At 40.1% G+C, this 61,708-nt stretch overlaps 1 protein-coding gene across 1 annotated transcript; it reads right to left on the bottom strand.

Annotated features, from left to right (window-relative positions):
* Positions 1-1,135: 1,135 nt before the first annotated feature.
* Positions 1,136-53,410, bottom strand: APCDD1 (APC down-regulated 1). The gene is made up of 5 exons (XM_089517025.1): positions 52,939-53,410; positions 35,750-35,933; positions 32,289-32,820; positions 15,967-16,288; positions 1,136-2,022 (listed from the first exon to the last, which is right to left on the bottom strand). Exons 1-5 carry the CDS (start codon positions 52,994-52,996, stop codon positions 1,571-1,573), a joined length of 1,548 nt encoding a protein of 515 aa, XP_089373151.1. The 5' UTR covers positions 52,997-53,410; the 3' UTR covers positions 1,136-1,570.
* Positions 53,411-61,708: the final 8,298 nt, after the last annotated feature.

Raw genomic sequence — 61,708 nt, 5'->3', positions numbered from 1 at the left:
ACAAAAAACCCCAAAGGCCAAACCTACCACCTCTTAGAAGTTGCTATCTAGTATGAAGGGGGAAGAGTTCAGCAATGTAACTTAATTCTCATTTTCATATCGTCAAAATATCAAATTAGACTTGTGCATTGGCAAACTGAAGATGACAAAAATATCCAGTTATAAAGCAATGTTCTATAAAGAAGCAATGTTCATGCAGCCTCCTGTTTTTACCTGGTAGTAATATAGCTTATGTACATATCATATCAGAAGGTGAGACTTGCTTTCCATTAAATTAAAGTCCCTGCCTAATATGGTGGCTTGGCATAGCCTACTACTAGTTTCCACACTCTAGTTAGAGGTTCCCCCACTGGTAGATTTCAGTCAGGTATACATGAAAGTACTTATCCATATATATGAGTCCACACATGAAAGAAAAGCAATAGTTGCCTTTCAATTGCTTGGGTTTCAGTAAGTGATTTGGAAAGTGTGATTACACATATTCTAGGCTTGTCACTGTCATGTTAGGTTAAAGTGGATATAAACAAAAAGATATCATATAGCACATTATGCCAGTCACAATGGACAAAGAAATGGTATTTAGGTACCATTTCTCTACTTTTCTAAGCCAAAAGTTTTCTGTGATATCCTCACATCTTGCTGCTTATAAAATTCAAGTTTTTTTAAACCACAAATTGTGAATTCTTTAAAAAGAAACAACCTTTCTTGTAAAAATAGACATTTATAGGTATAGAGCTAGCCCTGACCACTTCAATAAATTGCCTAGTCTAATAAAATGGGATTCAAAATAAGTACACTGCATATGGCAGGCTTTCTAGTTACCTGACATTCTTAGGAAAATAGAGAGCAAGACACCTTTCATTTGTATCTTCATTTGGGAAATCCTGGCATTTTTCTCCATCTTGTTTTTGTAAACAGTTGGTAGAACCCACAAACTGGTTGAATTACCATGCCTTCGGAAATAATATGAGAACATTAAATTCAACATCTCTACATAAAATGATTTAAATTATCTTTGCAAATTTTAGATTTTCCATTCATTCTTGATACTAAAAATAATTTCATTTCATGTAAAATCTATGAAAGTACTTTAGATAATCCTTAGTTGAGCTTTTATATATATATATATACACACACACACACACGCTGTAGCTGAAGAACAATGCCATTTACCAGTATTGACACAATACAATAAAAGCATAATTAAATCCAAAGCAGGAACTGATTTTGTAGGTAAGAAAGACTGCAACAGCAACACAGACAAGGAAAGTGTGTAAGACAGGTTATCCAAGTAGGGTTTTTTTTTAATATAAAAGAAAGAAACTGCAGTCTTAAAGTGCAATTACTGTTGTGCAGTCATATCAGGCCATGGATCAGATTGGATGAAGTTCAAAGCAGAAAGAAATGAATGCTGTTCGTGATTCAAAGAGGGGAAGTGAGCAACAGTTCCTGGGCATTCAAGTGCATCAAGAAAATACATGTCTTTTTTGGATTGTCTGAAAAGATGTCATTCCCCTGTTAACCAAAGTCCTGCACTGCCCTGGTTGTAAAGTCATTACGCTTTATGCTTCTAGCTGTGAATTCCCATGTGTGGCAAAGTACATACAGGTAGCATGATGATCAAAGCAAATGCCCAGGAAATCCTTGCTGGAGCTCCACTACTGTACCACCCTAGTTTATTTTCTTCTAATGTCCCATCTGTTCTTGGGGCTGATGAAGTACATTGGATTAAGGGCATCTGGTAGGAAGTGGCTCTCTTTTCTGGTCTGTCTGGGCTGGATCCATCACTAGGCCTCTGCCCATTATATAGCAAGTATCTCCCCTTGGCATCTTGTTCCATTTTAAAGATCTCATACTCTGTGTGAGGCAGACGGATCCCCAGAGCAATGCAGCCGTTGGTGTGAGTTACATCTTGCTGAACCCCTACTTGCCAGGATCCTTCTGCTCCACATTCATTTCCATTGAACACATTCAGCAGGGAGGCTGTAGCAATATCCATGGGAGTAACCTTCATATGATTGACTGTAAAATAAAAGAAAAACAAAAAGCATATTAATTGTGTTGCGAATTAACACAGGCTTATCTTTACATTATGGTAGGATAGACCATGATGCATAAGGCATCTTCAACAAATTAACATTTATGTTAGCACAGTTTTAGTTACTTTCCACTATTATTTATTTAGGCAGCCATCTTTCTAGAAGTGGGATTCAAGGCAGCTCACAACAAAAGGTAGGAAACATACAGAAGACTGCCAGGTTAAAATGCAATATTGAAACACTAGTCAATAAAAAGTACTTTAATGTAATATCCCATGGAACCAAATCATTAAAGGCTTTTCTTTCAACAGCCTGTCAGTTCTTGAGAGTATGTTAGAATAAACAGGTCTTTGCCTGTTAGGAGACGGACAACAGGGAAGAGAGAAATTGTCCTTTACTTGGAAGAGTAATTTCACAATTGGAAGCAGCTCCAAGGAAGCCCTCTCAATGCACTCACATGAAAATATCTGGAAGAGGCAGAGCTGAGAGAAGACCCCAGAGCCTCGGCAGGCTTGTATGACAGCATCTACTCTTTCAGATGCCTGGACCCATCAATATAAAGCCCAATCTTGTACTTTGAAATGTGTCTTGAAAAAGAGTAATATCTAGTGAAGCAGTTTTAACAAAGTAGCCACACGTTTGCTGTAACAAGGACAACTTGGAGTTTCCAAACACTTTTCAAAGTCAGCCATACAGTCAGTCACTGTGATACAGAAGGTATATAGCCAAGGCATATCTCACCATGGAGACCAGCATAGTGTAGTGCTGGACTAGGACTCCATGAGTTGTTGATAAATATTGTCAGCTCAACTTCAACTTTTGGCAACCCTATGAACGAGAGACCCCCAAATCGCCCTTCCTTGATTGGCTCTATCCACTGGTAAAGTTGTCATCTTCTCCTACTGCCTTCTACCTTAACAAGCATTATTATCTAATTTGTCTTCTCATGATATGGAACTTCTTGGAGTTGGAGTCCAAAATATTTGGAGGAATAAAGTTAGAGAATCAATACTCTACATCATAATATACAAAAGCTGTATTATCTCCTAAGCTATAACAAACATATTGATCTAAACTGTACGTGTATTTTTACTCTAACAATGTTCATTTCTCATTCTCAAGTTCACTATATGTCTAATATGGCAAATCACAATTGTGTCATCAAGAGATACTACAAGCAATCGGATTTTGTCACTGGAGTACAAAAGGAGGTGGGCTCTCCTTGGTTGGAGGTTTTTAATGAGATGGCCATCTGGCAGTGATGCTTTAGTTGTGGGTTTCTGGCAGGAGGTTGGATTAAATGATCCTTCAGTTCCCTTCCAAATCTGTAGTTCAATTATGCTGAATATTACAGTACATGACTTTTATTTTCTACAAGAAAGGCTGGAAATTCTTTGAGATGTAATTACTGTGCATCAAATATGTGCATCTATTCAACCCCAATGCTACAACTCCCCAAATCTTTCAGCCAATGACACATGCATAGCTTCTTGCCTCTGCTAGGAAGGCAGAGAGTTTCTGGCCTTGATTAGTCCACTGAACATCTAGTGTTTCACACAAACAATTATTTCACAAAGCCAAGAACATCCTCATTTTCTTCTTGGTTTTAATAAATGAGGGCTTTGTGAACTTATAACTTTGCCTTTTGTTAAGAACATCAGGAGCGCACAACACATGGCTCTCTGTTACATGTGGGTTCCTGGCATGCATTGCAGTAGACTTTGAATCAAACACATGAACGGGTGAGCTTTTATGAGAAGGAGAGTTCTATGAAAAAGTGAAGTGCTCTCATCTGTAAGCAATCAGTAGAATGGAGGGATGGACCTCATTTCTCATGCATACGGTCTAGGAAATGGCACCAAAGGTGAGGCTACACTGCAATCTGCTTTCATTTAAGGACAAACACCAATGCCCCCAGTGTTAGTTTCCTTCCCCAAATGCCATTCCTGTTTGCACCAAATGGTGGCATTTACTGAAAGCAACACTTCGGGGGGGGGGGGGATAGCAGTGGGAGGGTTCAGACATGGATTTCTAACACAGGGCCAAATCAAAGATTCCCCCAACTGCTGTTTCTCCAGAAAGAAATTGCCAACATTAAGCAAGCTCTGTAAAAAGTGCAGATTAATAAAATCTTTAGCTCTCCACTAAGCACACATAGCTGCTGGAGCTTTGTGACTACCTCTGTCAGAAAAGTGGGTATTCCAATTAGGCTTGCCATATCCCACCTGGGGGCGGGACTTTCCTGGTTTGGGGCGGAGCCACACAGTCCCACCCCAGTTTGGCCCCTCCCCCAGGACCTCCCCCCCAGCAAGGCCCTGGAGGCAGCTCCATCCCTCCCCATGGCTGTGTGCCACCCTCCCCGCCTCCCTGCCTGGCTTAGCCTAGAGAGCAGGTCTTAAAGACATCTGCCACTCAGAGCTATTGCCAGCCCACTTGGTATATATACCCTGCAAAAGGCATTACTTTCAGGTTACAGTGAGCAAAGAAAAAAAGGCCATCAATCGTTCCTGTTTCCCTGGGAGTCTAAATGCCTCATCTTTTAAATGTCTACCGCTCAGTATTGTTGTAATTCTTTATCACAGGGTCGTTTTTGAGGCCCTAAACACCTTTCCTTGTAATATGCAAATTTATCCCGAAGCTGACCAATGGGAAAGAAGCAATCAGCCCCCCTCCCCTTGGGTTGGTTTTCAAGGGCTTGGAAGGAAGAGATTTTGCCTTGCAAGTTGCTGGTAAATAATAGAAGGCTTTGGGGTTGCAAAAGGCTGCAGAAATAGTTTGACCCCCCCCCCCCTTAAACATCCATGGCTCAGTGCTATGGGATTCTGGGAATTGTAGTTTCTTGTGGCACCAGAGCTCTTTTGACAAAAGGAGACTGAATGGAGGTGTTGCCTGGCTGGGGGCAGAGCCTCTTGCCAGCAGTGAGAAGGCTGCGATGATGAGGAAAAGCAGGGGCTCCTCTGGTGGTCCTGGCCACTTCCCTTGGCTCCCTCCCTCCTCCTCCTCCTCCTCCTCCTCCTCCTCCTCTCAAAGCTCATTCACACTCCCTGGCTTTTCTCTCCCCCCCCCCTCTGCACTTTGAGACCCCTTTAACTGCCAAAGCTCAATGCTCTGGAATTCTGGGGTCTGTGAGGCATTTGGCCTTCTCTGTCAGAGAGCTCTGGCGCCACAATAAACTACAATTCCCAGGATTCCATAGCACTGAGCCCTGGCAGTCCAAGCAGTGTGTTTTGGACACAGAGATCCTCCAAATGAATCCAGTCCCTAGCTTTTATATCTCTCTCACACACTGCAGGAATAATAACCCACTTTGAGACTGCTTTAACTCAGTGCTAGGGAATCCTGGGAATGCTAGTGTTTGGGAGACATTGAGACTTCTCTGTCAGTCATGGCTCTGAGGCCACAATAGACTACAATTCCCAGGATTCCCCAGCACTGAGCAGTCTCAAACTGGACCATTTCCTCAGTGTGGATGCACCTGGGGAGGCATTCTGGGCACTGCAGTTCAACTACGTTTGGAGGGTTATGGGACTCCCTGTCAGAGATAGCTCTGGGGCCACAATGTACTACAATTCCCAGCATTCCCCAGCACTAACCCAGGACAGTTAAGTCACTCTCAAACTGGATTATTTCCTCAGTGTGGATGCAGCTTTGGTGAGGAACTCTGGGCATTTCAGCCCAGCATTGTTTTATTTCTGCAATGTGTTTTGGACCAGAGACAAGGTGACCAGGCATCCTCCTCCTTTTCCAGGATATGCCTTCTTCTGTCAAATTTCAAAAGGTCCTCCATTTGGATCATGGCTAAGAAGCATGGATTTATAAGTACATGGGTGTTTTTAGCTTTTATTTTTGGCCATGTCCTACATTTTTTTTTGCTTGGGTGCCCTACATTTTGGGGTGAGGGCATTGGTCACCTTGGTCAGAGAGCTTTCCAGGGGTTAACTGCCATTCTGCTGTGGTGCTGGAACAAACCACCATTCCCAGAATTCCATAGCATTCAGGCAAGACAGTTAAAGTGGTCTCAAACCAGATTATTTCTCCAGTGTAGATGCAGCCCAAGCCTTTTGCCTCTCTTATGCCTGAGATTTCAAAGCCCAGCCTTGGCACCACAACAAACTACAAATCCCAGGATTCCATAGGATGGAGTGATGAGAGTGAAAGCAGTGTGGCAGCAGCCTAAGTGTGCTTAATGCAGTTCTTAACATGGTGCACCTCTTGCCTACAGAGTCTCACAAGACTTTTTTGTTTGACAACTTGTACCCATTAACTCCATTTCATGTCTCCTTTATTTAGTGGGCAGGAATACAGACAAAACAAGTCAAAATGAAGAAAAACCAAAGTCCCTTGACCAAGTACACACTTCTGAGAAGTATAGTTGGTGAGACACCTGAAACCGAGGGCAAATCCACTTTTTGTTTAACCATGTTCTATATGCATAGCCATGTTAACCCATGTTCAGTGTTAAACCCAAAGGGTTTGGTTGTGGAATAAGCCTCTGAAATATGCAAGAGGCAATGTTAAAATAAAGCCATGTTCAATGCTCAAATGTGCTGTTTGGAATGGGGAGAGGGGGGTGGCCAGAAAAGGAAGTACATTTCCGTGATCTGTCTACGAATAATGTCAAAATGTCCTCCATTTTGATCATGCCTAAGAAACATGGATTTATATTAACATTTCTAAAAAAGCCTCAATTTTTTGCGTGTCCTCCATTTTTTAAAAATGTGTCCTACATTTGAAAATGTTGTCCTGCATTTGTCCTACATTTGTCCCGGTTTGGAGGTCCTCACTTATGGCAACCCTAATTCCAATGAACTGGTGGGAAGACACACTAAACTGATTAGTTATTATTGTTCTACCCACAGAATTCAGGCACTTAGATCTAGGGGGAAAACCAGGCAGTTCTTGTTCCTGTGCAACTAGGGATATATGCATAGGAAATGTTTGCACACATACACCATAACTAAAATGAGGCCTTTGGGTCTGGTTGTTTGACTTCCATCTCATTAAGGAAAACTGCCAGTTAATCATATTTCATTTTCTCAAAAACAAACACATCTCTAACTTCCAAAACCCACCAAACAGTGATACCTTTATCAGACCAACCAAAATATACAAAATACGTATTGCTAGCTTTTGAAGCTCCACTGGCTTCTTCATCAGGCAAAGATGTTAAATTATTTATTTTATTATTAACTTTTATTTATAAAGCGCTGTAAATTTACACAGCACTGTACATACAATCTTTTAAATTTAATTTAATTTAATTTAATTTTAAAAATCATACGGGGGGGATTATGATGTTAGCCACAAGCCGTGCATTTTGTCAAGACGTAGCTGTTCTCAGTTCAGATGGTAGATCTCTAACTGTTACCAAACTTTGATTTTCAACAAGTTAGATATGTTTAACCAATCTTAAGAGTGTAAAACGTTTGGGACCAATACTCTGAGGGAGTTCAACTTAACTGGTTCACTATTCACTCTTTGCACACATTTTTGAAAGAATGCCAACTGTGTTGTGAATGTTCTCAGCAAAACAACAGTAGTTTGGTGAGAATGAGCATTCCACACCCACACAAAGGGAGGAATTACTAGATAGGAAAGTTGGAGACTAAACTGTTTCTATTTCACAACCTTTCAGCTCCAGGCAAATAAAACCAAGATGGTTTTCATGACAACATTAAAGTAAAAAGCTTGCTTTAAAACTGCACTCAAATTTCATTTAAAAATTGCTCTATGTCCAGGATAGAAAGCCATATCTTTTAATGTATACTTGCTCATGAAGCTAATAAAATAACCAGTTCCAAATGGAAACCAAAACCCCCAGAAAATGTCAGTTCCATTACCATCATAAATTATCTTTGGTTTTAAGGCTTCGTGTGCACAACATAACAATGGATAACCTATGATCCCCAGCACTTTAAAGAAACAACCCTAACATATATCAACCAGGTTCTGATACTTAGAAGAATGAATAGATGTAATTTAAAAATACAGTGGGCCACTGGTATCTCCTAGGGTTTGGTTCCATGACCCCCAATGCATATCAGCATCAGTGGATGCTCAAGTCCTGTTATATACAATGGTGTAGTAAAATGATGTCCCATTTATAAAATGGCAAAATCAAGGTTTGCTCTTTAAAATTTTTAAGGAAATATTTTCAAGCTGTTGAATATGTGATGTAGAATCTGTGGATGGGGAGGGGGTCAACTTTAATTTAAATCATTTTAGTTTTGACTTCCATCTAAACTGAAAAGGCCTCCACAAAAGGACTTGCATAAACAATAAGAGCTGGACCTATTTCAGGTTTAGGTGCATGACTTAATACATTTGTATGAAAAAGTTTAATAGACTCTAGCAAAAATTCAGGATCCCTTGTGTGTCATTAGCAATGCCAATGAAATCCTTTTTAGGAATGTAGTATGTTAGGTTTTATTCCATTTCATAGTGGTAAGTATAGTTTCATCATCTCTGCTTAGGGCTGAGGTGCCAGTTAATTGATCATGCAGGCAGGAATGCCTTTATGTAAGTGAAGACAAGTCAACATTTTAAATTTCATCATGGTGTCATCTGACATAAAAGTCAGAAGCAAAGGCTCTTTGTTCCTCTGCTCTACAGGCATTTGGTGTTCTTCTACCACCCTCACTCCACATTTATAAACAAGCACTCACAGCCCTGCACTTTTTGCACAACAATACTTTATTTTATAGGCATAAAAATGGAGCTGAGTTATCCCCAGGGTTCTGCATCAAAGCAAAAGTGTTCTCTTCAAATGTCACTGATATTTGGCATATTTTGTGCCAGAATATACAATATATATTATATGTTCAACATTGTTGGCCATGATTGCAACAGCTTAGAATTTAATTTTACAGTTTCATAGCAGTTACCAAACTTAAGTTTATATAACCATAACTTTATCTTATAGATCTTCTCAGCTTTAAGTACTTTCATATTATTGACATTTTTTGACCTTGTAAGCTTGGAACAAGTGCATTTTTGCATCATGTCAGCACTACTGAACAAACAGCTGGTGTGAAAATCATATGGATATAGGACACTGTGTAGAGACAATTAGAAGGCATTGGGAAGAGGCTTCAAGGCCCACACAGATATGTGCTGGTCGTCTACTGTGGAATGAAAAGTCAAGAACATATGGGAAATGGGTGAAATATTAATCCCTCCACTTATCTGTGTCATTTGCTGGGTACTGTAAAAATTATGCTTCATATGGGAGGGAGCTTTGGTTGAAGGAATGAAAGAGTTTTGTCATTCTAGTAGGACTCTTGTTCCATTTACTGTGCTTTAAAAAAATTATCTGACCTTGAGCAGACAGAAAGTCTGTGAGAGGTCTGAATGACAGCAGTTACTGGATAATGGATTAAACTCTTTCTTTCTCCCCTGCCTCCCTTGCCACTAAGACAAACTACGGAGCTTAGCCCATTAACAAATAAGCCAGCTCACCTCTTCCGACCTTAATTCAGTTTCTACGATGCCCAGGACGTTATCATACCTAAATCGCGGCCTATCCAGCTGGGATGCCACCACCCAGATGCATCCTGGGTGGAAGCTTTGCTCAGCCATCCAATTTTTGAAATCAGAAGCTCCACGATTTCAAAAAAGTGCTGGCTGAGTGAGGCTTTGACTTGGGATGCATCTGAACAGCAGCATCCCGGCTAGATAGGCAGCAATTTAGGTATCATAACATCCAGGGGCATCCCTGATCCTGAATTCAAGCCAGAAGAAATAAACTAACTTATTTGTTCATGGGATAAACTCCTCAATCTCTTCTTAGCAATTCTACAGGTCAGCACACACACACCAAGAAATATTTCATGTTCCTCCTTTCAACTTAGAGCATTGCCTCCTCAAAGAAATAAAACCATCTGAATTTGACCTAACTTCTTCCAAGCAGTCTTCACTCTTATTCTCATGTTCTGCTTTTGTCCTGCTTTTTCTTTATTTAGAAAACATGGCTAAAAATAATAACTAAGATATTGAAATATCCCATATTCGAGCTCATATTTTTATCACCGTTTTGTTTCCTTATTGAAGACTACAAGCTATTCCCTTTCTTCTGCTTCTTTCTACACAACTTTGAAATATCATGCTGATTCCCACAGCTCTTGTGTTTCACACTTTTAAATTATTTCTCTTCCAGTTCCTTCCTTCCTTCCTTCACACATTTCACTCTGACTTCACTACTTCTGTACTGTTGTACTGAAATTTACCTTTAGAAAATCAATCAGGTTCCACTGGCTGGTTAATAAAGGAACCTTTCCTCCTTCTTCTAGCAGTACTTCACTCAGGGTCAAATGATCCCTTTCTCAAGGGGATTTCAGCAGTTAGATATGAAAATTAAGCTCATGTTTCCCCAATGATCAATCACAAAATAAAGTACAAATTATTAAATGCAAAATACATAGATGAAGACAATTGGGAGTGAGCAACTTTTCTAAAAACATGTAAAAATTATTGTATAGCTTGAGGTGATCATGCCTATCACATGTTGTTACAGGTAGTCACTGCCTTGTATGTTTAGTCCCACAAAAGGCAAATGTCAATCATTCAACAGCCCACTATAAAAAATTTGCATGGTACTTTGCAGACATTTTTTTGGGACCTATGCTAACCTGAATGCTGTCATCAATACAGGTCCAGTGGATGTAACTTGGCTCCTGCTTGTCCTCTGTTATTGGATATGTTTTAGTTTGAACAGCATGGCAATATAGACACGTGAGAGCCATGACATGCATACCTGACAGATGCCCTTCCTGGCTCATAAAAGCACCCAGAGGGCAAGTGGGTAAGGGGAATAGTGAATGTCTCACTGCAGTGGTGAGGCTGTTACTGAAAAAATCCTTTCTGGACTGGACCTCTGAACATGCCTAGAAGAGGGTGACCAAAATAGTCAAAGGTCTGGAAGCCATGAGAAGAGACATAGGGAACTGGGTATGCTTAGCCTGGAGAAGAGAAGGTTAAGAGGTAATATGACAGCCATGTTTAAATATTTGAAAGGATGTCATAATGAAGGTGCAACTGTTTGTTTTCTGCTGCTCCAGAGACTAGGCCATGGAGCAATGAATTCAAACTATAGGAAATGAGATTCAACCTAAACATTAGGATGGACCTCCTGATATTAAGAGCTATTTGACAGTAGAAATATACTGCCTTGGAGTGTGGTGGAGTCTCCTTCTTTGGATGTTTTTAAACGGGCTGGATGGTCACCTGTGCTTTGATAGTGTATTCCTGCCATGACAGGAGGTTGGACTGGATGGCCTTTGCAGTCTCTTACAACTCTTATCATTCTGTATTGGAGAATTATTGGCCAATATCAAATATCTCTTTCCCAAGGTTATAGAGCATGAGGTGACTTCACAGTTCTAACAGTTACTGGATAAGGCTGATTATCTAGATTAAATTCAACCTGGCTTCAGGACAAGTTACAGTATGAAGATGGCTTTGGCCATCCTGGTGGACAACCTATGTTGGGAAATGTATAGGAGAACTGTGTCACTATGAGGTTTGCTGGCTCTCTCAGTGGCTTTTAGTACCATGGAACATGGTATCCTTCTGGGCTGCTTTTCTGGGATGGGGCTTGGGTGCACATTTTACAGTGGGCCCTTAGTATCCACTGGATTTGGTTCCAGGGACACCTGTCCTCCCCATGAGTAACAAAACCCATGCATACTCAAGTCCTGTTATATACAGAGTTGTAATAAAATGGTGTCTGTTATAAAAAGTGGCAAAATCAAGGTTTGCTTTTGGTATATATATTTGGAGGGGAGGCAATATTTTCAAGATGTCGATGGAGGAATCTGTGGATGCAGAATCCGTGGATACAAATGGCCAACTTTATAGTGGTTCCAGTAATTATTGGAAGAGCAAATTCCGAAGGTGGTGCTGGAGGATTCCTGTTTGATCTCCAGGCCATTGGCTTGTGGGATCTCAGAGTCAGTTTTATCCCTTATGCTGTGTAATATCTGCATGAAATTTCGGAGAGAGATTATCTGGAGTTGGACTGTCACCAGTATGCTGATTGCATCCAACTCTAGCTTTCCTTTCCATCTAACTCCAAGCAAGCTCTTTTGATGCTAAATTAGTGTCCGCTGTCACAGAATCATAGAAGGATCTTGTAATAGGCTGTGTTACACTTTTATTTATTTATTTGGGTGTGTGTGTGCTTCAAGTTGCCTGCTGACATATAGCTGTCTCATAAATTTCATAGAGTTTTCTTAGGCAAATAATACTGAGGGGTGGTTTTGGCAGTTTTTCCTCTAAAATATCACCTATGGCTTCCATAGTGAGGAATAGAATAGGCTGGCTCAGCTCCATCAAGGCCAGCCTGAAGATAGAGCACCCTCCCTCCATAATCTGTCATCTTTCGGCCTGTGAGGGAGAGAATAGGCTGGCTCAGCTCCATCAGGGCCAGCCTGAAGATAAAGCGCCCTCTCTCCATAACTGTCATCTTTCGGCCTGTGAGGGAGAGAATAGGCTGGCCCAGCTCCATCAGGGCCAGCCTGAAGATAGAGCACCCTCCCTCCATAATCTGTCATCTTTCGGCCTGTGAGGGAGAGAATAGGCTGGCTCAGCTCCATCAGGGCCAGCCTGAAGACAGAGCACCCTCCCTCCATAATCTGTCATCTTTAGGCCTGTGAGGGAGAGAATAGGCTGGCTCAGCTCCATCAGGGCCAGCCTGAAGATAAAGCGCCCTCCCTCCATAACTGTCATCTTTTGGCCTGTGAAAGAGAGAATAGGCTGGCCCAGCTCCATCAGGGCCAGCCTGAAGATAAAGCGCCCTCCCTCCATAACTGTCATCTCTTGGCCCGTGAAGGAGAGAATAGGCTGGCTCAGCTCCATCAGGGCCACCCTGAAGATAAAGCACCCTTCCTCCATAACTGTCATCTTTTGGCCTGTGAGGGAGATAATAGGCTGGCTCAGTTCCATCAGGGCCACTCTGAAGATAAAGCGCCTTCCCTCCATAACTGTCATCTTTTGGCCTGTGAGGGAGAGAATAGGCTGGCTCAGTTCCATCAGGGCCACCCTGAAGATAAAGCACCTTCCCTCCATAACTGTCATCTTTTGGCCTGTGAGGGAGAGAATAGGCTGGTTCAGTTCCATCAGGGCCAGCCTGAAGAAGAAGAGCCCTCCTTCCGGTCCATCTCCCCTGGTCCAGGCCTCAGAGGGAGAGAAGAACTGCTGGACCTGATCCCCTCCCCACCTCCCCATTCCCTTCTCCTTTTGTGTCGTGCCTTTTAGATTGTAAGCCTGAGGGCAGGGAACCGTCTATTATCCCGTCTGTTGTAAACCACTCGGATTCCCAGTGATGATGATGATGATGATGATGATTATTATTATTATTATTATTCCGGGATTCATTGGTGGTCTTCCATCCAAGTGCTAACCAGAGTTGACCCTGTTTAGCGCCCAATATCGGACAGGATCCATTAGTGTATTAATATCTTTGGATTATATTTTTACTTGTTTTTAACTGTTGTAATTTAGTGTTTGTAACAGAATTGTTTATTTGTGTGTGTGTTTTTAAATGTTTTAAATATGTTTTACTATACAGTGGGCTCTATCCTTACGCAGGGATCTGTTCTGGATCCCCCCTGTGTAAGGAAAAATCTGCCTATGCTCAAGCCCCATAGGAAATAATGGGGCTTGTGCATGTGGTGGAATGGCACGGGTGTGCCGCGGGTGTGCGCACCATTGTTTCCCCCCAAGCGGCTTCCGCGTAACCTTAGAGCTGCGTAAAATGATTCCGTGCATGGCGCAGGCGCACTGTACTTTGTTTTTAATTGATGTGAATTGCCTTGGGTCCCTCACTGGGAGAAAGATTGGATGCAAATAAAATGAATACATAAGTATGATTCTTCAGTCTTCACAATGCGCAACCAGTTAGCAGCCTATACTTATGGTAAAACCTATACTTCAACTATTTCCAATGTTGAGTCCTTGTTCCTATTTTGTTTTGCTTAAACTGCTGCAATCTTTTCACTGGTTGCTTTGTTGTTGTGCAATCTCAGCAGTTTTTGATACGATAGATCATGGCATCCTCTTGGATCGCCTGAGGGGGCTGGGAATTGGAGGCACTGCATTGCAGTGGTTCCGTTCCTTTCTCTCGGGTAGATCCCAGAGGGTGCTGCTCGGGGACAGTTGCTCCAGTAAAAGGGAGCTCACCTGTGGGGTTCCACAGGGTGCTATTCTGTCTCCGATGTTATTTAACATCTATATGAAGCCGCTTGGTGAGATTATTTGGAGTTATGGAGCTGGGTGTTATCAGTATGCCGATGACACCCAAATCTATTTCTCCATGTCTCGTTCGTCGGCCTTGAATTCTGATGGCGTCTCCTCTCTCAATGAATGTCTTCGGGCAGTAATGGGCTGGATGAGGAAAAACAGATTGAGGCTGAATCCAGACAAAACGGAAGTGCTCACGGTAGCGGCCCCGAAACCAAGAATTGGGTTGCAACCTCCGGTCCTGGACGGGGTCACACTCTCCGTTAAGGACTGCGTTCGCAGTCTGGGGGTGCTCCTTGACTCGTCGCTCCTGATGTCGAACCGGGTAAATGCGACAGTCAGGAGTGCCTGTTATCAGCTTTGGCTGATATGCCAGCTGCGCCCTTTTCTGGAAGTAAGGGATCTTGAGACTGTTGTGCATGCACTGGTAACCTCATGTCTGGACTTCTGTAATGCGCTCTACATGGGGCTACCCTCATGATTGGTCTGGAAACTGCAACTAGTACAGAATATGGCAGCCAGAGTAATTTCTGGAACATCCAGGAGGGACCATATTACCCCGGTTCTAAAGTCCCTCCACTGGCTGCCTATTAGCTTCTGGACCCAGTACAAGGTGTTGGTTATCACCTTTAAAGCCCTAAATGGCTTGGGTCCAAGCTATCTCCGGGACTGCCTTCTCCCCTACAATCCTCCCCGCGCACTCCGCTCCTCTGGGAGAGGCCTACTTCAGCCACAAACATCTAGGCTTTCGACTACCTCCCAGAGGGCATTTTCCATCGTCACCCCCAGACTGTGGAACGGCCTGCTGGATGAGATCCGTCTACTTACATCCTTAGACAGCTTTAAAAAGGCTGTTAAGACGGATCTCTTCCTGCAGGCCTTCCTGGAATAGAGAACCCGGCCTTAGAAAAACGTCTGGGAAAGATACTGCTGCTCCTACTGGTTGCTTGTTGGTATGATGTTGTTGACCTTTTGGTCAGTTTTTAACTTGTATGTTTGTTTGTTGTTGTTTTTTGTTCTGCTTTTTAAATATTGCATTGAATTTAATACTTTTTTAAGGAGGGGAGGGTACCAGGGATTTTATATGTTTTGTATTTTTAACTTTGTTAGCCGCCCCGATTGTTCTCAGAGGGGCGGGATACAAATAAATTTTATTATTATTATTATTATTATTATTATTAAATTATTAATCTTGCTAGTAATTTTGATTGTGTTCAGCCTTATCAAAATTTCTTCCATACATCTCTCGACCTTATGCCACTGGCACATCCATTTTGGATCTATGCAATCTATCTTTATGGCCTTCTGTTATTCTTACATCTGCTTTTATTTTATGATCTTACTTTTTTCCAGTTTAACTTTCCTATAAATGTCCTTTCTTTGTGGATTATCCAGATCTGAGAATCACTGCTATAAATAAGTGTTCAATCTCTGTCTCTCCCTGTGTCCCTCCTCCTTTTTTATGCCTTGGCCAAGCTAAAACAATGATCCCACCTTGTTCATTGTAAAATTATGTTTTTAATGTGTCCTTCACATTAGTACTTTAAACATAAACACGTAATTTAAACATAAAAGTTCAGTTTCAGCATCAGTATGATGTTTTTGAATTCTGCAGCATGACTCTGCAATGATTCTCACCATCTTTTTATGCAGCATACGTCTACAGAATAGTAAAATAAAATAATCTTACCTTTAAAAACAAATTCAGTTCCACCCATAACACGTGATGAATGCACTCCCCTGCTGTAACGACCTTTGGCGTAGATAGTAAATGTGGGGTGCTTGCAGATTGGGTCAGAGTAGTGATAGTAGTGACCTTCCCAGGTGTTGTTGTTGTCATGGAAGATGAAGTGCCTGGTAAGAAAGAGCACTTCAGGACGCACTTCACAGCGTTGGCTCACCCATTCCCCATGTAATCCAATAGTCAAATCGCCCTTCGGAGGTAAAATGGGAGGATGGTGTTCATCTGACCGATAGATGATCCTGCATGCTATACATGAATGGTCATGGTTCTGAAATACAACCAACAGCAATATTGTAAAACTGGCAGAACCCTGGTAAGGTACACAACCATTTCACAATACTATCAAATCATATGTCCATGGCTCAATGCTATGGGAGTTTGTTGCAGCATCAGAGATCTTTGAAAGAGGCGGCTAATGTCTCAGAAAAGTCCAATTCCCAGAATTCCATAGCACTGAGCCATAGCAGTTAAAGTGGTGTCAAACTGGATTACTTCTGCAGTGTGCATGCAAGGGTGAACTTTTGTTTTGAACAGCAGTCCTTCAGAATAAGGCATGAAAAGAAGGGGAAGCTTTTTATTTTTAAATGCCCAAACATTTTAATAATGCCCAAACATTTTAATAATAATAATAAAATGCTTGTGCATGCCCAAGCATTTGTATACAAATAAAGTAGCTCTTGAGATCCCAACCTTTTGCTAGCTCTTGACAGTAACCAAAACGGAACCATTCTTTCCTTATGTGTAATCAGCAAAGGATTTATATGTTCTTCTTTGACCACAGTGGTAGAATTCAAAAATATAGCTGTGTTAGTCTGTAGAATCTGTATGTAGAGATCTTGTAGCACCTTTGAGACTAGCTGAAAGAAATTGGCAGCAGGAGCTTTCCTAGACTTCAGTCTACTTCCTCAGAAGTAGACTGAAGCCTACGAAAGGTCATGCTGCCAATTTCTTTCTTTCAGTTAGTCTCAAAGGTGCTACAAGATCTCTCTACATATTGTTTGACCATAGTTATTCAATGTAAGAATGTCCCAATTTGATGGCCTTGCATGGGCCATCCTTCTTTCAAGTCCTTCATAAAGTAACATTTTTGGCTTCTCTGCTTTTTATAAAAGTATTATTTCCTAATGGCTATGAAAAACTAACACAGTGATGTTTCTGTATTTTCATCTATACTACTATGCTTCTCTGGTTGAAGGATCCTCTAACGTTCTACCCTGGAGGTAAGCAGGGATAAGTGGTGTGTGTGTGTGTGTGTGTGTGTGTGTGTGTGTGTAAAAAGGAACAACACATGATTCTACTGCACTAGGAAATAATGCTGACGATTCGCTTGGCATGGAGCCTTCTCTGAAGATGCCAGCCACAGATGCTGGTGAAACATCAGGAATAAACTCTTCCAGAACATGGCCACATAGCCCCTAAAACACACAAAAAACTATGGATGCTGGCTGTGAAAGCCTTCAACTTTACAGCAGAATGCACACAGTCGGCCCTCCATATCCACAGATTCTTTATCTAAGGATTCAACTATCCATGGCTTGAAAACATTTCAAAAGTATATAAATTTCCTGGAACCAAAATCCAGCAAATAGCAAAGGCCCACTATACAATGATATGCTGAAGTGCTCGATTATTGAACCGAAGTTGAATGATGGTCTGGGTCCTGAACAACAAACACACTGATAAAACTCTTGTGTATTATCCCTCAGCTATGTTATGTGCATTAATATAGACAGAACACAGTCAGGAAATGTAAAAAATAAGCAAGCTACATTGTATTCCAAAGTCAGTTGTATTTTTTGTATGTAGTTTATGAAAGGAAGAAGACCTACACAGTGCTGAAAGTCTGAAATCTGGAAACTCCAGATGACATTCTGAAATCTACTGGCAAGCAATGTCACTTACTGTATTGGTTTACAGCAAATGCCAGGCAGGTAGGTATTTGGCCCCATGACAGGTACTGTAATACAAATGTACCTTTGTGTTGTAATACAACACAAATTGAGACAAGGCAAGCATGGCATGCTGTGCTCACCCTTTATCCAAGATGCAATGTCCCTAAAAGCTATGAGTGGGATGTTAGTAATACAATAAGGGACATGTTTTTCCTCCATTTCGTCAGTATTCCCTGTCACTATTATAATGAATATTCCTCTTCAGAATTATCTATTGTTTTACCACAATGTATGATTTATTATTTCCCTGTATTGTTGAAAGGCCAAATCATGCAGCATAGTTCTTTGCTTTGGTACTTCTTTTTGAACCAGCCCTTGCTGTTTAGTCCTATGCAATTCCTACTTCAATACTGCTTTAATTGTAAAGAGACTTAGGATTTTTTGTAGGAAGTAATTGCTATATTCTGGCTACAAAATCCTAGAAATTAAATGCTAATGATGTGAAATCAACAAATGAGGGATTACAATTTCTTGTTCTGTAGTAATAAAATACTTCAGCTTGCAATTGGTTGATTCTTATTTTTACACTGGCTTTTGTAAGATATTCTCAAAGTCCATTCACTATTTAAAAGTCAGAATGAATATAACCTTGCAATGTGTTATTTTTTGTGTGTCTTCTTTCATTGGCATGCTTGTACTTCTTATTAGTAAAGCAAGATTCTTATGGCTCTGAATATGAATTATATGTTCAACATGTTGCAATGTGGAAACCGTATAATATTTGTACTTTTAGAAAAATAAATAACTTCTCTGAAATGAAGGAACTGAAGAATTATAATTGTTGACGCATGCTTACGCTATTTCTGGCACAAACCATATAAGATTCTATTTATTTACCACCCTATGTGGTCCCTAAGGTGGCTTTTAGTAGAAATCAAAATGACCCATTCAACAATAAAAATGAAGAAAAAACTGCTTGAAAAGATTACTAGTTTTGTACTTTGTCCAAATAAAATATCACCGTGTAGTTGAAACGCAGTAATTACAGTTTCCCCAGAAACATCTCTTGCGATACCTGGTTTGACTCCTTCACCTTTATCTAGGACTACTCTCATCTTAAAAATAATGACTGAAACCCTCCTCTGCCCCATCATAAACACACACTTTATCCAGTACCTTTGTCTATGAAATTAATTGCCTTTTCTGAGTGGCACTACGATCAAGACAGAGTGAGATACAGTATTACATTATCACTAATATAAAAAAAGCTTGGATACAAATGGAAACTGTTTGCCATCAGATGGCTATTAAAAATACCACTCCTGTCTTTTATTCTGTGATTGAAATGAGTGTTAGGAATCCATTCCTGAAACTGAAAGATTTCCAAAACTTACAGAACTGGAGTTTATAACCAAGTCATTCCTATGAAGTTCATGTGGTTGTCAAAAGTTGACAGGCAACTTGAAGGCACTTGCATATACACACACTCACATGGTGTCTGCTAGAATCATAGAATTGTAGAGTTGGAAGAGACCACAAGGTCCATCCAGTCCAACCCCCTGCCATTCAGGAACTCTCAATCAAAGCGTCCCTGACAAATGGCCGTCCAGCTTCTGTTTGAAGACCTCTAAGGAAAGAGACTCCACTACACTCCGAGGGAGTTTGTTCCACTGTCAAACAGCCCTTACTGTCAGGAAGTTTCTGATGGTAAAATAATGCCAATGGAAAGGAAAAGAACTTTCAATTCTGTGTTTTAGTGTTAATGGTAACTTGCTTCCTTTAGTTATAACATACTATTATTGCTGTTGTTATTGTCATAATTATTATTTTATTTATTAATTTGTATTTGTCCCTTTCCCCAGCATTTAGATGAAAGTTTACAAAAATTAAAACAAGTGAAGTTGAAATGTTCACAAAATTAATTAATCCAGTTAAACATGTCTATTAAATGAGGATACAGAGCTTGCAGTGAGTTAATAGGTAGCTGGAAATAAGCACAGAAATGAGTCTTTCAACATGAAATAGCAGACGGATTGGGAAACTGTTCCTCTCTCTGATGCCAACTTTATCTTAAGCTACAAATTTTTGCCCCAATGATAAAGAAGCACAATGATGCTTTTATGTTGAGCTCTTTTTATCCTCTCTTTCATCCTTTATGGATGTTACAAAGAAACAAAAGTCCAAATCAAACACTACACACTGAGTGAACGCATATCCTGTAATATTGCATTTTGAGTTGAATACTCAGATTTCCACTTCCAAGTCAGCAAATTACAGGTAGATGGGTGAAGATGTATTTTTTTATCTCCTTGAGCTAATTTGTGATAGCTCCCTTTTCTTCATACTACTTCTGTCCTGGTTAATGGCAATAACATCAGCTTTACTGAAATACTTGCTTTATTATTCTTTTGTTTTAAAGCACTTTATAAACTTAAAAGTAAAAAAAAAGTACTGATTTTGTTTTGCACACTTCAGACTTAAAGGTCCAGATTTTCATCTGGCATAAATCATCTTCAAGCCAATAACATACATTTTTTAGCTGTGTTGATTTATGCTAGGTGACTTTTTAGATAAAAAAACCGGGAACTTGTTTCGATTAAAAAGCTGGGGTGGTGGTGGCAAAGACTTAGGAACAAGCCCCTCAAGCCTGTTAGAAATACTGACTCAGACAACTGTTTCATTTTTAGCTGACTTTGGTTAGCCTTAAAAGATGTACTTAGCAGTGAACTCTTAAATTTATATATTGCTGAGTTATAGGCACAGACAACTAATGGCAAAGTAGGGCATGTCTGGTCACGATTATTATGCCCAGCATCTTAAAAGGCCCATAGTTGCTCTTGAATCTGTGTTCTAGGTCTATGAACAAAGATTCACTATTAAGAAACAAAGGAAATCTCTTAAGAATTTGACTCCGACAGTATCTTAAAACATATGCTCAAAAAGAAATGGAAAATGGTGGATTTCTTTACCTTGTGCTGCCATAGAGAAGACACAATACAGAAAACAGCACAATGCTTATTTAGTGGAATTTCCCATTCCAGTGGCCTACTGCCCAGATATCTTAAGCCCAATGGACCACTTCTACAAATGGCTAAAATCTCTCTCTCACCAAAGTGATAACTAGAATGTTTTCCACAATCAAACATATGAAGTTAACATCGATAAAACAAGCTCAGTGAAGGAGCAAGCCTGAAAATCGCAAATGTAAAACTTGAACTTAAAAACGATGTAGAGACTTTGTGCAAGATTTAAAAGCTATGACACAAATTGATGATGCTGAATAATCATTTTATGCAGCTTTAAGTCCAGCAGTCTAAAGGAGGAAGATAGCTGAAACACAAATTCTAACAATATCTCACTTTAAATGTTTTAAAGTACCATTATTTTCCAATGTAACAAGAGGAAAGTGTCTGATTTGCCTGATTTGGTAGGATTTTTAAACCCTTTGGAGGCAAATAAACATTTTAAAAAATGCTTATTTTCCCTAGCAGGTTGGATGAAATATGAGAAAGGAGACAAACGGCGTCCCTCTTTGATGTGGTACGTCTGTCATCTATTCCAATGAAGCAATACTAACTTACAATAACATACCGTAAATTGGTCATTGCTAAAGTATCACAGAGTTCCAGAAAAAAAGGTTAAGCCAGAAGATGCTGGAGATGGAATGTGAGAGGAAAGTCTCCACAATTGTTGCCTCCAGTCTGCCTTTAATTTGGTCATCACATTTATCAGCTGAAAAGTTATTTGTTTGATGCCCTTCTCAAACATTAAACAGGTTACAAAAAACTGAAGGAGATAGGGAATGGCAAAGCCAAAATAACTGTAACTTAGGGGTAATGTTTTCTTATGTTATTACTGGACTGTGCTTGCCTCTGTTGTCTAGGATTTCAAAAGCAAGCTTAACATTCACAATTAATTCGAGGTTGAGGTTGCACATATTCAATGTGCCATCCAGCAGATTTATAAAGAATTAACTGTAGGGAATTGCCTAAGAACCGTTCAATATAACAAACAAAACCTAAAAAGTAATGCTAAGAATTCTAATGAAATCCATTACAATTGTAATTAGAAGCACTAACTTACATTGCTTTTGAAAGTGTATGACTTGTGCATTTATATTTTATATTTTTAAAAAACTTAGATAGCAGTGGCAAGATAATAGTAAACATGAATAAAGCATTAAAGCAGGTTGCTTTTGAAACTTTGTTGTGATTTGCAGCCTAGAATATTTTGGGGTGGGAGAGGGAGGTCTTTGTGAGTGATTGGGATCAGTGTGAGAAATGAATGTGAGGAGGAGGGGTGGGAAAGGTGGCTTGTGGGGCACATGAGGCTTCTGTGGGACACATGAGGCTTCTGTGGGATTCCATTATGGTCCTGGGTCTACTCCAGATCCCCACCCCCAATTACATTTTGAAAAAATTTCCAGGGCTGCAGCCTTCAGGTCTCCCAATCCTGAAACAGCAAAACTCATTGCAAAACATCTGGCTGCAGAAAATGCTCATTACATGTGGGCATGGTCTGGCCCACATGGAGAATGAAGATGCCAAAAATGGGCCTCTTGTTTTGGCATATGCCCATGCCCGACAGAGACAATGCAGGCTTCTTGAGATAGTGTCCCTTCAAAAATAGCTGCAATCCTTCAGTTGCTTCTATTATGCCTGGATCCTTTAAGTGTTAATAACGGCTGATTTGTGTAGTTGGCACTTTCACATCTGCTCCACAATCTTTTTGGGCTTCCATCTTTTGTTAGTAAGAGACATTAGCAGCTCTTTTTAAAAGTAATAAAAATTGCTACCTCACTGGAAAGCACTTTTTAGACTATCTCTGCAAAAGAAGATGCAGTATGAGCTTTCATAGACCTGATCTACTTCTTCAGAAGCATGGATTGAAATGTTCAGTCCCATCCCTACTCTCAAAGAACTTCTTCTTCTATCACATCTTACCACTGACCACACTAGTGAGGGCTAAAATGGAATAAGGATTTATAAACAGCTGGAAGCTACCATTTCCCCAGACCTAATATGGGCAGGATACAGACCGCCCAAAAGGGCTGTCTCCCGCCACCTTCATTTGTTGTCTGAGGGAGCCGCAGCAGACAAACTGCGCAGCTCCCTCACGTAGCAAAAAGTGGCTTCTTTCTGCGGTGCCATTATGATGCTGCAAGGTGCCAATAGCGCACTTGCGGCATCATGAAGGTGCCGAGACATGCGGATGCAAGGCGTCCGTCACGTCAAAATGGTGGCGCCCATGTGTATAGGGTGCTGCCATTTTTACGCCCTCGTTATGTGCGAGGGGCAAGGTGCGTCAGGAAGCACCACCCCTCGTGCGTAACGACGGCGCCCGATAGGGCCCGTCTATACAGCACCATAGTTCCCAAAATCCAGTTATGTTCTAGTTTCTCCCTCCCAAAAAGAATGTTTTCATTATCCCCTCTCACCCATTCCCTCCATCTCCAAATGATAGTTCACCAGCAAGACCTGTTAAAACGCTTTTGATGTTGTGCAGCGCGTGAGGCAACACGTCAACGTTTGGAACCAGATTTTTCACCTTCGTGACTGTAGTCTCTCCCTTTGTTAATGAGCAAAGAGACACTGTAAACTTCTCTCAGATTAGAAGAAGTTCCACTGTGTACCACAATATATACATCGACACCATCCACCACTCACACTAGTAACAACCCACTCTGAGGTAAAATGCTAGCATTCTACAGTACTTTACAGCACTTGTTGACTATCTTTTTGATGTCACTACCTGTTTAAATGCCTAATCATTATGGCTCACAATAACCCTTTAATGCCTGGTTACTATTAAAACCCACATTGTACATTTTCCTTGTGACTCTATATCCCAGCAAGACCCAGCAACACAAACAATTTGCTTCAGGTTGTAAGAATCCTTTGCTTCACTTTTAAATTCACTAGGGGGTAGCATACAAAGGATAGTTTTGTGGCAAGCCAAGCCAAATTTTCCTATTATATTTGTGGGGGTGGGTGAAATGTAGTGAAGCAGACCTAATGCTTACCACTTTTGTAAGGCAGTTGGAATCTGTGCAAAGGTGAGGCTGATCTTTAGTTACAGCTGCAGTGCACTCCATTTAGGAGACCATCAACAAATACCAGGTGCTGTAGGCCATATTTCAGAGGAAATGGACCATTTTTACTCCAAATTCTATTCACTTTAACCACATGAAACTATGTAAATGTAAATATATTTAGGTTGCGTGTGTGATATTGTAATTTAAAGGTATAATATTTTATTAGTTGTTTATGTCACTACCATTTCAACTACATTCAGTGATATACAGGAATTATGATTTGCAGGTAACATTGCATAATAGAAAAATCATCACTAAGAATTCTATAGGATCTGGTAGGGAGGAGATTGATGGGTAGGTTGATACCATGAGTTACTACACTGGTTGACACCAACTCTAGTGACGCCCATGAGAGGTTATCCTCTATCTAGCACATAGGTATGGTAAGCTAAGACTGTTATAAATTTCCTGATCCCCTTGGCTTTTGTAAAAACTATATAAGCTCTGGCTAATTCCTGGCTTCAGCTACAAATATATTTCAGGATTGTGGCAAACCAGCACTAAATTTCAGTGAAGCACAAGTGGAAGATAAAAAAGAGGGAAGCGAAGCATGCCTTTCCATTTTGTGCATGTAGTCATTATTGTATTTATGTCGTTATTGTATCTATAATATGTATTCAGGAATATATTTATAAATGTAAAACCTTTTAATTTTTATTTTTAAAAAAGACTAAAGCTAATTGTCTGAAATGTTATTCTTAATTTATTATAAAAAGAAGGAATTCTCATGGTTTCACAATGCTATTTGGAAAGAATCATATCCTATCATAATGGGTTCTTTCATGACTTTGGGAGGAAAGGCTGACCCAACTCATCACTGTTCCAAATCAACCCAGCAGTCCACACTGCTGGGTGCTGCTGGCACAGAAAGGAGAAAACCCAGTATACAGGCTGAGCAACCAAAATCCAAAATCTGAAAGGTTTTTCATAGGTTCGGTCACCCATGACATGACAGTGACACCTTTGCTTTTTGCTGGTTCAATGTACACAAACTTTATTTCATGCACAAAATTATTTTAAAATATTGAATAAAATTATCTTCAAGCTATGTGTGCAAGATATGTATGAAACATTCTCTCTTTGCTTTGACCTAAAAAGCTGGTGTAGCTCTACTAGAATGGGCTGCTTTGACTAATGCAGCCATTTACATGTTTAGAAATGGACTCTTAAAAAGCCTAGAACAAGAATGCACAATTTTTACAAACCACAGGTAACTACGGCTTGAGAGCCACAAAGTCCTGGCTCTCTCCCCCACCAAGGGTTAGCAGCAGTGGTAAAAGAGCAATCCATATAAATGTGAAAAATGGAACAGGGATTGGGAGTCAGGATATTTGGTGTAGGCTAGGATATAGATTTATTAAAATGTATAATTTTAATAATTTAACTTTGTTTCCTTACATGGTCAGAAAGAGGATATTTTAGCAGGGAACAAATACTGGGCCTTAGAAACTTCATTCAGATAAGCAACTTGATTTACATCTGTACCATTTTCACTTTTTGATTTATCATCCTGAAGCAAAACTGCTTTGGAGAATTTGGAATAAACCCAGTTCTATTTGGCTTTAGCATTCCTAGCATAGCTAGCAATCATTTGCTTTTAATTACTGCTCAGTTCACCCATATAAGTGGTATGAATGTGGCTTCTAGATTTCATTTTGCAGTTTTATCAACTTAGAAAGCAACAAGGTTTTCTCTTCTTCACAGAAGTCTAATGTTTTTAACAGTGCTTTATATTTTAGAATAATACTAAAGAGGAAATGAAACAAGCTTTCCAGACAGATCCTTTGCAATACACCTGATTCACTTCAGAGGTGATTTCCTCACCCAGCTTACTGTGTGACCATAAAAGCTTAAAAAAACAAGTTAATTTAATGTTTCTGTTTATGCAAGGTATCCAGTTTCCAAAAGAGTCTGAGTCTAGTGGTTTTAAACTCAATTTAGAATTTAAGCTAATTTTCAGCTGTGTCACTAGGGACTAACAATGAAAAAAAAAGAAAGAATTTCAAAGGAATTAGTTTACAACTATGCAGAAAACCTTTGTGTGGTCTCAAATCCATATTATGCTACTATTGTATAATCTGAAACATATTAATACAAAGGGTTGAACTACCCATGGTGCTCAATTGTGTGAATGTTTTCCACATGCTGCTGTCATTTTATACATGAAACCTTGACATGAAATGGAAGTTTGCAGCAGAGGACACTGTAGAAAACAGCACTAAACATAGATGTCTTCTTTTTAACTTTAAAAGGAAGAAGGCAGATGGAGAGGGAAAAAAGAATTGTGGCAGCACCTTTAAGACTAACTGGTTTTTATTTTTGCATGAGCTTTCATTGATATAAAGCCACTTTTTCTGATGCTGCACAGAGTGATAATAAATGCTCAGGTATAAAGTATATTTACACAATTATGGAAGTGGTAAAGAATGCAATAGGATCCTGAAGCATGAAAATCATGACCCTTGTCTTAAAATTTCAAAGGGTTGGGTGAGCTGATACAGGTCTTTCAGATCTTTAACAGTGGTCACTTAGTGTTGATGTGTGAAAGCAATAAATCTGCTTACCAAAAGTCAGTTTCCTAAGGTTCAAAACTCTCTCTGAGAAAACTTCTTTTGTTATATGTGCAGTAGGAAGGATCCGTGTATTAATATATGTAGTTTGCCATGAAACCATTCTCCTTGTTCATACCTCTGCCAATGGATTGGAATTTGCAAATATAATCAAGCTTAATAGTTTCTCTTTCTAGTCTTCCTTTGTAATTTCCTGGTTAAAGAACTAGAACCTGTAAATCACTTACTGTATGTCCCAGAAGGTTGAAATGTTCTGCAACTGGTCTTTGCACAACAGTTAATTAATTAATTATTAAAATTTCAGAAAACAGTGAGCAGCAGCTAACTAAAAACATAAAACATAACTGGATATGTTCATGATTGTCCTGGGCTCTGTGGAACTGATGCACATTGTCCAGAACAGAAAGTCTGTATGGGCATGTCAGCACTCAGGCTTGCTTCCTAAAGATGTAATACATAATAATTCCCCCACCCATGGGCCCATTTTTTATTTCAGTTGTTCTACAGGGGAAAGCAGAAGTACTGTTCAACATCTGTCTTTCAAAGAATCTCAAGAAGATGAGTACAATTCACCCTATGGAATTCTATTTATTTGTAAATCCATGTTTCAGATGTTCATTCAGTGGTGGTTTATCAAGGAAGCAGTGTTTTAACCAGATACACAGTGATAGTCACTGCAGTGGAAAACATTTATGAACAGTGCAAAGAATTCTAAACTAGAAATGGCCCTAAGGCATTCTGTCTGGAATTGATGACAATTTAAATTTAAAATGTGGTTCCAATTACTTTGTGCATTCTTCTGAAATGTCATCAGAAAAGACAGGCCGACAACAAAATATTAACTGTATTTCCCCCTCAACCCCCAGATGGAAAAGTCAGTGGGAAAGGGCAGGTATTTTAGGCTAATCATTAATAAGCTTTTAAAAAAGTAATTTGATTGCTTTTACATTGAAAGGGAGAAGTATTTATTAATTAATTTAATTTAATTGTCATTTAAATATATATTATAATGCTACATTAAAATTCTTACTATTTTTATAGTCTTACTATAAAGACTTGAAAAGTTCCCACCCATAGCTTTGTTCCCCCACCTTCAGCTCTGGACAGAAGGAAACTGCTGTGTAAATTTCTTAAATCCACAAATTCAACCCCTTCATCCTTCTACTGTTGTCCCTTTCTCCCTTATAATCTCATGTATTTACCACTCTCTTGCTGTCAATAGCTTACTGATTCCCATCCCATGCAGATCTCAACAAAAGTATCATAGTCAACACCACCTAAATTAAATTTCCTGGGACAGGTGAGGAGCCTCTATGTAATTTCTGGTGTAAAATTCAGGAGAGCAACTCCTGAATTGCAAAGAAAACCCTCCCTCCTTCAAAGCTACTACTTGTGACTTAAACCTGGTAACTCTCCAACCCTGCAGTGCTTCATTAAAAAGTGGTTTTAAAAAGAAGTAGTTTTGCAAAAATTCAAGAGAACGAGGCTTTGGATGAAGAACAGTGTAGGTAATATAAACATCTTTTGCACTGTGTCATATCTAATATATTAATGTTGCTGAAATTCCAATTTCAATTAAAATAATTTCCTTTCTTTCATAGGGTAATTTCCAGTTTAATTTTAGATTTAAACTACTTATCTCTGCTCCTCCCCCATAGGTAATTAAGCAGATCGGGGAAGAGGTGTATGTTTTTAGCTCTCAGCAGAGAGGGAAACTTGTGAGTCTCTAAAACTAGACCAAGAATTCTACCCAAAACTTAATTTCCCTGTACTTCTATAAAATCTAGTTTACATCAGTGGTTCTCAATTTTTCATCACCTGTATGTTTTTGATTTCAGGTCCCAGGTTCCATGACAATTGGTCAGGCTGGTCAATGTTTGAGGAGCTGAAGTCCAAAACATCTGGAAAAACAAAGGCTGAGAACCACTAGTCTACAGGAAAGCCTATATTCATGCACCATTTACTAATTACTTCTTTTTCCACTAATGCCCTTAGTTCCTGTCTCTGCTTTTTAAGTGCTGCTAGACTGTGATTCTATTGCCCAACCCAGGCCACAAAATTATCTTTGCCTACTTGGCACCAACATTTTCTTTCTTCATTATAACATCCCTCCCCTTATGTGCCACCCTTGAAGTATGGCTTTCATTTCAAAGAGACTGTTAGTTCTAGAGTTACCAAAAAGCAACGGTGGATATTATCAGAAAACAAAAGATAAGCTGCACTAGAACTCTTATGCCAAAATGGTGATGTCTCCATCAAGTACAACTATTTGCAAACCTGGACAGATAGAAGTGATGCAATCCAGATCATATAGGGGTTGCTTCCATATATATTTTTATTATCTTCAGCCTTGGATGTTACTGTTGATCAACCATTTGAATCAAAAGCTAGTTTCATGGGTCTTATGGTGGTCTATTCATTTTATGTCAACAATTCCTGAATACATTTATTATGTCCTACTATATCCAGTTTCATCTTTATCACTAGAAAATTCTTGAGGATTGTTAGGTGTGTTTCAGTCTTACCCATAATGAACTAATATTATATTATGACTATAACTGTACTGTCTTAAAAATATTTCTAGGTAATATAAATTAACGTGGTGCAATGAGGCAGGATCTTCCATATCCTGCTTGCGAACAATTTCAACACAAACCCAGACAGTGCAATTTTCTCTCAGGAACTGGTGCATACATGGGCTAAGTAGAATTTATATACTATCTTACTTCATTTTGAATGGTGAAGTTGACAAACAACTGCCAACAGATGCACTTTGACTATAGGGCCACTGATCAGCTCCATCAATCTTTTCCTCTACTTGAGTTTTCCACTAAGGTATGAGACCTTTTATAGCTTTAAGTGAGGCTACCTGAATCTCCTTGCCTTCCCTTTTTTCTCACATCCATTTTAGCCTGTTTTATCATGCTTTTTAAGAGTATAAACTTGCAGGCAGGGATTTACCTGTTTGGTTTACATAAGATCAATAACATTGTGGAAACTGTTTCAGTTGAAGAGTAGAATAAAAATGCTAGAATATCAAAAACAAAATACTATGATTGTGGTAGCATAATACAGTAGCCCCTCTCAATTTGCGGGGATCCGTTCCAGACCCCCTCATGAAAATGGCGACTCACATATATTCCAGTCCCACAGAAAATAATACGGTGTGCGGCTGTGGCACACGCAAAGCTGTGCACCATTTTATTAATGGGCGCTTGTCCCTCCCGCGAAGAGCAAGAGCGCGGTTTCCAAGTCTGCGAAAAGGGAGGGACAACTGTATATAAAAAAAACATAATTGGATTCTTGAAAAATCTGAGTAAATGTACTTTGAAACTGCAAATGTTGAAAAAGAACGAGTTAGGCAACCCCCCCCTTTTTTTTGAAAAGTTTTAATTAGAGCCTGCAGACCACACAACAATTTTTTGACCTTACCTGACCTGTAAGATACAAGATTTCACCTCTAATAAAATGTAGAATCAAAGGAAAATAGCCCCTGGAATGGGCGGCTGGCCAACTAGAATAACTAAAGCATTCAAGAAAAACAGAGTATATTTTCCCATTACTATTAGGCACACTTAAAATGGTAAGAGCTATTGGAGAACCAGACTAGGTCAGGCACTGGCAAATTGAATTGTACTCTGCCAACACACCACCTGCCATGCAGAAATAAATATGTTTTTACTTCCTACAACGATAAATTGCAAGCTCATATGCCTTTAGGGAACATAATATTCCATGCAAATGTAGAATCATAGAATAATAGAGTTGGAAGAGACCGCAAGGGCCATTCAGTTCAACCCCATTCTGCCATGCAGGAAATCCAAATCAAAGCATCCCCGACAGATGGCCATCCAGCCTGTTTAAAGACCTCCAAGGAGGGAGATTCCACTACAGTCCAAGGGAGTGTGTTCCACTGTCGGACAGTCCTTACTGTCAAGAAGTTCCTCCTAATGTTGAGGTGGAATCTCTTTTGCTGTAGCTTGCAGCCATTGCTCCAGGTCCTAGTCTCTGGAGCAGCAAAAAACAAGCTTGCTCCCTCAATATGACATCCCTTCAAATATTTAAACAGGGCTATCATATCACCTCTTAACCTTCTCTTCTCCAGGCTAAACATCCCCAGCTCCCTAAGTCGTTCCTGGTAGGGCATGGCTTAACTGGACGATAATTGTTGGGATCCTGTTTTTTTCCCTTTTTGAAGATGGGGACGTTTGCCCTCCTCCAGTCTGCTGGGACTTCTCCTGTTTTCCAGTTCTCAAAGATTATTGTCAATGGCTCTGATATTACATTTGCCAGCTCTTTTAATACCCTTGGATGTAGTTCTTCTGGTCCTGGAGACTTAAATTTGTTTAGATTAACAAGGTATTCCTCTACTATCTCTTTACTTATTCTGTGCTGAAATTCCCCTATTCTGTCCTCTGCTCCATTATCTTCAGGCTGAGCACCCTTTTCCTTTTCTGAGAACAGAGAGGCAAATAAGGTGTTGAGTAATTCTGCCTTTTCTCTGTCTTCTGTTAGCATTTTGCCATCTTCTCCATGGAGTGGCCCTACCGTTTCCTTCTTCTTCCTTTTGCTGCGGACATATCCAAAAAAGTCCTTTTTATTGTTCTTAACCTCTCTAGCAAGCCTGAGTTCATTCTGCGCTTTAGCTTTTCTGACTTTACCCCTACATGAGCTTGCTATTTGTTTGAATTCCTCTGGTGATTTCTCAATTTTTCCATTTCTTATACATGTTCTGTTTAAAAGTTAGCTCAGTTGAAAGTCCCTTAGTCATGTAATTTGGCTGGTCATTTCCAGTTTCTAAATAAGGACTAAAGCCCATGATCCTGGGGGAGAGATTACATTTTGAGGTCAAAGTGTGTTCTTCAAATGCTCACAACGGGATGTAATTTGCCATTTCAGGGGACTAATTTTTCCAGAAATGAAGGGAAAGGGGAAGCCCATGAAGCATCCACCATGGATCCCATTCCAAGAGAAAAGTGGGAGATAAATTCAAGAAAGAAAGAAAGAAAGAAAAAGAAAGAAATTAATTCCAGTTGAGACAAAAATTGGACCTTCACAAGGTGCTCATCCTTATTCTATATAAAAAGCATGGGAGGGATCTCCTATCCAATTCCAAAATTGAACTAAGTTTGATATATCATTATATCTAATCCAGTTACAGTCTGACATCCATATTTGTGGAAGATATGTTCCCAGAATTACTGTGGATAGAAAGAACCATGGATAATGCAGACTGTAGAAGAAGACACAGTGGGGTGGATAGAAGGCAGACAGAAACAACAAGTATAAGGTATGTGATATAGAGCCCTGGTTGTGCAGTGGTTAAATGCTGGTACTGCAGCCACCAGTTTGTGACTTCGATCTGAGAGGGCTCCAAGGTTGACTCAGCCTTCTATCCTTTCGTAAGTTGGTAAAATGAGTGCCCAGTTTGTTGGGGACAATTGGCTTACAGATTGTAAACCGCTTAGGGACTGCTAGTTCACTGATAAGCAGTATATAAATGTACTTGCTATTGCTATGTATAGACACTGGGCAGCAGCTGCAAGGGATTTAAAAAAATATTTTTAGGATGTTGTTTTTGGCCATGTTTTGATTTTGGCTATGTTAAGATGTTTGCTTGGGATTCCTTGGCTCACATAGATCAGATATTTCCTGTAACAGAAGTTTGTTCTCCCTACCCACCGTGGAAGCAAAACAGAAATGTTCACATACCTTGGCATTCTGCAGAGGCGGTTGGTAACTAGATGGCCGATAATACATCCTTTGAGCGGGATCAGTGTGGATGTCTCCAAGAAATAACTCCTCAACTAAGTGATCTAAATTATGGTGAAGGTATTGTTTCTCTACCCGGATGAGCTGAAGTTCATGCATAGCAAAATTCAGTGCTTTGGTGCATTCATAGCCATTCTCTTCTCTCCAAAGATCATAGCTCACATTCTGCTCCCAAGGTTTACCTTCTGGTACAAATCCAGGGCATGTACGGTTCACCAGTTCACTTAATCTTTCAACCACAGCCTCATTGTGGCAGATTATCTGTATGTTATGTAGCTGGTAATCAGCTTCCGTCCCTCCTCGGATGATCCAGGATGCTTGGCGAAGGCGGACTTTACCACGCACGACTAAGGTATAGGTTGGGTTTGTGCAGCGGTTACCCCCGTAGTAAAACTGATAGGCCTTGAATGTATTATTGTGGTAGAATCTGTAGGATCTTGTGATGAATTCTGGGCCTGACCTAACTTCACAACTGTAACCAAATTGGAAACATAAAAACAGAAACTTAGTAAACTGGAAAATTGTAACATTTATGTAATAAGAATATCAGCATTTTAATATTCTCCCTGTATTTAACAATACATTCTGGAGATGCATTTCCTTCAAGAGAGCACCTCAAGTAAATGAGCTTTATTTATCACGTCCTTAATTGTATGTTGTATTTTCTTTTTTTTGGATTTTTGTTTGTTTTACTAAAATAAATGACTGTTTAGATAAATGGGAGAAAAACAAGGATAAATCAAACAAAAAAGAAAATATGCTGACTCTATGACTTCCTCTTTTCTACATATATTTAATACTTAGATTTATAGTCCATTTTATCTTAAGTATTCTCAAGGCAGATACAGATATTTCTTTAATTATATCATAATTTGTTTATTTGTTCCCTTCTCTGTGGATAGTCCTATACATCACTCTGTACTTTTTTCAGATATGGTATACATTTGTTGAATGATCACTTTTAGACTTTGTTCCCAATACTGGTTCCGTTTCTCTTAAAATCATATCTACATAAATACTTCCATAACCTCAACAGGTTTTATATGAACCATTCCCTGTTTTATTTCAGTGGGAGTGGGTTCTTTTTTAAAGTAACAGTTTCAAGATACTTTCAGTTGCATCATGATGGACTGGACCCACAAGGGTAACATTTGGAAACCAGAATAGTAAGTACTGTGCACCCGCCCCAACTATGGGCTTGCCATCTGCAGATTTTAGCATCTGTAGATGGCAAACCCCATTGATTTCAATGGCCTTGTGTGCACATGGCCACAGGAGAGTGACCCCCCGTGCATGCGCCACATCAAATACTGCTGGACTTGTGGTCCCATGGTTTTTGCCATCCACAGGAGAGGGGGGAGCTTGGAACAAAACCTCCACAGAAAAGAAGGGCCCGCTGTATGTTTTTGTGCGGGGGGGGGGGGGGGGAGCAGTGCAACATATGGGCTGCATGTGGCCCAGCAGAGCCCCCTCTCATTTTCTGCCCCTGAATACACCAATACCCCCCAGGTGGTGCAAGTGATAATTTCACCATGTTTTGCAGACCACAGGTTGTTTTAAGACTTTTAGTCATTTCCTATTGATGAAAGGCCTTTTCTGTGCCTAAAACAGCTCAAGGGAGGCCAAGAATTTGGCTAAATTATTCCTGAAGCTCCCTGAGGGCTTAGTGGGAGGATGTTGGCTCTTTTTTATCTTTGGAGGTGGGACTACAGAATGGATGACCCCCAAAGGTCCACTTGGCAGGCAGTGTAGCACACCAAAATCTGACAGTTGCCCACCCCTCCTCTAAATTTAGTATGATTTCAAATTAAACCAAATTGTAGAATTTTAATTAGCTTTAGAAAGATTATAAAGAAGGTAACAGAGTTTGTAAACGGATAGTTTTTGTGGGTTTTACGGGCTATGTGGCCATGTTCTAGAAGGGTTTATTCCTGATGTTTCGCCAGCATCTGTGGCTGGCGAAACATCAAGAATAAACCCTTATAGAACATGGCCACATAGCCCGAAAAACCCACAAAAAACTATGGATGCCAGCCATGAAAGCTTTCTACTTCACTTTGTAAACTGAGTTTGTACTCATCAGCTACAAGTAGAAAACATCTCATATAAGCTGCAGATCTTCAGAGATTATCCTTGACCCTTCCTGTAATATTTGGGAATTACAGTGAAAAGTGCTGCTGACTCAACCAGCACTATTCCCATTATTTTTTCTGTCATAGTTTTGCCTGAATAAGGACTGTAAGATTGGGCTTGAAGTGAATCTTATATCCCCAAAGAGACTTCCTAACAAAATAATTGAGAACGCTGCTGTAGACTGCAAGCTGAGACTACAAAATAAATACCTCGATAACTGAATGTTTGAGATCTCAATAAGCACTTATGCCAGGGGTAGGCAGCCTTTTTGAGCCATGGGCCGGGTTGCTGTCCCTCAGACAACTGGGGGGCCGAAGCCAAAAAATAAATAATTAAATAAAAAATTTAAAAAAATTAATTAAATACATAAACTGGGACAAATGTAGGACAAAATTTTCTAATGGAGGACACTTTTTTTTAAAAAAAAATGGAGGACACGCAAAATTTTTTTGCTGATTTTTAAAAAAAAGTTAATATAAATGCATGTTTCGGAGGCTTCTATAGACAATTGCCCCCCTTGCCCACCGCTTGCCCCCCTTGCCTGCCACTTGCCCCCCTGCCTGCCACTTGCCCCCCCTTGCCTGCCTCCTCCTGATAGGCCAAAGGCCCCACGCCCTCACGCGAGAGGCCAAAGGCTTCGGTGGCAATCGGTGGCAGGACCGGGCTGGGGACGGTCCCAAGGCCTTGCCGGGCCACATCCGGCCCGCAGACTGCAGGTTGCCTACCCCTGACTTATGCCTTTGTCAACTAAGGAATCCTAATTTCATTTTGTTGATTTTCATATATATGTCATATGACACAGTGTAAAGCCAAAAATTTATACACTAGCTCCACAAGTGATAATATTTTGTAACACATAAGATCATATGATTAAGATCATATACTCCCCTACATTGTGGTTAGAGAAAAACTATTTGTAATGTGTTACTGTTTCAAATATACATTTTGATAAAGAAAAAAATTGCAGCAGCCAAGTTCATTTCCTAAAGCAACTTGTGTGTGATTCAATATAAGTTGCTTTTGAAGCATTCTTTATTCTTTTTTTAAAAAGCATCATGTGGTAGAGTGATACTGCTGTTACTGAAAAGGAAGCAGAAGACAAAAGTACTTGGAGGGTGTTAAAATAATTACGAGCTTGGGTACTATAGCCTACAGGAAAAAGCTAAACAACAAACCATCTTTACAGTATGTTTTTTGCTTTACTTTGCTTGCAGTTTTAAGGATCTGTTTTCCTATGGTATGAAAATCTAGTTCATCAACACCCTTACCCAGTGGAAACCCAGTGTCCCTCAATGGTAGGAGGCATCTGTACTGTGATTCGTGCTCCATTGTGAAGATGTTTTAACATGTGATGACACTGTGATTCTTTGAAAGTCCTCCATGCATTCTTCTCTAATGATCGAGGGTGAGACCTGCTCTCTGGATGAAGAAGTGCAGAACCTTCTCCCAGCCCTGTGATGTTAAAGACAAAATATGAATGCCCAGGTGAGTTCTGACAGTTAAACACACACACTCACACATGTACATATGTACTGAAGATCAGTTTCATGATATTCATCTTTACTGGTCTTGATACCTGACATATTCTGCACTGACTCTTACATTTTAAAAGGTGGCATGAAGATGAGAAATCTGTATGGGTGTTCACACACTACAAAAATGTGTGCATCCACACACATATTTACTCAATCCCAAACATGAGAATATACACTTTTATTTCTCTATGTTATATTTTATACTGATGCTGGTCTTTGACCGTAATAAAGAATTGCATTTCATTTCATTTCACTTATCAGTGTCAACTGATTCTATAAGAAGAACTACAGTATCAGGACATTTACAATGTAACCCTAACCATTTTGACCCAGAAATAAAATTCCACTGAACCCAATAGTTTTATTCCCTGCCAAGTATTCCCAGGATTAGAATTTTAATGACTCATTAGGAAAGCTGCTGTGTGAAATTTAAAGGTCTGTCAAAAAGTAAAGATAATTGCATCTTAGAGTTGTCCAACCTCCTAAGAACACACAACTAAAGCACTCCTGAAAAATGCCCACTCAGCCTCGGTTTAAAGACCTTGAAAGATGGAGAATCCACCACCCTCCAAGGCAGCCCATTCCAATGCTGAACAGAACTTACAGTAAAAAAATTCTGCCTAAAGTTTAGGTGGAATTTCTTTTCTTGCAATTTAAACCTACTGGTTCACGTTCTAGTCTCTGGAACAGCAGAAAACAAGCTTTCTCACATGACATCCCTCCTGATATTTAAAGATTATGTCAATTCTGAGACTTCTCTTCTCCAAGCTAAACATATCAAGTTCCCCAAGCCATTCTTCCTAAAGCTTGGTTTTCAAACCTTTGATCATCTTGGTCACCCTTCTCTTGACATGGGCCAGCTTACTGATATCCTTCTTGAACTGTGGAGCCCAGGTTTGGACCAAAGCAGAGGGGCACTACTATTTCCCTCAATCTGGACACTATACAGCCAGAATTGATTTTTTTTTTTGTTTTTTGGCTACTGCACCACACTTTTGATTTATGTTTATCTTATGGTTCACCAAGACCTCCAGATCTTTTTCATATGTACTGCTCTCAAACAACTTATCATCCACCTCATATTTGTGAAATTTATTTAGTAATTTGAACACTGGATTTTGATTCTAGGAGCCAGGATTCAATTCCCCACTTGGTCATAGAAACTCACTGCATGACCTTGGACGAGTCACACACTCTCAGCCCCAGAACAACCTGTGATAGATTCGCCTTAGGTTCACCAAAAGTCAGAAATGACTTGAAGACAAACAACAAATGTAGTACCTTCCGTTCATCCCTGAAGAAATTCACTTTGTTTGTTTTGGCCCTGCTCTCCAATCTCTCAATGTCATTTTGGGATCATTCAGACTGGCATCAAAAATCTGGAAGGAACTGAGCTGATTCGGATGCCCCTCGCCCGAATCTCTCCGTTAGCAAGTGCCCACTACAAAAAGAGGGGCATTTTAAATCGAATGCATTCTGTGCCTGCTGTGAAGGTGCCTGCTGTTAATCAAGCAATCGTCATGGTGACGTTTTTGCAGGGGCATCGGAGGTGTCCTCCCCCCTCCTTTTTTTTAAAGAGCCATGCACAAAATGCCCCAAAGTGTCAATTTTTTTAAAACCTCTTTTTTGTGTGTTGTGTGTATGTGTGGGCATTTGAGTCAGATCTGCCCCGTCCCCATTTTCAGTCCCATGCAAGCTAATGCATCCCCCACTCCTTGCCCCCCAGAATGCCTCTTACACATGAAATAATAGTGATAATGATAATAATAATAATAATAATAATAATAATAATAAATTCCTCACCTCAGAAATGCCAGTAAAGGATGCAATTGCCATGCATTCCTTTTTCTTTTTTTTCTTTTTCTTTTTTTTTTTTTTGCTTTTAAAAGCAATTCAGGGCTGCCTCTGATTCAGTAGCAAAAGCATGTATCATTATCTAATTGACAAGAGCAAAAAATGTAACATTCCGATTGTAAAAATCTAGCCCTTTGCAACATTTATAACATTCCCCTTTGCTTGAAGCGAGCAGAGAAACCCTTGCACAAGCTGCTAGCCTTGCTCTATCTGCCTCAAGGAAAAAAAGCATGCGCATATTTGGGCAAAAATAATTTTAAAAAAATATGAAAAGGGGGGGGGGTGCCTGATGTGAGCTCCGTTCGTGCCCTGCCTTTGACCTGACCTGACCCTTTTCCTCCTGCTAGAGGAGCTTTGCCATTGCCTTCCACTGAGGCTGGGAGAGTGTGACCTGTCAGTTCCAACTAAAGTAGACCCATGGAATCAATTGAGAATAAAATGGAAATGCAGCACAGGCATTCCTGTAGCATCCTCATATAACACAAATAATAAGAATAATAATAATCCAGGAGCAAGAGGAAAGTAGAACAAGCAAGCACCCAAAAAATAATGCGCATAAGTTGTCAAAAGAGGCTGATTTCCCTACATGCCCCAGCTTGGACCCACAGCCCTACTTCCCTGGGCAATCCTCCTTCCTTCTGACCCTCATCTCCCTTTGAGCTTTCTCCACCACCCCCCACCTCCCTCTGACAATGAAAGTAGAACAAGCAGCCTGATTTCCCTACATGCCCCAGTGCAGCCCCACAACCCAATTCCCCCTGGAAATCCTCCTCCTCCTCCTCCTTCCTTCAGACCCTCTCCTTCCTCTGGGATGCACACTGACCCTTTCCCCCAGCTCCTTCATCCTCCTCCTCGTCCTGCTCCGTTTTAGGATCCCCTCCATGGCTCCCTTCCTCCCACAGCCCCTTTCTCCTCCTCCTTCATCACTTTCTCCACCCCCCACCTCTCTCCGACAGCCTTCTGCAGCCCAAAAGTCACCCCTGATTTCCCCCTTTCTCCTGTCACCCTTTGCATCAAGCGATTCCCCTTTTTTCGGCTCTTTCCTCCTCCTCCTCCCCCTCCCTTCTGATGATGGGAGGGAATGCTCTGACCTCTGCCTGCCCCCTGACCCTAATCCCTCCCTAATTTGCCCTGATCATGATCGAGGGCAAGTTCAAATTTGGCGCAACCTGAGTCTTTTGAGAAAAGACGGATTTTAGCCCGAATCTGGATACCCCGGGGTAAGGGGCATTTCCTTGTGCAAGCCCCGACATGGATTGTGACCCAATCGGTCCCAATATGAACTTCACATGGAAGAATCGATCTCAAACCCATTTTTTTCTGTAGTCTGAATGGCCCCTTTGAATTTCTAATCCTATCCTCAGGTGCATTAGCTACCTCTCTCAATTTGGTATCATCTACACATTTGATAAGTATGTCTTACATTTCATCAGCTAAGTCATTTATAAAGATGTTAAATAACTGCTGGCCCAGGGAAAAAACATGAGGCACCCCACTAGTCACTTGTTTCCAGATTGAAGAGCAACAATTAGTGAGCATTCTCTGGATCTGGTCAGTCAAACAGTTATTTATTCTATTTTCACCAGTTAAAGCACTGTTTTCCTTTTGGGAGAAGGCTAAGGCAAAGAAGGTATTAAACAGTCTTGCCTTCACTCTGTCCTCTGTTGCCATTTCACCATCTTCTCAGTGCAATGGACCTAGTATTTACTTGTTCTTCCTTTTGCTCCAAACACAGCCCCAACCCCTTTATTATTTTTAAGATCTCTAGCAAGCCAAAGCTGATTCTGAGCATTATCTTTTCTGAACTACTCCCTACAAGTATCCTCCATTCATTTGTATTCCTCTTTGGTGATTTCCCCTTTCTTGCTTTTCGTATGCATGTCTCTTTTAAATCTCAGCTCCTCGGAAAGTTCTTTCTACATGGTTTCTTAAGATACCACCCACTTTTCCTCCTCACTGGAATTGTTTGAACTGTCCCTTGAATTTTGCAGCTTTAAGAAACCACCATGCATTATAAACTCCCTTTCCCTTTGAGCATTTCTAACTATGGGATCTCCCTCAGCATTTCCCAAATTTACTGAAATAATCTTTCCTTAAGATTATGTTGAATGTATCAGTACTTGAAACTTGCCTTAGATTGCATGTGTATATATGTGTGTGTGTGTATCTGTTTATTATACAGCTATGAAGAAGCATAATTCTTAGCACTATACACTCCCCCTACTCATATACCCAGTTGTTCAACTGAAGCATTTGTATAGTTCAGACATCTACACTTTGGCAGACCTTAGGCAAATTGCTATATCTCAGCCTCTGTTTTTCTTCTATAAAATGGAAACAACTACAGACAGTGTTGAGGCAAACAGTATAAAAACCCTGGAATGTTTCACACATTTTGCACTTCAGTGCACTTTAAAACATACTGCACCTCCTTTTAAGACCTTTACCAACAAAAGTTATCTCTGTGTCTAAACTATACACACTGAGGCTGCAATTCTGAATAAGCTTATTGAGAACTCCACTGAACACAACAGAATTTACTTCTGTGTAAAAATGCATAGATTTTCACCACAATAAATTAATACTTGCTCAATCTGGATCCATGGCTCAGTAACCTAAAAGCATGTAGAAAACAGGTTTGATCTGTGAATGTTCTCTGGTATAAAAACATCGATGTGATGATTTTTCCTTTGCAAAAACATTTCAAGTAGAAAGTTGTCTGAACTCTAAAAAGTTTCTGACAGCTAAAACATAATTTATTTAAAGAAAATGGTTTTATTTATCTCAGGGGTAGGCAACCCTTTTGAGCCAGGGGCCGGGTTGCTGTCCCTCAGACAACTGGGGGGCCGAAGCCAAAAAATAAATAACCTTTTAAAAATTAAATAAATAAATAAACCAGGACAAATGTAGGACAAAATTTTCAAATGGAGGGCACTTTTTAAATTAAAAATGGAGGACATGCGAAAACATTTGCTGATTTTTAAAAAAATGTTAAGATAAATGCATGTTTCTGAGGCTTCTATAGACAATTGCCCCACCATGCCCCTCGCTTGAGACGCCAAATGCCCCGGCGGCAATCGGCGGCAGGACCGGGCTGGGGCCGGTCCCAAGGCCTTGCCGGGCCGCATCCGGCCTGCGGGCCGCAGGTTGCCTACCCCTGATTTATCTAGTCAGTAGAACAAAACAATTAAGTAACTATATATTAGTCTTATCTTTTGATGTGGGAAACTGCTAGATAACCTTTCCACTAACTATCCTAATCACAATGTGAAAGGTATACAATTACAATGGAGAATACTATGTCTCACTGCCAAGCAGATGTTTCTGCTTTTAGCTCTAGTTTAGTCACTCTGAACATCAAAAGCAGTAAGATCTTCTAGCACTAGTCTGTAAATTGGACAGGAAGAAATGGAAGACAGCAGAATCCCAAAGGCACCGTAAAAGGCAATAGGCTTATTTAAGTTCTAGTATTAGGGTCTACTGCTCTTACTAGAGGTTGCAATGCAGAACCTTACAACACAGTAGAAAACCAGTAGGATAAAAAACAAACAAACAAAAAAACTATTAAAGTATGGTGAGTCTAGTTGGACACTAGGTCTCCAGCACATGAATTTGAAGCTATGGGCCTCTGTGTCTTTCTTCTTTCTTCTATTGGAGTGGAATATAAAGAATATTTCCAAATTTTCTCATTGAAAAAGAATGTTGATTTGAAGGGGGGGCTGCCCCAGAATTGTTGAATCAAAAGATCAATAGTGTTCCATCAGCAACAGAAACTATAGCCAAAAAAACTACAGCTTTGCACGCACACAAAAATGGAAATCTACGTAAAAAGGTCCCCAGATGAGACAAGTCACTGACATTTGCAATACCTCTTAATTCAATCAATGGGGAGTCAACTTGTATTTATTTTTCTCACTCACACATGTAAAAAATGAAGTAAGTGAAGAGGAGATGACCTTTGGCTATTTCCACCACTTTCAGAGGCACAACTTGTGGGGACATGAGATAGGCCTTCTTGGTAGCTGTCCCTACAGCAGTGATTCCCAACATTGGTCCTCCAGATGTTTTGGAGTTCAGCTCCCAGAATTCCTGACTTTTGGACAAGTAGGCTGAGGCTTCTGGGAGTTGAAGTTCAAAACACCTGGAGGACTAACGTTTGGGAATTACTGCCCTAGAGTCTGGAACTTCCTTCTTGGACAGGTTAGACTGCCCTCTCCCACCACTCTCCTCCTGTTTGTTGTCAGGCAAAATCTTTTTTATTCTCACAGGCTTTTTAGAAGTTTTTTTTAAACATAAGAACCTTTAAGAAAATATTGCAACTTTAATTGTACAGTGTTAAAAATTGCATTAATCATTTCCCATTCCATTTTAATTTTGGTCTTTTATACATTTTAACTATATTGCACCTGTTTCAATTTGTAAGACACCTTGAATCACAGCAGTGGGATATAAACAAAGTTCACCAACATCAGTGTTGTTTTGGTACAAAGGAAAATGTACCTTCCCTTATTTTTCAGATGAAATACAGATAAGATGTAGATCTTTCTCCTCTGTTTGGGGAATTCCCAGCATTTATTTTTACCAGTGTCTTGCTATTAATATGCAGGCCTAAACCCTGTGCTTGGCTTTAGGCCTGGGTTGTTATTACTAGGCAATACCATTCAGCACTATCTTATTTATTTAGGCTGCGTATGGCGTGCCCGCGTATGGCGCGGGCGCACTGTATTTGATTTATATCTTATCTTTCTCCCAAAATAGGACCCAGCTATAACACAGGAATCAAATTTTTATATTGATATAGGTTATTAAAGTCAGCACCTGGCTTTAAATGAAAAGTAAAATGAAAAACTCCTCCCCTACTCCAATGTGAATAAAGTGCACATTAAATTATGCAATTTATGTACTGAGAAACAAAGAAATAAAAAATTAACACCTGGATCTCTGATATGTCAGAAAGGACTTGAATTAATTTAACAAAAAGAGCAGGTTTGCATTATCAAATATCATATTTCTAAGAATTACAGTAATCTTAGATCAATACTAATAATTTAAATGGTTATGAATCTGAAAAGGAATAAGGTTTTAGAACCTGTACAAACGCTTTATTGGCTCAATGGGATAGACTTTAATTTCTAAAATGCAAACTGGAAATAGGGATTCCAAACAAAATCTTGGCTACATTTTTAGCATTCTTCTGGGGGAAAGAAAGAGATTGCTAATTAAGCTGCTTGGAGAACCGCTGTTTAGAGCAGCTGATCAATGCTCTATGATGATAAATCAATTCTCATAATTATAAACCAACTTGTCACAATATTCACAACTCACAGATTTTCCATTCATCAACGGTAGTAGAGGCTCTATGGAAAAAAGATCTATTACCTTAAGCTTAAACATTTCATGTCAGGTAGAAGAAGAACTTAGTATGGCTGCAACAAGTGCAACCTTAAGAAATAAAACAAAAAACAACAAGCAATTCTGAATTTATTGCATAAAACAACTCCTGATCACACAGTAAGGCTGTATGTTTGTTTTGTTTTATAATATTTGAAATATCAGAAAAATATATTACTCAAATAATTTTGAATTTACTGATTCCTCTGATTCCTGGGTGAAAGGGGGGGGGATATAAATTAATTATATTAAATAAAAATTATTAATCAGAGTTTCTGGAACTGAATAACTTAGCATTTGACATCTGAAACCTTTGTTGCTTCTTCTATAAGCAGAGTCCAGGAAAATCAACAGGCTTCAGCTGCAAGCCTCTTTTGGCATTCTACAAGTTTTATTTTGACTTATAACTCCAAGGTGTTTTTAAAAGCCATTTCTATGTTGTTGAGATATATTTAAGATGAAGTGTACTGTATATACTCATGTATAAGTCTAGAAATTGTAGTAAAAAAATGACCCAAAAAACCTGGGGTGATTTAGTCACGGGTCAATGTAAGTACTGTATTTAACTCTTATCAAAAAGGGAACCTTCCCTGGTGAAAGGTGAGAGCTGAATCGCTTCTCAGAGCACCTAAAAGAAGTACCAACCCTCTCTACTATCTCATCCATCCAGGCTTTAGGGGGAGCACAAACAGTTATGCCTGTAAAATTTTTAAAGGTCTTTAGCATCATCTTCATTTGCTTATCCTTTACATCTTTTGTTACATGCTGCTAAGTTTTACCCTCAACTTATCCACAGGTCATATCAAAATCCACAATTTTGGCCCCCCAAACTTCCCTTGACTTATACATGAGGTCAAGATGAGATCAGTCTTGGCTGATCTGCCTTTTATTCATTTTTGTGTTTCCAGCAGGTAAGCAAACTAAACTTAATTTCAAACAGGTGTGCTAGTGTTTTAATGTGTGTTGATAATATACACTCCTAGATTATAAACTGTTGTCCAGTTGGCTCAAACACATGACCCAAATAGCTTGATAGCTTTTCTTTTCCATTATTATTTGATCAGCTTTTGATAAATGTTGGTAGGGAGTGAAGGAGTTAGAGTGGTTAAACTGCATGAGTGAGTTCAGAATAGTGGCAGTCCAAAAGGCAAATTCCATTTCAGTTTGCATTCCCAAAAGCAATATATAACCCAACACTAGTTGTATTATATAATAACACCCCAACTCTATGCAGCACTGTTAAGTAAGACATTGCTAAGGAGCTTTATATACTGTTCTTAGTACAGGTTTTCGTGAGCCCAAAACACACTGCAGAAATAATCCAGTTTGAGACTACTTTAACTGCCCTGGCTCAGTGCGAGTGAATCCTGAGAATTGTTGTTTATTGTGAAAACAGAGTTCTCTGACAGAGAAGGCTAAATGTCTCACAAAACTGGTTTCCAGAATTCCCTAGCACTAAGCCAGAGCAGTCAAAGCAGTCTCAGACTGGATTATTTCTGCAGTGTGTTTTGGACCACAGATGCTCATAAACTATATCCAAAGAAAATTGAGGAAGAAGTGTTGAAGACACATTAGGGAAAGGAAAAACAAAGTTGTTTTATATCTGGAACTAAGAAAAATGAAAGGATACAAAATCCTTCTAGATCAGAGTCAGGGGCCAGTTAGTCAGTGATCTTGTTTCTGACCATCTATATTCAGAAAGCTCAAAAGCTGGCCATGATAACAATAAACCTTTTTGGCTCTTTACCGGCAAATAGAAGGTATTCAGAAGTAACCCAGAACTATTTTTAAATTGGGGTGGGCTTCAATATTGGCAGGCAAATGATTAATTTTGCTTACTTGAAGGTGTATTTTTCACAAAACATTGAAAACACAGAACATATTGCATCAAAATAATAATAAATATCACTACAATCTGAAGCAGTTAATTGCTTGACCACCATGAAAGCAATAGCCAATAATAAGTGAAGCATTACAAACAAATAAGTTCTATTAATGTGTCAAGCAATGCAAAAATATGCAAGATCCCAGTAAATAAATGTAAGGGTGTATATAAGTTTTCCTAAAACACCTGCCTCCCCACTATACTCCTTTAAATGCAAAAGCTGTAGACATATATTAGAATATACATGATCACAGAACAAATACTCTCAAAAAGAAAATACATAGCTAGCAGGCTCAAAACTCAAATTAGGAGTATACAGTGAGATTGCATCCACTGATGATAATAAATTATTTAGCATGGTGAGAACAAAAAAATATATGAAAATTCAGTGAAAATAAACGTGAAACAAGTATACTTGGGGGGGGAGAACAGCTTCACATACACACAGGTGGGATGTGAGCTGACAGCAAACGATCAAAGGATCTGAGGGTCATTGTTGATATCACTATGAAAATATCAAACTAGTATGTGGCTTCTGTCTTTTTTTAAATAATTCAAATTCCAAGTTGGACATAATTAGAAAAGGAATAAGGAAAAAAAAACTGCCAGTAGCATACTGCATGCTTATACAAATCAATGGTGTGATCACATCTACCATACTATGTACAGGTCTGGTCACTGCACTTAAAAGGTGCAACTCACCTTTGAGGACAGACTGCAATGTCTGGGGCTGTTTGCTTAGGGAAAAAAATTAAAGGGAGACATGATAGAGGTGTATAAAATTAAGTTGCTCTCATAATCCTGGAACTTAGGGTCACCCACTGAAACTGAATGGTGGGAGATTCGTAAGTACAGAGAGCATAGCTAAAGTGTAGAAGTTACAGTTACAAGTTGTAACAAAGCCAACTAAATGGCTTTAAAAGAGACAGGATGGCCCTGTCATGTAAAATGGACCCATCAATGGCTACTAGTCAGGATGGCTATATGTCATCTCCAGTATCAGAGCCTACATGCCACTGTGTATCTGTCACTGCAGAGCTCAACATGAAGGGTGCAGTTGCACTCATGTCCTACTAGTGGATTTCTCAACTCCTTAATATGAGCAAAATATTGGCCAGTTCTTAAACCAACCCAAAGGCTGAAGACTCACAAACATTTCTCTCAAAGAACTCATAAAAAAATTAAGATTATAGACAAATATAGTTTAGCATAAATTCAGATATAGGAAGAATAAAAACCTCTTTTCGCTATAAGTAACAAGCAGAAAATAATAGTAATAATAAACATTCGTCTCCTTTGAGTTCAACACATCATAACTAAATGCAAAAGAAAACCTGTAATCAGTCCAAAAAAGAAAAGAACGAGGACTTTTATATTTCTGTTCCCTGTTAATGTAATAACACTTTTGTACCATCAAAACCTATTGTTTTCTCCAACTGATGCTGCTGTTCAGAATGTGTCTCATAAAAACTGCTTCTGTCTTAACTCATCATACTATCACCATGACTATATAATAACAAAAAATAAATTTAAGGTCTAAAAACACTGCAGAAATAATTCAGTTTGAGACTGTTTTAACTGTCCTGGCTTAGTGCTAGGGAACCATGAGAACTGTAGTTTATTATGGAACCAGAGCTCTCTGACAAAGGTGGCTTAACGTCTCCCAAAACTACAGTTCCCAGAATTCCCTAGCATTGAGCCAGGGCAGTTAAAGCAGTCTCACTGGATTATTTCTGCAGTGTGTTTTGGACCTTAGTGAGATTATGGGTTTATGCATAAGATTATTAATTTACACAGTTGTGTAATCCACAAATGCTTATGTTGGACCTCCCCTTCCCCAGTTAATGACTAGGGTGCTACTGGATTACTTTAGGTCATTTTATATTAATGTACAATAATGTAAAACATAGCCTTCTTCTCTCTCCATTATGTGCAATAATGTAACTTGGAGGGCTAACTTGGAGAGTGGTGGATTCTCCTTCGCTGAAGATTTGTAAACACACTCACGACTGCTTTACTGTAGATTCCTGCACTAGCAGGAGTTCAGAGTAGATTACCTTTGGGATCCCTAACTCTATGATTCTATAACTCAGATCTAAGCTATTGATATTTCAATGGCCTAAAGTATTAAGAGAAAGAATTACAGAACATTAGCTGAGAGCAATCTTCCAAAGCCCTAACAGACTTCACATTGCAAACAAAAATTGAAGAAAACCCCCAACTTTTATGAAGGCTTTGACTCACAATCTTTTCTTTTTCCACTTTTTTTCTGGCACAACAGTAAAAATGGCTGCTGCAAGTTCCCTGGCCCCATTTCTCCTATTTCGGGAGGTATCATAGTTATTATGGCAGCCCACCTAGAGACCTAAATCACAGCAGACTATAGACAGCTCTGTTGTTGGTGACCCTTAGAAAAAATCTGTGTTCTTTAGTTGCTTGATAATGGGATAATGACTTTTTATTGCACAGTATATCTGGGGGGTGTCAGGAGAGGGAACGCAAGGGGGAAAAAACCAAGATAACCAAAGCGATAAGTTTCTACATTAACATTAATGTTTTACAACAATACGTGGAAATAAAGTGCAATGAAGAGTTTAACACATAACAGTAAAGTTACAAGAGAAAAAAACATTTCTGTCCTTAAAATGTATTGATAACAAGTATCAGTGACATAAACAGAATGTTTTCACTCAACATGTTTAGGAATAACCCAAGGGGGCAACACTTTCCACAAAAGTTCTTCAGCCCTGTGTTAAGTGGCTATGGCTTCAACAAATTGATTCTTATTCTATTTCTTTCTTTCTTTCTTTCTTTCTTTCTTTCTTTCTTTCAGAAGTTCTCATTTGATGACACTGTAGTGTGTGTGCAGTCAAGGAAGGGGAGGCAGACAGACAAAGCTCCCCATTATTTCAACGTCTCACAGCAGCGGCTGGTTTGATCTGACTATTGGCCCTGATCTGTTTCACGTTTCAGCCAGAGTTTAAAACAGCTCTGTAATTCCAAGCAGATGAGCCTGTGAGTCTAACCCTATAATTATACCTTCTCTCCTTACTTAGCCTCTAACTTCAAACCTTCCGTTTTGACTTCTAGACACCAGATGAGAGAATGTTAAAGTACACCTTGGCATCCATGCAGGTCTGTCTCAACCAGATGTATCTACAGAGTCTATATATGCTGTAGTGAGCTGAGAGGCAAAATTAAAAAAACAAAACAGAACAAAACAGCCTTTGATGAGCAGGTTGTTATGTGTATAAAAATACAAGATGCACAGAAAGCTTGTGAACTCTGTACTTGGAGTGACCAAACAAATGGGAAGATGTAATTTCTATATTCCAAATAAGTGTGCAGATGAGTTTATGAATCCTTAATATATCAACAGTACATAAAATTAGGCATATAACTGAGTAAAGTATCTAAATAATGCATTTAGGTTGTTAGCGATGTTGACTCGCCACATTTGTCACTGGTGTGTTTGTGTGTGTGTGTGTGTGTGTGTGTGTGTGAGGAATTATGATGCTAAGTCTCTCTAAAAATTTAGTGATGCATTTAGAGGCTACCTTCATAATGAGCCTAATGCCAATTCATGCTAAGTCTCCAAGTAAACCTTTCTGACATACTCAAACAGCATGATGAGGCAGAACTTGTGGCCCTCCATATGCACCTGGACTATAACTCCCACTGACCACAGTTCATGCTGACTGGAGCTGAAAGGAGTTAAGTAGCCTTGGACTAGCATTTTAAAGTTAGAAGCAGCATGCCAGTCGACATTAAAAGGTTGCTGGAAAGATTTAGCATAGCTCTTACAAAGGATGTCCTTCCTCAGCAACCTTTCTGAATTCTTTGAAAGTGTCAGAACTGCAGATTTGACTTATCTTATGTAGTTTCACTCAGAAAAAAAGTAATAATCAAAATTGCTCAGCAAAGGTTTCTGTGTGAGTAGTCTTGAAGTAAGGGGGCAAGTTAGTGCTCTTAACAGAGCAGTAACTAGTTAAAGAAGAGGAAGGAGAGGAGTGGAATACATGAACAATGTTACCAAGAGAGAACCCTTGTATCTACTGGGGCTACTCAACATGCTATGAGAAGAGTGATCATAATTGAAGGGCAAGTTGTAGCCAAATTTTCATATGAAACTAGTTCATTCCAGATGGAGAATTCCACTCTCCTCATATTGAATGTGTTGGCAACAAAATGCCAAAGAAAATTCAATAGAAGGAAGCATAAAATAATGTACATTTAGGACATAAAAGTCCCAACCACATACATAAACATGGTGAAATTTGATAAGGTTGTGATTACACAGGAGATGATTGGATCAACATAAGACAGTCTGTTGGAATAGCAAAAAAGACAAGTTTCATATTAGGGGAAAGACTGCAAATAAGAATCCCAGTATCAGTAATGCACTTACACAAATGTCAATTGTTGTCACATTTCCAATTGTGACAATCTTAAGCAGAAACTCCACCTTAAGAGATGAACACTGGTTTATCAGAAGTAAGGGGAGGAACTTCTCCCATAGCCTGCTTTTGTACTTCTCTTTTGGTCATGAAACATGATCTGGAACAGATGGGATTCTTGATCTGATCAACCTGAGTAATTCGTATGGACATGTTTAAAGGTGCACAGTGCTGGCTTTTTTTTTTAATCCCAATGATTAAGAACTGTAGTTACACTCCAGACTATTTTGTTCCAAACCAGTGCCACTGAAATTAATGATGGTGTGGGCCTATGGGTTGAAATGTTTTCCAGGTGCTCATGCATACAGAATTCAACTTAACACCCTACATTTTGGTCACAGACTTCCTAATGCAGACAAATAAGAAAACCTAACTAATGCATGCTTTGAAAATGTATAAAAAATTATCTTCCTAATGTGGATTATTATTGTGGAATATTGTATTTCCTGTTCAGAGCAAATTGGGTAAATCTCTCTTTTCTCTATATGTAATTATTACTTTGTGGGTCCCCCCCCAATAGCCCTATACACCCACAATAATCCAACAGACAACTGATCACATACATCTATGGTTCCCAAACTGTGCCCTTTAAGAGCTTTTGGACTTCAGCTCCCAGACTATTGGCCAACATGGCTGAGGCTTTTGGGAGCTAAAGTCCAAAAGCTTTCAAAGGGCACAGTTTGGGGACCATTGATCTATGTGATCAGTTGTCTGTTGGATTATTGTGGGTGTATAGGCCTATTTGAAAAAACACAACGTAATAATATTACTAATAATAATATTCCACATTAGGAAGATATTTTTGTACATTTTCAAAGCATGCACTAATTAAATTTTCTTACCTGTCTGCATGAGGAAATCTGTGACATAGATTGTAACCAGCATCCCAGTCCACTATCCACATCTGTAGAGCAAAACACAACAATTTTGTTTATTTCTGATTGGTCAGAAGTCCCCCCCCCCCAGTATTTTCATGGAACTGAGAGCTCTTCAAACACATATGTAACACCAACAAGCCATTGCTGTTTGTTCCAACGGATAAAATTAAGGATTAAAATAGGTAAAATTCAGTTCTCCATTGTAGATACTTGCCAGTCTTTATAAAATACAATGACAAATGGAAATACATGCATTATTATAAGATCTGGAGAGAGACCAGAGGGGTTTTTTTTTTTCATGATTGCACAAGTTCATGCATGCATGTGTTCTTTTACTGGAATTCATTGGTGTTCTGGGTTGGTAATGGCTTTTACTCAAATACAATAAAGGATTGGCTTTATTGATTGATTAGAATCATAGGATCCTAGAGTTGGAAGAGACCACAAGGGCTACCCAGTCCAACCCCATTCTGCCATGCAGGAACTCTCAACCAAAGTAAACCTGATAGATGGCCAAGCAGCCTCTGTTTAAAGATCTCCAAGGAAGGAGACTCCACTCCACTCAGAGGAAGTGTGTTCCACTGTCGAACAGCCCTTACTGTCAGGAAGTTCTTCCTAATGTTGAGCTGGAATCTCTTTTCCTGCAGCTGGCATCCATTGTTCCAAGTCCTATTCTCTGGAGCAGCAGAAAACAAACTTGTTCCCTTCTCAATATGACATCCCTTCAAATATTTAAACAGGGCTATCATGTCACCTCTTAATCTTCTCTTCTCTAGGCTAAACATACCCAGCTCCCTAAGTTATTCCTCATAGGGCATGGTTTCCAGACCCTTCACCATTTTAGTTGCCCTCCTCTGGACACACTCGTTTCTCAACATCCTTCTTGAATTGTGGTGCCCAGAACTGGACACAGTATTTCAAATGGGGTGTGAACAAAGCAGAATAGAGTGGAACGATTACTTCTCTTGACCTGGAGACTAACTTCTATTGATGCAGCCTAAAATCATATTGGTCTTTTTAGCTGCTGCATTGCACTGTTGATTCATTATGCTTGGTATATTTAAGTACAGCATGACCAAGGTGCATGGCAGTTTACAAATAGCAAGGGAAAAAAAGAATTTGGAGAAAGGCTGTCAAAAGAAGAAATATACATGTATGTATGTACTCTTTTACTGTTTTATTTTTGGACTTGTAATGGCTTTTAGTCATATACAATCAAAGATTGGTTGACTGATCATGCTTATCATATTTAAGTACAGTCTAAGCAAGGTGCATGGCAGCCCCACAGCCCTTCCCTTCTCCTTTTGTGTCATGTCTTTTTAGATTGTAAGCCTGAGGGCAGGGAACTGTCTCATTAACTATCTGTAAGCTGCTCTGAGAGGCTTTGTAGTTGAAGAGAGGGTTATAAAGGCAATAAATAAATAAATAAATAAATAAATAAAATAAAGGATTGGCTGATTGATTATGGTTATCATTTTTAAGTATAGTTGTGACCAAGATGCATGGCAGTTGACAGAGATCAAGGAAAAAAGCCTTTGGAGAAAGACTGTCAAGAGAAGACATTTACATGTATGTATTCTGTTACTGTTTCTTTTTGGATCTATAATGGTTTTTTTCACATGTGTGTATGTATCTTTTAGTGGATTTTATTGTATAGTCAAATACAATAAAGGACTGACTACATGATTATGCTTATCATATTTCAGTACAGTCAAATACAATCAAGGATTGATTGATTATACTGATCATATTGAAGTACAGTTCTGACCAAGGTGCAAGGCAGTCGACAGAGCTCAAGGGGGAAAGACTTTGGAGAAAGACTGTCAAGTACAGTGAAATACAGTAAATGATGGCATGGAACTTTACAGAGATCGAGAAAAAAAGATTTTGAAGAAAGACTGCCGAGAGAAGAAATCTACATGTCTGTTTATATTCTTTTACTATCCCCCTCCCCCAGACCTGTAATGGCTTTTAGTCAAATGCAATCAAAGGACTGACTACATGATTATGCTTATCATATTTCAGTATGTCAAATACAATAGTCAAATATAATCACGGATTGGCTGATCGATTACACTGATCATACTGAAGTACAGTTTTGACCAAGGTGCGTGGCAGTGGACAGAGATCATGGGAAAAAAGAGTTTGAAGGTTTTGATTTGACTGCCAAGAGAAGAAATCTACATGTCTGTTTATATTCTTTTACTATCCCTCCCATCCCCACGGATTAACTATAGGATTATGCTGATCATATTTCAGTATGTCAAATACAACCGTCAGATGCAATCAAGGATTGGTTGATTGATCATGCTAATCATACCGAAGTAGAGTTCTGACCAAGGTGCCTGGCAGTTGACAGAGATCAAGGGGGGAAAAAGATTTTGGAGGAAGGCTGTGGAGAGGAGAAAGTGGCTCATTGAGGAAAGCCTAACAAGCCACCTCCAAAAGAAGACTCACCTTGGGTCAGGAGGGCCAGGAACAGGTACCTGACCAGGCTGCAGCAGGAGCAGGACATTTCCAGCTCTCTCCAAGGGCACCTCTTCCTCCTCCTCCTCCTCCTCCTCCTCCTCCTCTGGACTTTCCTCCCTTTCGCCTTAGATCCACCGCTGCTTCCTTTGCTTTGAACTCCCTTGAACCCCTTCACACACAACACAAAAGTCCTGAGGAGAGGAGAAAGGACTCTGTGTCTCTCTTTCTCTCCTTCTCTCTCTGTGTGTATGAAGGACAGATTTCCACCTGGCAGAATGAAATGAAAACCCCAAGGCAAAGTCTGGCAAAGCCCAGCCACACAATTTGCTTCAGCAGCCTCGCTTTCCTATGAGTAAAAAGAGTCCTCCAACTTTCCTCCTCCTCCTCCTCCTCCTCCAGCAAAGCTTCCCCGCAGAAGCAGGCACCAGAGGGGTCCTCAGAACTGCAAAGGAGGACGGGGCGGCCCAAAATGGAGGACCTCCCAGGAGGAAAAATGGAAGAGGAGGACAAATGTTGATAAGGCTTACAAACACTTGCAGGAATTCACCCTCAAAATGGAGGGCATGGCCAAATAATAATAATAAAAATAATGATGATGATGATGATGATGATAGAGCTTAAAAATGCTCATAGAACATTACTCTCAAAATGGAGGACACACCCCAAAATAATAATAATAATAATAATAAAGCTCAAAAAGGCTCATGAAAGTTTATCCTCAAAATGGAGGACACGACCAAATAATAATAATAATAATAATAATAATAATAATAATAGTAATAAAAAAGCTTAAAGGCACTCATAGAAGTTCTCCCCCAAAATGGAGGACATGACCAAATAATAATAATGATAGTAAGGATAAAGCTTAAAAATACAGTCAGTCTGTGCTCAAAATGGAGGATATGACCAAAATGATAATAATAATAATAAAGCTTAAAGACACGCATAGAAGTTCATGCTCAGAATGGAGGACAGGACCAAACAGTAACAATAGCAATAAAAAAGCTTCAAAACAGTCCTAGAAGTTCACTCTCAAAATGGAAGACACGGCCAAAAAAGAATAGTAATAATAACAAAAGAGCTTCAAAACAGTCCTAGAAGTTCACGCTCAGAATGGAGGACATTGTGGAATCCCCAATCCCCAATGCAAGGCAGGGATGAAGGACGGATGTCCGGGAAAAGGAGGACGCTGGGGGGGGGTGTCGCCCCACTTTCAAGTGAAACGTTGAGGGTCCCCCATAACGGTCGCGCCCTGGCCGCCTTCTTCCCTCAGTCTGCCCTTCTCTCCTCCTCAGAGGCTACTCCTTCTCCTCCTGAGGGAAGCACCGTATTAGTAGTAGTAGTAGTAACTCCCCTTCATATTTCCCCTTCTTCCAGGCGGCGGAGGAGGAGGAGCGAAACCAGACACCCTTTGACTTCAAAGGCAGCCACAAAGGGCTTCTTCTGAGGGGGCAGGTTTAAAGGGTGCCCGCCCAGGGCGGCTCTTCTTAGGAGGCCTCCATGCCTCCTCCTCCTCCTCCTCCTCCTGGAGCAAACCAGGCGCAGTTTGCAACAAGGCCGCTAGGGCTTGGGAAGGGAAGGCGAAGGCTGACAGTGACAGACAGGGCGGGATAATGAACAGGAAAGCATTAATGGCAGTCTCTCCTGGGAGGCAGACAGAGACAGACAGACAGACAGACAGACAGATGATAGATAGATGATAGATAGGTAGATAGGTAGACAGACACACACATAGACACAGTGGGGGCTCCATATTCACAGCCTTGAGGCTCACGGTTTCGATTATTCACGAGGCCAAGGCTGCTAATGCAGGCATTCCTCTCCTTGGGTTTCTTAGGGGAGGCAAAGGGTCTCAGAGGGGCCAAGGCTCCTCTTGCCTTCTCCTCCCTGATCCTCTCCTTGGTTTCTTAGGGAAAGGATTGGGGAGGCAAAGGGTCCCTGAAGTTTCTTCAGAATAGGTTTGCCATTGCTTTCCTCTGAGGCTGAGAGAATGTGACTTGCCCAAGGTCACCCAGTGAGGTTTGATGGCCAAGTCAGGATTCAAATCCTGGTCTCCAGTGTCTTAGTCCAACCCTCAGACCACCAAAGCACGCTGTCTTGTGGGCAGGCAGGGTGGTATTAATTATGCCTGCTTGTAGGAGAGAATGAATTACCTTTCCCATCCATTATCCTTGAAGCATCCTTAAATACAAAGACTGCAGAGTCACAAATCAAGTGCTCTGTATGGGTTCAGTGTAGTTTACACACAAGAAAGTCTGTGCATGATAGACTGCCCTTATTACCTCTAACTAAAGGATGAAGCAAAGGAAAACAATGCCAAAGAAGTTACAAAATTCCAGCAGGCATAATTATTTGTGGTCAGCCTAAAGGCTGGATGGATGAAAGAGTAGAGGGGAGTCATTGGGCCTTATCACACGTGAAACAGGAGCTCCAGTTCAAAGCGAGGGGGTAGCAGAGTCTATTCGGATCCAAGGCAATTCACGGGATGTATTATCATACCTGAGGAACAAAATTGTGGTCTCTACTTGGGCAAAGCGGAGCGAGTGCACATTGTATTACCACACCAGAGGGATTCAACAATTTGAATTGCCACCCTTGTGCATGCTTAGTGGGGCTCTGGACGCTGTCATCCTTCCCTACCCCCTCCTTAGCTGTCATCCTTCATCGGGATGAAGGAGGAGGCAGCGGATGATGGGACAGGTGGCAGGGTGCCAGAGGGGGCAAGATCGGGGTGAAGGGGGAGGCAGGGGATGATGGGACAGGTCACAGGGGGTCACTGGTGGCAAGATCAGGGTGAAGGAGCAGGCAGGGGATGATGGGACAGGTGGCAGGGTGCCACAGGGGGTGAGATCAGGGTGAAGGAGGAGGCAGGGGATGATGGGACAGGTCACAGGGGATCACTGGGGGCAAGATCGGAGTGATCTTCCACACCAGACCAATTCGAAGTGAAATCGAAGTGAGCTTGGAAACAATTTTTGTGAATACCAAATTCACAAAAATGAGGAGTCACTCCGATTTGACTGTGGATCCACCTTGGAACGACCCCCCCATAGAAAGCAACCATATCTGATAATACATCATGTTATAATGTGAATACGCATGACTGGACCCACAGTGACTTTGGATCTGAGCTGTAAAACCCCTCGTGTGATAAGACCAGTGTTTCCAGGACAGATTACAGTCGGCCCTTCTTATACACTGATTTTTTATACACGGATTCAAGCATACACGGTTTGAAAATGTTCCCAAAAAGTATAAATTTACCTTGATGTTCCATTTTTTTTTATTAGGGACACCATTTTGCTATGTCATTATATTTAATGGGACTTGAGCATACACGGATTTTGTTATACACGGGGGATCTTGGAACCAAACCCCAGCGTATAACAAGGGTCCACTGTACATTCTTGCCTTTCACCAGGGGATAGTTCATTTTAAAACAAAAATTAAAGTGCAGTACTTACAATGACCTGTGGATAAGTGACTCAGTTTATTTGGGTCAATTTTTTGACTGAAATTTCTAGACTTAAACATGAGTATATGCAATAATATTAATATTATTTATTATTCCTGTGAGAGATCAACGGTGACAACTGTCTTAATATTGGTTTTGTTTTTGATCATTTAGTAGACTGGTGAGTGGTAATTCCAGAGAAGGTTCAACTACATAGGAGGCTTGGTGGCCCAATTATGCCAGATCATTTCATGGAGTTTGGTGGCAGGCTTAAGCCCGCTACCCCATTTGTTTAAGGTTTCATGAATCTGTCTTTCCCTCTAAAGCAGAGACTGGAAAACATTGGAGGAAGCAATTACAGAGTCTCCAAGACTCTCCCACCCACTTCACAATGCATCTTCTCTGAATTTTCCCAGTTCCCAGATAAGACGTGAGCAAGGAAGAAAATACGAGGGCTGCCACTCCTGACTCCTTTCTTGTTCATCCTCTTTGGGCACTAGATAGGACTGAGTGCAGAGTGCTGCCTAGAAAAAGAAAATGCATGCATCAGTAAATACTTCTGCCCACTCACTCATCTTTTTTGGGCAGTGTAGCAAAGAGGTTAGCCACTGGAACAGCAGCTGCTTCATCCTCTCACTTTCCTGTGCATTTCCACTGAGGGATGTGATGCTGGGGACTGGCCCCAACTTGGCGAATCTTATTTCTTATTTCCTCTACTCTCTTCTAATAATGAGAAGATGAATGAGCAGGAGGACAGCACCCCCTTTTTACACTCTCTCTGTATGGCTCCATAATACCTAAATCTTCCTAGGATGCAGTAGCAATATAGCATTGCAGAGAAAGGATAAATGAGCAGAGGCAAAACCATTATTTAGACAAGTGTTTTTGCTGAAAATCTAAAAAGGGTAACACAATTGTGTAGGGGTGGACAGCTTCTGTCTGTCTGGATATATAGACTCCAGTTCCCTTCATCCCCTCACAATTAGCTGGGAGTTACAATATTTGGAGGGCCATGTATTCCTTACGGTTAAGGTAAGGTAGTGGCAGTTCCTATTGTCTGTACATTACATTGTCCCTCTAGGTGACATGGCAGGGATGAGGGTCCACTGGGCAGATTCCTCATTGTAGCACCCCTCAGAGGTGAATAAGTGAGGAAGAAAACGAACTGGCTGTTGCTTCAGTAGTCATTCATTCACCTTCTCAGACCACATACCTATTCACCTAAATTGCCCAGAGGGAGGACAAGTAATGGGGCCTCTTGTAAGCTGCCTGTGTGGATCCACTTCTCCTTATCCTAGTGACCAGAGGACTGAACAAGAAACTCCACTCTTGTTTGCACACTTCCATATTCTCTTCAAAAGTAAGGCTGGTGATGGGGTGTAGGCTAAGAAGGAGGCTTCAGACTGCGGACAATCTTCTCCCTCTCCAGCTTCTGCAGAAATAATCCACTCTGAGACCACTTTAACTGCCCTTGCTCAGTGCTAGGGAATCATGGGAATTGTAGTTTGTTGTGGCACCTGAGCTCTCTGACAGAGAAGGCTAAATGTCTCACAATACTACAGTTCCCCAAAATTCCTAGCATTGAGCCAGGGCACCTCTATTTCCTTATCAGTTTGCTCCTTTCCTTTTAAAATTAAGGTGGATGTGAGGGCGATCTGGCTGGGACATCTGTCGCCCCATTGATCGCCAGGGTTGATTCGGCTGATCTGGCTGGCTAGGCGGGTGTCCCCTTCCTCCCTCACCACTCCATGTGCGTCCCTCCCGAGGCTGCAGGCTCGGTGGAAGAGGACGACCATCCCAGATGGAGGGAGTGTACCGTTCTTCAGTCGGGGTATATGATGGCTGCGCTCCCTGCTAGAACCTCCAAACAAGCTCGGGGTCCATTTGTGGGAGAACCTAGGGTGGTCGGGCTTCCAGGACTCCAGACACATCGAAGTGGGGCACTGCATGGGGCAGTCTGCCATTCTTTATTAAAGAAAAAAAATAATTAAAAAATTAAGGTGGCGGTGGCGGTGGCAAGCAGTGGTTTTCCTTGGTGCACATCATCTTGCCTGAGCTAAGAGAAAAATGTCAGAACTTGTCAAAGCACTCCACAACCCTTTTACCAGAACAAGTCAACAACAACTGTCAGGATAACTGAAAGGGTAGCCTCTGGTTATTCACATCTTACAGAGTAAGCTTGGAAATGGGTTCATAACAGGGTGGTGATAAAGGTCTCTCCCCCCCCCCTCCCCTTGCCTCTAGCCTGATTCTCATTCCACACACCTTAATGCCATACTTTTAGAGATTTCCAGAAAACGGAACTCCACTGGTTTACAGAACCTAAGGATGCCAGATGTCCTGTGTTTTATGGAGCATTCCTTATTTAAAGGAAACCCTGTAGGGCCTCCTTGCCTATTATATTGGGAAGACTCGTGTCCCTCCTCCCACAATGGTACATGTAGCACTGCAAGTAGCCACAAGCACTTGGGGATTTCTTTGCAGCATGTATTGCATTACACAAGCATATAAGCAGCTCTTATTCCAGCACAGTGAATGTGTGTTATTTCTGAAGTTTTATCTTGTAGCTTGTGCAAAATGGCACACCATTTGCTTGAGTGTTATCTCCTTACAGATCACCTGAAAAGGTGCCAAAGGAAACCATTCAGTTCCCAACATAAAGCTATATCTGTAACCAGAAACAGAAATACATATTCCTATGAAACATCCCACTCCTTCTAGTTTCATTATTAATTATTTAGAACACAACTGTATAGATACTGTATTGGTTAAGACCCCAGCTGAACATTAACATAGCAGCTTTATAGAAATAATGTTTTTAAAAGCTTAGAATAATAGATTTACAGAATTTACTAAAACTAACTCCACATGCACAATACAGTTCTACACTACTCCATTGAAGTGAATTCCATCTAGCACCAGTGTGTTCTGCTAGTAGCACAGAACCATAGAAGTACTATATCTGTATTAAGTTCTTTTGAGTAATTATTAAAAAAACTAAACCCTGTTAAAAATACGAGAAACCCACTGAGTTCTCCTTTGTTGTTGTTAGCTGCCCTTGAGTCGACTCCGACTCATGGCGACCCTGTGGATGAGACATCTCCAAGAATCCCTATCTTTCACTGCCTTGCCCAGATCCTGGAAGCTCTTGCCCACAACCCCCCTGATCGACTATTTGTCTTGTCTGTGGGCTTCCTTTCTTTCTTCTACACTCTAACTTTCCTAGCATTATTGGCTTTTCTAGTGGTCACCTTCTCATTATGTGGCCAAAGTATGAGAGTCTCAACTTTATTTATTTATTCAACTTGATCATCTTACCTTTCAAGGAGAGCTCTAGTCTGACCTGTTCAAGGACACATTTGTTTGTCTTCTTGGCTGTCCACACTATCCTAAGTACTGTTCTCCAGCACCCCATTTTGAATGAGCTGATTTTCTTTCTGTCTGCCTCTTTCACTTTTCCATTCTCACATCTATACATGGTAATGGGGAATACAGTGGCCTGAACAGTTCTGACTTTAATGCTCAGTTGTATGTCTTTGCTCTCCTTAGGGTTGCCATAAGTTGGAAATAACTTGAAGGCACACAACAACAACAAATTCATATCTCCCTTCAGTACTTCTTCCATAAGTGAGGTTCCAGGCAAGCATAGCAATTATGGTTGCGATGTGGGTATCCTACCTACATACCTAATATGTCCTTTCAGTGGCCTGCTGTCCCACTATGCCATGCCATCCCACCTAGTAGGCACAGGAACACTTAGTATATTTGTTTCCACCTAGTACACATGGGAACATTAGTATACTATCTGTTCTTGGATGTACTTCCTTTATGCTTTCCTTTCTGTAGGAATTGACTTCAAAAGTAACAGTTTTCCAAATAACAGATACCCTTCAGCTCACGAGCAAGTGAACTCATTTTAACTTTGCAGAAGAGTCCAAAGATATAAGAAATAGCTTTAGTTATCTCAGTGCACAGCAATATATAGAACAGCCATAGTTCCTTTTGGGAATTATGTGGTTCTCTAGAAGCTTTTATTGTTGTTGTTTTTTTTGGGGGGGTGTTACTGTGTTTAATGTGTTTCCAGATTGTTCCAATTTAGTGTTTTTGACAGACTTGTTTATTTAATGGCTTTTAAACTTTAGCATCAAATAGATTATAGCTGAATTTTGTTTTAATTTGTTGTAAACTACATAGGTCTTGTACTGGGAGAAAGGCAGGATATTTAATAAACAAAGAGTTTATCCTTAGAAGATAGCAGAGTATAGTGAACTGCACTGTGCTGATCTTCTTATATGTGAGACACTGTGTTCATGTTTCCAATTTCTGAACAAACATCACACAAGCTCTCAATGGAATGTTACCAGTTGACAATTTTCTCTGTCAAATATTTCCAAAAGGAAGAAAATTATGGAACAACTAAAATGGTACATACTATTGCGAGACAAATGAGTGGTCAGAAAGCTGTCATGTTAATTAAAATATTAGCTTCAAACTAATACGCTTTTGCTGCAAATGTTTCAAAAACAAAGGGAACCCAGAACTATGCCATGCAATAGCAACTGTATATTGCAGCAACATCTAGGCACAAATTCATATAAGGATTTATGTAATTATGTTTTTCCTTCCTTTCTCATCTTCTAAAGGTTTCCCTATTGTGAGCAAACAACAAAATTGATATGTTGTTTCTTTTACATTAAAAAATGGGTCAATGCATTACTCAGTTTAAAAGCATATGGTTTTAATAGTAGCATGTTCAATAGATTAATTGATTGATTAGTATTTTAGACCATAATTCTTTGCTCACAGCGTATCTCAATGTTATGCAAAGTTTAACAAAGGTGTGGGACAGACTGCCCCAAAAGGGCAACCTGTCAGTAGCCTAATTCCCTCCAGAGGGAAGCCGCAGTCACCAAAACTTGTGGCTTCCCTCCGGAGGAAAAAGAACCCGGAAAAAACGGGTTCTTTTTGTGCCACAGGTCGGACGTCATGAGTGCGCCAATGGTGCACTTGTGAAGTAAGCACCACGCGGCGCTGCATGGTGATGCCCATGTACATGGGATGCCACTATTGTTATGCCACTGCACTGTGCTAGGGTTAATGTTAAAATATAATTAAACTGTAGATGAGATTAAAATAATTGAAAGCATACAATTAAAAATAATAAAGCAATACAGGAGACCAAGCCTCAGTGAACTCTCCTTTGGTTCTGAAACAGTTTTATGATCACCTGGTTACCATTCATACTGCAATTGATCAGCTAGTTGTACCAGTGTCTGGCCAAATCTGTAAAATAGGATTCCATAA

The sequence above is a fragment of the Sceloporus occidentalis genome, unplaced genomic scaffold (assembly GCF_023333645.1).
Source record: "Sceloporus occidentalis isolate IW3139 unplaced genomic scaffold, rSceOcc1.0.p SCAF_3, whole genome shotgun sequence".
In the NCBI taxonomy this organism is placed as follows: Eukaryota; Metazoa; Chordata; class Lepidosauria; order Squamata; family Phrynosomatidae; genus Sceloporus; species Sceloporus occidentalis.
The sequence above is the reverse complement of the archived record's forward strand: the minus strand, read 5'-3'. Positions and strand labels throughout refer to the sequence as shown.

Excerpts from the sequence above, each read along its gene's own strand:
- APCDD1 (XM_089517025.1), bottom strand. The coding sequence starts at position 52,996 with ATGTCCTGCTCCTGCTGCAGCCTGGTCAGGTACCTGTTCCTGGCCCTC. Across the intron at positions 32,821-35,749 it reads GGACACTGGGTTTCCACTGG|TTGTGAAGTTAGGTCAGGCC; the intron begins GTAAGGGTGTTG and ends ATTTGGTTACAG. Across the intron at positions 16,289-32,288 it reads CGCCTCTGCAGAATGCCAAG|AACCATGACCATTCATGTAT; the intron begins GTATGTGAACAT and ends GTTGTATTTCAG.